At 44.4% G+C, this 71,796-nt stretch overlaps 1 protein-coding gene across 2 annotated transcripts; it reads left to right on the top strand.

Moving 5' to 3' along the window:
- The first annotated feature begins 14,266 nt into the window (after positions 1-14,266).
- Positions 14,267-54,470, top strand: GAD1 (glutamate decarboxylase 1). 2 transcript variants are annotated; one of them, XM_032880431.1, is made up of 17 exons: positions 14,267-14,555; positions 15,989-16,133; positions 19,430-19,492; positions 25,142-25,300; positions 26,678-26,920; positions 31,995-32,085; positions 39,347-39,459; positions 40,661-40,776; positions 40,861-40,940; positions 41,164-41,218; positions 42,507-42,623; positions 43,747-43,811; positions 47,391-47,469; positions 48,596-48,745; positions 51,052-51,159; positions 52,158-52,247; positions 53,019-54,470. In XM_032880431.1, exons 2-17 carry the CDS (start codon positions 16,052-16,054, stop codon positions 53,190-53,192), a joined length of 1,785 nt encoding a protein of 594 aa, XP_032736322.1. In that variant the 5' UTR covers positions 14,267-14,555; positions 15,989-16,051; the 3' UTR covers positions 53,193-54,470. The 2 variants fall into 2 exon arrangements, with proteins under 2 accessions (XP_032736322.1, XP_032736323.1); XM_032880432.1 differs by lacking the exon at positions 14,267-14,555 and having other exon boundaries at positions 15,893-16,133.
- Positions 54,471-71,796: the final 17,326 nt, after the last annotated feature.

Below are 71,796 nucleotides of genomic sequence, written 5' to 3' on the forward strand. Positions count from 1 at the left end.
CTGGGGCATGCCTTTAGTAGGGCCTTAAGTGGGGTGATTTTGGGGTTCCCAGGCTAAGGTTGGATTGACCAAACAAAAAAGATCAGGGTTTTGGTAAGCTCCATGGGAGTCTTAGCTAAGGGGGGTGCACAGGGGAAGCAGTTGGGAGGTAGGACAGACTATCACCAGGGGCATTGGGGAAGTTGTATCAGTTTACACTTGTGATTCTGCAGGCTAGTATCTAGTGCATGGGTGCTTATGTGCTTGAGAGAGGGCTAGTGTGCTTCAGAATGGATATGCAGGCAGCAATAATATGGAATAGTTTAGTTAAACTCTCAACACTCTGCCTCCTCCTTCCACTTTTAAAGATTTATTTGGGGGCACCTGGATGACTCAGTTGGTTAATCGTCTGTCTTCAGCACGGGTCATGGTCTCAGGGTCCTGGGATTGAGTCCCACATCTGGCTCCATGCTCAATGGGGAGTCTGCTTGTCCCTCTCCCTCTACCCCAACCCCCTGCTCAAGCTCTCTCTGTCTCTCTCTCAAATAAAAATCTTAAAAAAAAAAAAAATTATGGGGGGAGGGGCAGAGGGAGAGAAACAGACTCACTGCTAAGGGAGGAGCCAGACTAGGGGCTTGACACGGGGCTTGATCTTACGACCCTGAAATCGTAACCTGAGCTGAAATCAAGAGACATGCTCAGCTGACTGAGTCACCCAGGTGCTCCATCTTCTTCCATTTTCGAAGACACTTGTAATTCCATTGGTCACATCTAAATAATCCAGGATAATCTGTAATCTTCCCTATTTTATAGTCAGATGATTAGCAACTTTAATTCAATCTGTAATCTTAATTGCCCTTTGCCATGTAACCTCGTATACTTAGGAGTTCTGGGGATTCGGACATACACATCTTTGAGAGTTCTGGGGGGCATTATTCTGCCTACCATAGGAAGCATTAGGTAAGTATTCATTTTTTTGGAATTCATGGTATGGAGTTGGAAGAAACACTTAGGTTTGAAATAGATGCCTTAATTAGGAGGTCATCAGTTTAGACTCTATTAGATAACACAAAACAGAAGTAGCTCTTTGATTAGAGATAGTGATGAAAGATAAGGAAGTGATGGCTCACAGAGAAAGTATAGTCTGACTAGAAGAGGACTGAAAATACAATTATCTTAAATGATAAACAACATTAAAGTGGTAGTCCAAGAAAGAGAAGTGCACAAAGGAGAGAAAAGAGCCAGCAGGAAAATCAAGAAAGTGAATATAGTGGGTGCTTCGGTTGCCCACTCAGCATCTCTCCCTCCCTGCATTTTTGCTGAGAGAGCCCTGACTCTGTTAGGGTCTTCACTCCACGCACACACAGCCGTGGGACTCAGGAAGATGGTCTCAGCCAGTCAGTACATGGCATTTCTTTGGTAACTGTTACTGTTCCCAAGGGGGACACATGACCTACATTGGCCCAACCAGACCATGATTGAGAGGAGAGATTCCTCCATCCCTCTGGTTAGGAACCGGGAAGCATGCCGCCCTACTTACTGCTGGCAGCGACTTGGTGATGATGGGACTGAATTATAAGATGAAGCTGATGCTATGGACGGTAGAGCAAGAAGAACCTACGCTTCCGGGGATGTTCAGCCATGCAATTTACTGCTCTAGAAGCCCTCTCTCTGTTAGGTGAGAGAGATTTCTTATTTAAACTGGTTTGGATTGAGGCTTTTTAATTTGCTGCCAAAAACATCCTAACTGCTTATGAGTACTGCCACAGAAATGCAGCAGAACATCTAGGTCCAGAAAGATCTGCTTGGCCAAACGTCGTAAAGAAGACAAGTAAGATAAAAACTAAACAGGGTGTTGGAGAGCAACAAAGAGGCAGTTGGGCACACTGGGGAGAGCAGTGTCAGTTGAGCAGGGTCGGGGAGAGCCATGTTTCAGGGAGTTTGCCCTGGAGTTGAGGAAAAGGAAAGCAAGGAGTCTGATTATAAAGGAAATGATGAAGAATTATTGGAAGACACAAGAGAAAAGGAATATTTTTTTTTAATGTTTAAGATGAGCAGGTTTAGTAGGAAGGATGATGATTACATGTACTGATTAACCATTATGCATTAGGCACTGTACTAAGCATTCCATACGTTAATGTTTTTCATCTTTATGATACCTGTACAGGGTGGGCATTATCTCCCATTTACATTTGAAGTAACTGGGGTCTAGAGAAATTGAGAGTAACTCTCTCAAGATCATATACCTGGGAATTAACAGATTCAAATCTCGGGGATCTTTTTGGGGTGTGTGTGGTGGTCATAACTGTTTGACCATCTGGTCACTTCTTATCCACACCGACTGACTAGGTTTTTGAAAGTGGTGATAGGTACATAGTAACTAATGTATATAGAGTTTATGTGGCAAATCTTCATCCTCATTGCATTTTCTGGCAGACTGCATGTAAATACAATATATTCCTTTATGGGGCATTCCCTATTTTCTTTGTTGAGCCTCGTGTCGATGAGTACATCAGGAATTCCCATCTCCTCCATGGCAGATTTCCAGATCTCTCTGAAGGTCTGAAGAACATACCTCTTAAAGCTTATTACGTGGATGAAGCACTTGTGAACGTTGATGGTGTGTTCCCGGGTCTGGTCACTAGCTCACTGGTGGCAGGGGCCCTTCTCACTGCCTCACTGCTCTTCTTTGTGAGAGAGCCATTCTGCTGGGTCCAGGTTGGAAAGGGAGAGTGCAAGGTATTCCAAGACCAGGTTATATTAATCTAACCCTGCCCTACCCTTCACGCCTGTGCTTTCCTCCCTAAAAGGTCAGTAGGGAGAAACAGTTTGAAGAAGGGAGATAATTTGTGAAGTAAAGCCTATCTAATATCTCCAAAAATGCATGTAACATAACCTTATTGTGTGGTGGTTGGTTCTGTTGCCCCAGCAGTCCAAACATGGAACCAGAGATGCACCTCCTTCTTTCTCCAGTATTGGTCCTTATAAACCCTTCAGTTATCCTATATTCTTTATATATTAAACAAGGTGACAACTTGCATTCCTTTCACTTAAGTGTGGGTTTTTTTCCCTTTAATTTTACCCTGGTTGATCCATAAGGTATATGTCATTTTGGTATTTGCCTAAAATACTGATGTTCAATAAGATTGAACGCTTGAATATAACTCATAGTGCCAGATGTAAAGGAAAGCCTAGATCTACTGGGAATGTTTTGGGTTTCTGGACAAGTGTCCTATATCATGAGGTACTAAGAGTTCACAGGTAGGATGAGGCTGCCAAAGCCAGACTAAGGAGAGAACATTCTCTCTGATTGGCTTTCCTAACGAACTCCCAGCTGCCCTGGGATATGAGTTGTAATGGGGCTAACTTTGGTTTAATACCTGCCGTATCTCTGAATATCCTATGTAAGACAACATATTTACTTACCATTCAAGCCTATTTGTTTCAGATTTTCTATTACAGTCAAGAGAGCCCTACCCAATGCCCATGCCACAGCATAAGCATGAAAACAATAAAATCCTTTTAAGACTATAAGCCAAACTGGGCTCTTGAGTTTACCCTCAGGTCTTCAAGGAATCGTGGCTACTCAAAGCCGAGAAAAGGGAATTGGTGGATCCTTGGGCCAGTTCATAGTATGTGTAAAATAGAAATATAGGCATACCTCATTTTAGCATGCTTTGCTTTATTGCACTGTGTAGATACTGCAGTTTTTTACAAATTGTAGGTTTGTGGGGACCCTGCGAACAGGTCTCTTGGTGCCATTTTGGTAATTCCCACAATATTTAAAACATTTCATTATTATATTTGTTAATGATGATCTGTGTGTGATTCGGTGTCACTATTGTAATCATTTTGGGGTGCCATAAACTATGCCCATATAAGACAGTGAACTTAATCGATAAATGTGTATGTTTTGACTCCTCTATTGACCTACCCTCCTCTCTCTCTCTCCCTGTCCTCAGGCCCCCCTATTCCTTGAGACACAATAATGTTGAAACTAAACCAATTAATAACTCACGATGGCCTCTTAAGTGTCCAAGTGAAAAGAAGAGCAACATAGCTCGCACTTTAAGTCAAAAGCTAGAAATGATTGGGCTTACTGAGGAAGGCATGTTGAAGGCTGAGATGGGCTGAAAGCTAAGCCTCTTGCACCAGTTAGGTCAAGTTGTGAATACAGAGGAAAAGTTCTTAAAGGAAATTGAAAGTGCTAATTCAGTGAACATACAAACGATAAGAAAGTGCAACAGCCTTCTTGCTGATATGGAGAAGGTTTTAGTAGTCTGTATAGAAGATCAAACCAGCCACAACATTCCCCTAAGTCAAAGCCTAATCCAGAGTGAGGCCATAACTCTCTTCAAGTCTGTGAAGGTTGAGAGAGGTGAGGGGCTGCAGAAGACGAGTTGGCTAGCAGAGGTTGGTTCACAAGGTTAAGGAAAAAGCCATCTCCCCAGCATAAAAGTGCAAAATGAAGCAGCAAGTACTTGTGTAGAAGCTGCAGAAAGTTATCCAGAAGATCTGGCTAAGATAATGAATGAAGATGGCTACACTAAACAACAGATTTTTCAATGTAGACAAAGCAGCCTTCTATAGGAACATGCCATCTAGCACTTCCATAGCTAGAGAGAAGTCAATGCCTAGCTTCAAAGCTTCAAAGAAAAGGCTGACCCTCTTGTCAGGGACTAATGAAGCTGGTGGCTTGAAGCTGAAGCCCATGCTCGCTCACCATTCTGAAAACCTAAGGGGCCTTAGTTGGCGAGGATACTGAGAAAGGGGAATCTTCTTACACTGTTGGTGGGAAGGCAAACTGATGTAGCCATTTGGAAATTAGTATGGAATTGCATCAGAAAGTTAAAAGTAGAACTACCCTACGACCCATCAATTACACTACTAAGTATTTACCCAAAGGATACAAAACTAATAATTCAAAGGGATACATGCACACCTATGTTTATAGTAGCATTAGCAACAAGAGTCAAATTATGGAAAGTATGCAATGTCCATTGACTGATGAGTGGATAAAGATGTACACACATACTGGAATATTACTCAGCCATCAAAAAGAATGAAATCTTGCCATGCACAATGATGTGTGTGGAGCTAGAGAATATAAAACTAAGCAAAATTAGAGAAAGACAAACACCATGTGATTTCACTCATATGTGGAACTTAAGAAACAAAACAGACAAACATAGGGGGAAATAAAGAGAGGAAAACCAAGAACAGACTCTTAATGATAGAGAAGAAACTGCTGGTTACCAAAGGGGAGGTAGGTGGAGGGATGGGTCAACTAGGTGCTGGGGATTAAGGCGTGCACTTGCTGTGATGAGCACTGGGTGACGTATGGAACTATTGAATCACTAAATTCTACACCTAAACTAATATTACACTGTATGTTAATTAACATGAATTTAAATTAAAACTTGAAAAAAATAAGGGCCTTTAAGAATTATGCTAAATCTACTCTGCCTATGCTCTATAAATGGAACAACAAAGACTGAATGACAGCATATCTGTTTATAATATGGCTTACTGAATATTTTAAGCCCACTGTTGAGACCTACTGCTCAGAAAAAAAAATCCTTTCAAAATATTACTGCTAATTGACAATGCACCCGGTTCCCCAAGAGCTCTGATGGAGATATATAGTGAGATTAATGTTGCTTTCATGCCTACTACACATCCATTTTGCAGTCCAAGGATAAAAGAGGAACTTTTAACTTTCAGGTCTTATTGTATATCAAATACATTTTATGGACTGTAGTTGCCTGCCATTGATAGTGATTCTTCTGATGGATCTGGGCAAAGTAAATTGAAAACCTTCTGGTAAGGATTCACCATTGTAGATGTCATTAAGAACATGTGTGATTCATGAGAAGAAGTAAAAATATCAACATTAATGGGAGTTTGAAAGAAGTTGATTCCAACCCTCGTGGATGACTTTGAGGGGTTCGAGACTCAGTGGAGGAAGTAATTGCAGATGTGATAGAAATAGCAAGAGGACTAGAAGTGAAGCCTAAAAATGTGACTGTATTGCTGCAATTTCATGATAAAACTTGAACAGATGAGGAGTTCCTTTTTTTTTTTTTTTTTTTAAGATTTTGTATTTGAGAGAACGAAACTGAGAGCACAAGCAGGGAGGAGGGCCAGAGAAAAGAGGGAAAAGCAGACTCCCCACTGAGCAGGCAGCCTGGTGCAAGATCCCAGGGTCCTGGGATCATGACCTGAGCTGAAGACACATGTTTAACCAACTGAGCTACCCAGGCGCCCCTGAGGAGTTGCTTCTTTGGCTAAGCAACCAAAGTGGTCTCTTGGGATGGTATCTATTCCTGGTGAAGACAGTATGAAGATTGTTCAAATGACAAGGATTTAGAATATTACATAAACTTAGTTGATGAAGCAGTGGCAGGGCTTGATAGATTGACTCCAGTTTTGGAAGAAGTTCTGCTTTGGGTAAAATGCCATGGAACAACACTGCATGCTACAGAGAAGTTATTCGTGAAAGGAAGAGTCAATCAATGCAGCAAATTTCATTATTGTTTTATTTTAAGAAATTTAATTTAATTTTAAGAAATTTTAAAAAATTTAAAGAAATTGCCATTGTCACCTTAACCTTCACCAACCACAACTGATTGGTTAGCAGCTGTCAACATCTAGGAAGGAACCTTCACCAGCAAAAAGATTATGACTCACTGAAAGCTCAAATGATGGTTAGCATTTTTTAACAAAGTATTTTTGAGTTAAAGTTTGTATGTTAGATTTTTTAGACATAATGCTAACACTTAATAGACTACAGTATAATGTAAACATAACTTTTATATGTACTGGGAAGCCAAAAAATTCATTTGACTTGCTTATTGTGATATTTGCTATATTGCAGTGGTCTGAAACTGAACCCTCAATATCTCCAAGGTATACCTGGTGAAACTGGTTTGAATGGTTATTCCCCGGTTAGGTAGTTGAGGAGGGGAGGTAGGTAAAAGAGTTTATTTTTAAATTTATACTTTTTATTTATCCTCTTTTTTTTTCCATGGGCATGCATCACTTTTATTGTGATAAAATATTCATAACATATATTTTACCATGTTAACCACTTTTAAGTGTATAGTTCAGTAGCATTTAGTATTTTCATACTGTTGTAATATCACCACTATCCATCTCAAGAACTTCTTCATTTTCTCAGACTGGAACTCTATGCCCAATAAATAATAACTTCTATTCCCCCTCCCTCCAGCCCAAGACAACTACTGTTCTACTTTCTATCAGTATGAATTTGACCATTGTGGGAACCACATGTACATGGAATCTTACAATATTTTCCTTTCCTGGCTTATTTCACTTAGCATAATGTCTTCAAGATTCATCAGCATCCATAGTATGTATCAATGCTTCATTCCTTGTTAGAGCTAAATAACATTCCACTGTGTATATATCATATTTTGTTTATCCATTCTTCCACTGATCGACACTTGGGTTGGGTCCACATTTTGGCTATTGTGAACGATGTTGTTATGAACATGGGTGTATAAATATCTGTCCAATACTACAAACTTTTTAATTAAGCCTAGACATGAAGTGGGGGGGGGGGCGGAAATCTGGAAAAATTTTAATAAAAAGTTTAACTATGGTTGTGTTTGGATGATGGATGAAGTTATTTCATTTCACTATAGAGTCATATAATTTCTTTAACAATTACATATTATCTTAAAGGGAAAATATATATATTATTTAAAACAAAGAAACTTTAAAAAAGTTAAGGTAAAACTGACCTGAGGTATAGAAAAGTTAACACAAGGCAAAAAAGAAACAACAGATCAGTATTTGTGTATGTGAGCCATTTTAGCAGGCCTTAGTATTCTTTTTGGTATCCTAGAAGCTTCTAATAAGGATAAATACTGGTAAGTAAATAAATAGGTCATTATGTTCACAAAAGAAATGTCATCTGATATAGAAACTTGCTGATCTGCATAGAACAGTTAATACACTCACAAACTTGTTTACCCTTACACTTAATTGGATAATTTAAGTAGCAAAAAATGCAATCTATCATCAATAGCGCCCCCCAAAGTCCCTATTTTCTTAGCATTTATTATGTGGCTCCTATTGCTGAATAACTGTACAAATATGTTTTCAATTGTAGGGGCCAATGGCAGGTCACACCAAGATAGGCCACTTAGGCAGAAAGATTCTTTTGAGTTAAAAAGCAATTAAAAAAAAAAAAACCCACAAAAAACCCCAGCAGATTCAGAAAAAGCTCTTTACCTCCTCATCAGCTGCCTAAAAAGAATTTAGATAGAGGGCCCACTCCAAGAAGAGAGCTGTCACCATACATAACTACAATATAATATGAAATAGGTGAGGTAGACAAGGAGGAACCTAACAAAGCCTATTTGATCAAATCTTCTATGTCACATTGCTCCTAAGTGGCTCAGTAAGCGTTTGTTGGTAAACAATGTTTACTCTTTTTCACCTTCCTGTGAATTGCATTCCTTCCCTTTGAGGTCCCAGACTCCTAATCTCTTCTCCTTAGTTCATGATGATATATATTCCTCATTTTGCCTGCCTATCTTTGGAATTTCATGTCTGTGTGGATTTCCTTTAAGAACAAAAAGAAATTTAATTTTCTCCTGTTCATCTGTCTTATATCAGTTCGATTCTTTGTCCAACTAGAAAGACCTTGAAAAGCAGAGAAAATTATTTCTCCCTAACAAATAGTTGGTTAACTTCATGGGCCCCATCCTCCTTTTTTAATATTTTAACTTGCCTCCTCTTCTACTCTGAAATGAAGTTTTTTCTGTTTCATACTCTCAGGTCCCTAAGTGTATCTTCACCTCTAATAAAAATTATTTTAAACATCTTTCCATAAAAAGGATTATTTGAAAATGATAACTCTTGATAAATTTCATAGTACCCTGTCTACCACTGGACAGTGTATTATAAGGAAAATCTCTTTCTCATCATAACAGTCACCAAATTCAGTTTCTTCCTATTGGTGTCAGAAGAACTTATCCAAAGGTGAGGTGGAATACACAGATCAGCAGGCAGCATCATCATCCTAAAGCTACCTTCTCTTAGTTTGTAACCCACCAGTGAAAGAAAATAAGAAGAAAAATATTTGAAAATAATGTACCAAACAGAATTAAAAGAACACTTTGAGAAAGTGGTCTCAAAGCAAAACTTGCTAAATTGAGATCTTTTACAATCTTTAAAGCGATGGCTTAAATACTAATGTAACTGGTGGCTCTTCGTAGGCTAGTTGAGGTCCTGTAGTGGCTCTGATTTTTTGAGACTTATTTCTTCCTTCTCTACATTTTCTGTTCAACTCATCTGAATCCAGATATAACAAGAAAAACAACGGATGCAAAATGACTGCACACTCATTCCTCAGTTGCTAGGTGCCTTCCAGATGGCCACCTGAAGATTTTTGGAACATATTGTCTATTCAGCTGCTTGTTTATGACTTGTCCCTGGCTTTGAAGTTGAGATAATGTGCCTATAGCCCCGGTGAGAAGATGTTGATTATCATTTAACCCACATATTTAGGCTTTGCTTGATATTTCAGGTTGTACAAATCTAAAGGGTCCCCGACTTACCCAAAGACAAAGAAAACAGTACTTCAGTCTTGGAACTGAGGGTAAGATAGAAAGAATGAGCTCCAGGTGACTAAATGCTTTGGAGAAACCCATGGTACTGATTTGCAGATGATACAGGTGAGAACTTTGGCTGTGCATACATTCCAGTGAGCTCTTACTTGTAAGTTCTTGACATAAAAGGGACTAAATTTCCAGTTTTCTTCCACGAACAACTGGCCAGGATTAGGGAACGAACCCAATCTGAAACAGAAATTTAAGTTCTCAGATTTTCCATGACTGAGTCAGAACCTTCCAGAACCTTCTCATAAACAATAGTCCCCAGTCACTTACATCTAAAAACAAAGGCTAACTTCTTGTTATGTTAAACAGTTACAAGCTTTTGCACTGAAAGAAATGGATAAAATATTATTGTAGCCATTCTCCCATTCTATACCATTTCACCAGATCATCTTATGTGGGAAACCAACTTTCTTGCATCCCACTCTCTTGAGAAAAGACTGATTTTGCCTTAGTTTTTTTGCTGAGAGAAGAGCAGAAAACATAGATACATCTTAAAAGCTCTCTGTCAGAATTGCAGTCCAGATCTGTTACTTCTTTAGTCTCCACTTTTGCAGTGAAATATCTTGCCTCTATCAAAGAGCTCCTTTCCTAAGCCCACCTTTGGGGGTAAAGCTCTGTGGAAAGAAATGGATATTCACATTCCCTTCTCTTTCACCAAAGGGACAGAGACCCTGGGTGCTTCAGGCCACTTCCGGCAGCATCTCTCAGCATTTTAATTAAACAGGGCTCCTTTGTGAAATATGGCAGGGTAGGAAAGTGAACGGGAAAGGCCTGCAGTTTTCCTTGAAGAACTGCTCCCTTGTGGGGGCTGTAGTTTCCTCTCAGAAATTGTAATCTATCGCCACCTGCTGGTCCCTCTGTCTGCGTGTCTGGAAGAACAGGAATCGGGTTTAAGATTGACCCAAGATTTGCCCAAATACAAATCACTGTGTCCTCCTTGATTAATTTCTTTAATATTAGAATATTTTCATCTTTTGAATACCAAGGAGGAAGGAACCATTGGACGACTATCTGAGGAACTCAGCTCTCTTCATTCGAAGAAAAGATTGTAATTTCCGGAGTCCTTTCCAGCTTCAGGCTGAAATCCTGACTTCCCCACCACCCTTTTAACCCTTTCTTGCCTCTCAGGAGTGAGTATGGTGTGATCTGTTGAGGTAGGGGTGTCGATTTAGCGATGGTCCTCAAAGAAAGTCCAGAATAATTTGGGAACTATTTTAAAGTACACAAACACACTGAATAGGCTTTAGCCTCGACTTAAGAAAAGCCGAGTGTGAGGTTATCAACGCTTTCCACAGCCCTCATCTCAGAGACAGACGTTTAAACGGTGAGCACTGCCATTTTTTCCCCCTCTTTTTTTGTCATAAATTAGGTACTTAAAATAGACCTAAAGAGCCAGCTGAAATGAACCAACGCCGTGGCTCCAAATTACCTTTCCTGGAAGCTAAAAACGCCAAATGCGTCAAAAAAAAAAAAAAAAAAAAGAGTGACATTTCTTATTTACTCACCTTGACGTGGACCATATTTTACGCATAAAAACTCCCCCGCAGCCTGTACGGGGCCCCTTCCACGCCTTACTCTCCTCCCACCCATTCCCTTTTTTCTTTTGCTGAAAGGCTCGGCTCCAAATACGATTGGAATATCTTTAAATATCCCTGGGAAAGGGCATTGTGGGCGGAGGGTCATGTTCCCAAGTCCCAGCCGTCGCTGACCTAAAGGAAGGTTGTTCTGGGTGGACAGGATCCAGTAGCCGGGGCTGCAGGCTCGGAAACCCCTAACACCCGGGAGAGACCAGAGGGCTCGTGCTCGCCCACTTCTTCTGCCTCTGAGCTCCGCGTTCCCATTTCTTCAAAGCTCTAAACCTTACATCAAACGCAAACGAAACAGCTGGGCGGACACCACTCCCTTCCGGACCACCCCTTACCACCGGTTCGAGTCCCTGTAGAGGATATCTATTTTCCACCCCCATTGTCCACAGCATCTCCTCCCCCACACACCCAGGAGTAATAACAGATAAAAAGAATAGTGAAAACCAAACAGAAATATGAATTCCAAATGTTCTAAAGAGCCAAAAGACAACCACAACCACCCTCACTACAAATTCTTACAGAGAAGGAGAGGACGAAATACTCTATTCTCCCAGCCCCCACTCCAACAGGGGAAAAACACAGCAGTTACAGTCGGGAGGGAGGCGGGCAGCGTGTGTGGGGCGGGTTGGCTGAGAGCGGTGAGTGAGACCCACTAACCCGAGGCCCGAGGGACAGGACGGCGGGTGCTGTCCGCGGTACTGACAAAGCCTTGCCCTGTCTTCCAACTCAGTGTGCTGGAACTGGCTGTTAACTCCAGGCCCTTAGTTCCTTAACATCTCGCTGAGCCCAAGAGTTTAGATTGGAATGGGAGAGAATTGGAAATTAAACCAAAACCGTAAGTCCCCAAGTCTGTTACTTTCCCTGACTAACTGGAATGTTAACTCCACTGGTGCAGAGATAATATAACTTGCCGGAACTCTGTAAAACTCCCTGAGAACAGAGCCTGTCACATAGTAAGTGATTAATAAATATTCGTTTAATTACCTAATTTCTAATATTTAGTTAAACATTTTTAAATTAAGGACGAGACTTCACTCCCTCCCCCTCCATAGAGAAAGGGAGGGGTGTTCTCGCAGTTGGACAGACTCAACTTTCATTTGTAATACCTGCTTTTTGTAGATTTCTTTTACCAACGGGATCATTTTCTCAGCTAAAACGTTGGGGTGAACATTTTGGACACTGGGGTCAGAAGAGGGAGTGGCTGGAAATTTCTCAGTCTCAAGCCACAGGTGAAAGTAAACGAATCTTTCTTTCCGGGGAATCTCAGGTCTTGGGAGAGGGTTGAAGAGACAGCGAGCAGGCATCTTTCTGGAACAACAGACCCTGAGGGGCATCGGGATTTGTTGCCTCCTCCCGTCAGTCTCCTTGCTCCTTGTGTCTTCCATGATTTAGCACGGGCACTGGGCTCTCTGATTGGTGCAACCATCTCATTTAGGGAGGCTTGAGGAGGGGGCGTGGGTGGAATTCTGAGCCTTATTTCGGAGTAAACCGCACATTTCAAGCCTAGCGGTGCAAGGTTTTGAAGGGATCTTTCCTTCAGAGTAGGCACGCCCACCTTGCCCAGCCTGGAGCTCTGGCGCCCAGAGCTTCTGTGACTACCTGCCCGGCCGTTCAGGATGCTTTTGTGTCCTTAAAAAGTGCCCGAGCTTTTATTGTGAGGTGGAGAGAAGACGCCAGTATTTTCTGTAGGATCAAGGGCAACGCGGTTATTTCGAACCTCAGAGCGCGAGTCCTCTTACTAATGGGACTGTGTCTTCTCGGGGAGGAATCTTCGATCTTATTAGGGAATTTTCTGTTATTAGTAAGATTTTCTGCATCCCCTCAGTGTCGTGGTGAAAGAAGATAAGACATTCAGAAAGAAGGGACGGGCTTCGGTTGGACCAGCAAGGCCGCAGACGTGTCCATAAATAACCCCTGCCTGCTGCATCACAACAGGGGGAAAATCACTGTGAAACGACTGAAGGAATCACTGGTTACACGTTATCACCCAGCACACACAAAGATCAACTTTTTTTTTTCCCCCTAAAGAAAAAGAAACTGAGGTAGAGGAAAGAGGAAAACATTAGCGAGGAGGCTGGCTAAGGGATGGCTTGAAGAGGCGGGAGAGTAAGAGTCCAGACAGCCCTTCCAGGTGTTAGCTCCGGCGGGTCTCCCCTCCCGCACAGGGCCTCGCGGTCTCTGGGTGCCTGGCGCCCCCTGGTGGAAATTTTCCGGTGAACGCCCTCTTATTGTGAGGGGCAATTCGTTAAATATGAGTAAATAACGCAAAGGGAGAATCCTTAAAAAGAGCAAAATCGTCGGGAGAGCGAGGCGAGAGGGCAGGGCAGGGCAGGACGGCCCGCTGCCCACCCTCCCCCCCGCCCCCTGGAGCCGCCTCTGTGCTCGGGTTTCCCGTTGGTTTGGAGCAGCACTCGTGCGTGTTATTAACCTTCAGCTTTGATCAATCAGGAGGACTTCTTCCCCCATTACCTAGGGGACCAAAGCTAGCAGGGAGTGCATAGTGGGCGGGAAACGGGACCTTTTCTCTGCGGGCGGCAGTGGGTAGCGGTACTCAGGTGAAGTACTTTGGGGAGGCTCTGAGCTGGATGAAGAAACTGACGTGAAAGGAGATGGGGTCTCCTCCGTGCCCCCTCCTCTCGGCCTCCCTCGCTTTTACAACAATCCCAGCTCAGTAGAGAGCCAGCGAGGACACAACGCCAGAGCTCGATTGTACTCGGGAAAGAGTCGCGGGGTGGTAGCTTTGGGGGAATTGCGAGGAAAGGAATTGAGGCAAAGCCACTGTTCTAGTCTTCTCGAAGATATGGGAGGGGGAGGGGAAGGCGGAGAGAGATGAAGAAGAAGCAGTCAACGAGGCAGAACTCCTCATAGGAATTATCTTTTCCCTCGTCTTATCCGCACCCTCTATTAGAAAAAAAAAAAATAGAGCACGTTGAGTACGTTCTGGATTACTCATAGGGCCCCCCCTTTTTTTCCGGGCCCCAAAGCGTGATCTGGATTTATAATCGTCCTTTAAAGCTCCAGAGGCGATCAGGCACCTGCAAAGGAGCCCCACCGCTCTGCCGACGAGCTACCCCCGCGAGAAACGGCCTCGTGATTCCCCTGCCGAGCCGTCCCCGCCTCCCCACTCCGCCCCCGCCTCCCCCGAAGCCTACCAGCTGCCTCTGCCCACCCTCTCTTCTCCTCTCGGCGCTCGCGTGCGGGACCGTGCTGGCGAGGGCCGGGCGGCAGCTGGAGGTGACGCCGGGAAGATTACGCCTGTGGCAGGGCCCGGGCCGAGCGGATCTCTGCGCGCTGCGCAGAGGAGCGGCTGGAGCGCCCGGCTTGCTGTTGCCTATCCCAGGTGGGTAATCGCGCGACCGCCTGGACTTCCCAGTGCCCGGCTTCAGCTGTTCAGCTGGATCCTCCTCTTCACCCGCGGTTTCCTGGCCAAGCCCCACTCCCAGCGACCGCCATCTACCCTCCCTAACAGAACGCGTCCCGCCTGCCCGACTCCCGGCTCTCCCTTGGTGCGCGGCGCAGCGACCCCCGACCTCGCCGCCATCCTACCCCCACCAGCGAAATTCACGCCTGGGGATGCCCAGAGGCTGACACCCGCGCTGAAGTTGCGAGAGATTTTCCCCATCCCTTCCCGACTGAGACCGCCTGTCTCACCAGAGGGCTCCTGAGCAGCAGAAGCCAAAGGCGCGTCTCGGAGCAGTAACCTGTTACTTCCCCAGAAGCTGCGGTCTACCGTGGCCCGCGTTACAGCAGAAGTGCGCGTGCAGGGCTAGGTGTCGGATCCCAGGGTGCGAGTGAAGGTGGTGGCAAGCAGGTGCTACTCTGCGGGGTCTTAGATCTACCTAGATTGGCCGGCACCTCTGTCCTGGGGCCTTCGGTAGCCATCGCGCCAGCGCCGAGCGCAGTATAGCGGCGTCGCGCACCGATCCTAGTCTGCCGCCTTCCGAGAGCAGAGGCCAAGTTCGTTTCCCCCAGTAATGTTTCCCTTTCTTGCCTCACTCAACCTCTTCGGCTTTGTACAGCGAAAAATCCGGGGACCTCAGAGAGTTGGGTGGAGAGGGAACACAAACCCGGACTGAGCCTCGTCCTAGGCTTCCAGACAGCTCAAAACAGGGTGGGACAAGAGGGAGACAAGGTTCCGACCCGCTGCTTTCTGGCTGTCTAGAGTGCAAGGTGACTGTAGTTCTTCCCCGACCCAATCCGAGAGAGAACGTAAAGATATGGACCCTTTTTTCCTCTCACCTTGTCTCACCAAAGTCCCCGGTCCTCGGAGCAGTTAGCCTCCTTCTTTCCAGGGAATTAACCAGACACAACAACGGGAACCAGACACCGAACCAGACGTGCCCGCCCCGTGCGCACTCCCCCCCACCTGCCCGCCCTCCGGCTGCTGAGAGCCCAATCGGGTTTGTCGTGGCTCGGCTGGAAAATCGCGCACTGAGCCTCCCTTGCCCTGCTAGCCCTATCCCCCGCTCCCCTGCGTCCTGAACTGGCCTTGGGCTCCCCTAGTCTCTGCGCTGCTCTCCAGGTCACCCCGCTCCGCCGCCAGACTGGAGAGCAGCCCGGGGCTACGTTCCCCGCGCCGGAGTCCCAGAGCTCGCGCGCACATCTCCTCCTCCCCTCCGCGCACCCCGACTCAGCTTGTTAGGTGCCCTTCCTCCCGCCTCTCTGTCCCAAGCCCAGACTTCTGAGGGGAGCGTCGGTGCCCCCGACCGCTCAGTCGCCTTCCGCGCGGGACCCCGGAAGCTCTCCCCGCACTGCTCACGCTTCTCTTTGCAGCCTGTTCCTGCGCCCGACTCGCCGAGGACCCCGGACAGCAGAGGCCCCGGGACAACCAAGCTGATGGCGTCTTCTACCCCTTCCTCGTCCGCAACCTCCTCGAATGCGGGAGCGGACCCCAATACTACCAACCTGCGCCCCACAAGTAGGTTCTGCCCCAGTTTCCTATCAAATGGACTGCGGGGAAGATGGGGGCGCTGGGACGTGAGGAGGCTGCGCTGGTGAAAAGGGAAGGGGGGAGCGCGGAGACGATGGAGGTTGGAAAGAAATGGGGCCCTGACCTGGGTCTCGGCCAGAGGTCGTTTGACTGACAGAAATGCCAGGCGATTCTGGGGCGCTGGAAAGTGGGAGCCACACAAGGTTCGAGCAGCTGCGATCCTTGGGGGCTTCGCTTCGGGGGAGGGACGAGAGGGGAGAGTGTTGTTTTTGTTGTGTGTGATTTCTTTGGCTTGTGGGACGACGGGGGTCAGGGCAGAGGGCGGTGTGAGGAGACTGTAGTCTCGGCGGGAATAGAGAGTTTTCTGTCTCTTGCTCTCGTTGAGCCGAGATCTGACCCCCTCCTTTACCCCTGCACTGTGCTCGAAGTCTATAATCAGCGGAAATTGCGACGTTAATTGCAGCTTTTAGAAAACTCGGGGTCCCTAATTGCTCCAAATTTGCGTCGAGCTATTGACGATTGAGGGAGAAGCCAGGGGCGAGAAAGGTGCATAAAACGGTTTGAGACTGAGTCTCGACATTTCAGACAATTAATTACATCTCAGACAAAAAGAAAAAGAAAAAAGAAAAGAAAGAAAAAGGAGCGGGCAGCAACCTGAGTGGAGAGAGGCTGGGAGCCAGGAAATCGACAAGAAGCTTTGCCAGGGCGGGAGGAGAGAGCACCCTTCTCTTTTCTCCAGGGTAGGAGATCTGTCAGCAATTGATAGGTCCGCAAAAGAGAAGAAAAGGGGAACCAGATAAAAAGAGGGAAGAGGACTCTATGCTTCCCCACTCGAGCTCAGTGTGCTCTTCAGCCCATTTCCAGAATCTGTCTTTAATTCAGATTTATTTCCTACCCTTCCTGTAGAAGCCTGGCAATGAAGGAATTATTTTTCTTTTTTTCAAACTTGGATTGAAATGAGTCCCCTCCCCTCAGTCTATCAGCTCCAGTAGTAACAGCCCCAGATTTTCTGTATAAGAGGGGCTTAGGAATGGCAGTGTGGTTAGGTGGGCTTATTGCTATGCTTTTATGGCACTTTCTGTGGACTTGAGAAAATGTCAATTGTTCCCATCAACGAAGATGGGAGAATGTCATCCCCCGAGTCCCCTCTCCTTGGCGCTCCACTGGATCCGCGGTCCCTGAGGCCTTGTCTTAAATCCTGAGGTTGCGTTTCAGTTCCATTTGCAACTCCCTCTCCCCGCCCCCCAGGCGAGCTACAATTACACACACAACAAAGAGGGGCTCGGGAGAGCAGCCAACCCTGGTGGCACGCGAGCCGGGCACTGGCTGCCGAGGTGGCCTGATCAGGCCGGGAGGAACGCGAGGCCTGCCCGCCTTTGTCTGTTGCTCTGGCCTTGATGGATTTCTTTTCCAGACCTCCCGACATTTCCCGCCCCCTTTTTGCCCCGAGAGGGCAGAGCGACCGCTGGGTTCACCCACCTCAGAGTCCTGCCCCCATACCACCCCACCCAGGTTAATCTTACTTCCCCACGGCAGCGCGCGGTAGAGCTCAGACGCCTAACCTCTGTTCTGAGAACCAGTGGAGGCGCTGACCTGAGTTCGCACATGGCCTGACGCGCTCGGAGGGCACCGAGGCAGAGGTCGAGGACCCTGCCTGGGAAGAGCGTGCAGCACCCGTCCCGAGAACGCCGTCGTCTGCCCCAGCAGCCCAGCTTGTAGGTTGGGGACTCTAACCTGTAAGCGCATGCCGGGCTCTTTACTGCTCCTGTCCTCCCTTGCAGACACACCCTCGCCTGCCCAGCGGGCTCCGCTTTCTCACCCTTCAAGGTCTCCTGGGCGGTGGCCTTGATCAATCCGCACAATTTTAATTAGCCTTTTGCTCCAGCAACTCCTTCTCCCTGCCCTACTGTAACCCCCAACTCTGAAAGGCGGTGCATTGGGTCTGAACCCCAATGCCCCAGCTGAGTAACCTTGGAAAGATCGCGTAACCTCTCTGAATCTCTCTGTTTTTATTTGTAAAATGAGTCTTAGGTGAACACTATTCTTGTTTCATAGGGTTGTTCTGTGGATTAGCTGAGATGGCGTTTAAGGCGAAAGCACTTTATTGAGTGGAAATAACTCTCTACCCGCCAGTTATTATTACAAGGGTTTTGCTTTCGCACCGATTTCCTGTCTGTGGCAGGAACTCCATCTGTGACACGCTGTCTCGCTAACGTCGGTCTATTTCTTCTCCCCGCTGGGGCTCTGTTGTGCCTCGAGTTTAATGGATGTCACTCTCCTTATCGCCGCCAACATTCGCGCAGAGCTGAAAGCTCGGACCCGGGCGGGGTGGGGGATGGGAGGGATTTGGAAGCGCCTTTGCTTTGAGAGATACGAAGGGAATTTCACGCTGGTCCCACCGCACCAGCGCGCGCGGGCCCCACAGGCACCCCCGTGATCCTTCCTGCAAGCGGAATCCCGAGGGCAGGATAGACCCCGAGGAGTCTGAGAGCAGTGTGGTAAAGAAGGAAAATACAACGGCTCCTAGGTCTGCCATTCGGACCCGGAGGAAAGACTACTGATTCCCTTTGCCTTCGCCTGCTCCAGATCCGAGACGTCCGAGGGAAGGGTTAATGAGGGGCAGGTTGGGAAGAGGGGATCCCGGATGAGGACCGGAGGCGCAGTATTGTTTCCCAGCTCTGGGTCCGACTGAAGAGCAGCCATGCGAGCCCGATCATCTAGTCAAATACTATTTTTCACCCAATTAATTCCTGAACTCTTCCGCGACCCCATTTCATGCCAGTTTATTTTAAGCTGCCACTCGGCTGGAGACCCGCCAAGAAATTATGAGACGTTTTGGTCCCAGATGCCTCTGTGTTCCCTTTCCGGGCTGCTGTGGTCGCCCTTCGAGGCTGCAGAGTGGAGATCAGGGGACGGGGCGGGTGGATGGGTGCTGGGTAACACGAGCGGCCTGGTCCGGTCTTTGTTACTTGGTCCACTAGGATCTCGCTTCTCCAGCTCCCCCGCCGGGGTTGCTTGGAGGTCTGGGGGCCGCGTGAGTGCTTGGCCTTTCAGAGACACCATTCTATACCTCAAAGTAGGAGCAAGAAGGGAGTGTCATGGGCACTCGAAGGGCACGAATCTGCCCGTCGGCCCACGAATCTGGCTTCTTGCTCCTTTTAGGAAGGAGTTTTTCTCGAGGAGCATTGGCGAAAGACCTGCCTTCTCCTCCCCAGACTACCTTTGCCCTCGAACAAGTCCCCCACGCTCCAAACCTCACTGATCGCACCTCTTTTGCTTTCCAGCGTATGACACCTGGTGCGGCGTGGCCCATGGATGCACCAGAAAGCTAGGGCTCAAGATCTGCGGTGAGTGGAAGGGCCCGCTGGGGTCCAGCAGGGCGGCGCAGCTCTGGGGCTTTGAGGGTTTGGGATAGTGGGGTGCCAGAGGAGGGAGATCCCGGCTCTTGGGTTTGGCTCTCTAAAGTACCTACAGCCCCGACGCCTGGCGAGACACCCCTTTACAAGTCTTAACCTCCTCCGCCTTCCCTTGACCCGGCTGGGGGATGCATTTTCGGTTGGAGTACGGGACTACCAGGAGACTGCGGGGCTTCCCCGGTCTAGGCGCGAGAGCGCGAGCATAGCGCCCCCGCGCGGCAGCCCCGCTCTTCTTGCCGGCTTCGGGGCTGATCCTAAGCGTGCGCTCTACCTGCGTGGGGAAGGTCTGGTTAAGACCAGCACTGGTCTGGTTTTCCTGGAGAGCAGGCCTAAGGCATGGTTTCCGCCTGAGGCGCGGGCTGACACGTCGCCTCCACCCTACCCGCCAGCGTGCGTGGCCTCCCCAGCTCGAGAATGTGCGCCGAGATGTCATACCGGATTCAGATTTCCTTCTTTCATTCTTTGCCTGCAGCCCACAGTAGCCTGCCTGGGGGAGGTGCGGCGCGCGGGCCAGAGGGTTTGCGGAGCTTGCCCTTGAAGGAGGAGGAAGGAAAAGGGGGCAGGCGGGGGCGTGGGGCCTCCAGAGGAGGAAGGGGGTGTCGGGCACGATTTGCCGCGGAGAGGAAGACAAATAGATCTGGGAGCTGGAGAGGAAAAAGAACCGTTCTCCGGAGACGCGAGGGTCTGAAATGAAAACGCCCAAGGGATGTCATTTTTTTAAAAGCAAAAAAAGGAGATTTGTTCGAAGGGACACAGCTGAGTGGCTCCGGCTGAACAATGAGCACTTGCTTTCCTTGCTACATTTCACCGTCTAAAATCTCTAGCCTTATCGGGCCAGAAAATACGGACGTCCCCGGGCAGGGGGTGGAGGGGCGGGGGAAGATTAACGAGGGGCTTATTAAAGAGCCATCCGTCAGCGGCTGCTCGCCGGAGATAGCGGCCGAGCCGGCGCGGGGCTCGCCCGCCCCCGCCCCGAGCGCCCGGAGCGCCCCGAGTGCCCCGGCGCGAGCCGGCCGCTCCGCGTTCCCGGTCCTGCTCCTCCAGCTTCCCTGCGTCCGGGGACTCGAGGAAGGCGGCGGCCGGGGCCGGAGCGGACAGAGGGGATTTAGCGTCTCCTGGGAACCAGCCTCCCTTCCCGGCTTTGCCGAGAGGCGCCCTCGGTACGCTTCTAGGGCTCTGTCCCCTTGATCCACGGTGAGGAATCAGGGCTCAGCTCCTCGACGCAGCCATCCCCCGGGGAGAGCCCAGCCCGGCCGCGGGGCGGCCCCGGGTTTGGCCCTTTGCCCCGCACGCGAGGCCCGAGGGGCTAGGCCGGGGCCGCGGCGGCGTTTGCCCGCAGCTGGCGGCGGCGGAGCTTTGTTCTATAAATAGCCCCCTCCCCCAGCCGCCATTCCCGGCTTAATGGCCCGTTCCGCGCCCGGTCCCTTCGGCGGCCACGGCGCTCGGCTTCTGCAGCCGTCATTGTCCTGCGGGCGGGCAGGCAGAACTGAGCGAGCCCAAGGCGCCCGCCGCGATCGCCAGCGGGGTGGGGGAGACTTGGGGTGAGGGCTGCCTTCCCCGCGGTGCTGGGCCTGCCTGGCGGGCAACCTTCGTCTGCCCCGCACTCCCTGGGCCCCGCCTCGTGCCGTGGGCCGTGTCCCCCGAGGCCCCCCTTCCGAGTTAGGGGAAGAAAAGATCTACTGCCCCCTCTGAAAACACTCCCTAAGTGCCCCCAAAGGGTAAACGGGCAAGAAAGAGTTGAGCTTCGTTGGGTCTGGAAATAGGGGTCCCCGAGTTTGCATTAATTTATTATGAAGGGGAGCTCTTGAACATCTGGGGGCTGCCATCCTCAGAGTTTCTTCCCTGTTCGTAAACACCGCCTTCCCCCCACCCCCCAATTTCAGGGGTTTCAGGAAAGCTTCGACCCGTTTGACCAAGGGAAGGGCTGGTAGTCTGTTGAGGGGGAAATTGCCTTCCACTAAAATGCAAGATTTGGGGGCCACGGGTTGGGAGGCGTCACATTAGGGTCGACTCTGAAAGGAAACAAAAACACCAGACGGATTTACTTTCCACCCTGGACCTTGGGGGAACTCTGGCTTTCCAAAGTGCAGTCTTTGGTTTAGACCTGAATCCACAGGCAGCCCCCCACCTCCACACATGGACATCCCAACTCCCTTCATCCCAGACATTCAGGAGCTGGATGATGCCTTCTCCACACTCTCCGGGTTGGTTTGAGCTTTCACATTAAGACAGCAATGGAATTAATTGTCCTCTTCTCACCTCCAAATCCATTGCCCTGGTGACCCCCATAAACACCTTCAGTGCCTTGCCACGATTCAGTTCCCAGCCCCTCTCCTACCTCCCTTTTCTGGAAGCCAGGGAAGAAAAGCTGCAAAGAAGGTTCTGGGTCTCACCAGTGGTACTCTTTGCTTGGGAGGCAGAATCCCCTGGGAAAATAATCAGGTAGAAAAAACCCAGGGTTTGTCAAGAGGTAGAGTTGGGTAGCTACAAGCATGGTGCATGACTTAAATAGAAGGAGATGCAGGGGCCCTGGGTTCTGCTAACTTCCCAGTGTGTCCTTGGTCCTCCGTCACTTACACATGCAGAGGTCCCAAACTGGCTGCCAGCCACAGCCTATGAGCTGTTTTATTTAGCCCATGCAGTGTGTATGTGCGTGTGTGTGTGTGTGTGTGTGTGTGTTTAATGATGTGTCAGTTGCGGTATAACTTTCAAACAGAGAAAGACTTCAAATATTCTGTATTTCTGGCTTCTCTTGAAATAAGAAGTTGGGGTGGGTATGGGGGAGATCTGGCAAGGTATTTTCAGCACATAAAAATCAGAGAAAAAAGTTCCTTCCTCTAGGAAGATGCAATTCCATTCTACTTCTTGCTGAGCAAGAGCAGGGGTGATGAGCTTCAGCCCCCACCTCCCCCTTGGCCATGTGCCCCTCTGCCACACACAGCTCATAGACCTGCTCAAGAGAAGTGCTCCTGAGTTCCCTACACTCCTCCCCACTCACTAGGACCCCAGGCCTTTGAGTTTGGGAGCAGGGGTGAGGAACCAGCCTCAGGATATCCCCTCTGCCCAGAGAAGCAGTCATGACAGGGTTTGCCTCCTGTTCTCCCCTTAAAGCTAGCTGGGCTGCCTGCGACAAGCTGACCAAAGTCAGGTGCAGCTTTGGCTTCCCTCTGCTTTTCCTTTTGCCTCTTGGGAATGTTGAGTTATGCTCAACATATGCTGGGTTACCAGTCACTCGTCGTTGAAACTAGGTCCTCACAGGTGGCATGCAGAGTAGGAGAAAATACAGTCTGCTTCAGTCTCAGAGACCCATGCTTCCAGGACCCCTGGCTTGCCAGGGAAGTTGTTCAAAGCACGGACTTCAATGTCATCCACCACCTGGTCATCCTTGGAGAAGCATACGTTTCTTTCCAGAGCCTCTCAGAGCCTGGAGAGAACTTGGTCATTTACCTTTTCTTGAGGGGTCCGATATTTTAGAAAACAAATACCTTCCAAGATATGGTTATTCTGATAATAATATGCATTAAGTGTTTATTTTAACAAATTAATGGTTTTGAACACAATTTATAATGCAACATAAGTATGCTTTTCAAAAGGCAAATATAGGATTTATAGGAAATACAGGTTCCTAGTGCACCCCAAGCAGTGTGGTCCAGGGATGAGATGCAGATTTAAAGTTGGGTCATAATTGTTATCTCTCAATCCTATCAGGACACCTCTGGGACTGCCTGTGTCAGATTGGAAGCTAATATCCAAAGTCAGGTCATAGGTCATAGGTCCTGCCGCTGCCCAGAGGAAAGGCATGCTAAGGGGTTTCACGCTAGAGACTCAAGGCTTTCCCAAGGAATGAGACAGAGCCAACCAGAGGTCAGACACCTGAAGAGTAGGAGTTCAGCGGGCAGGACCCCACCTCCTTTAGGCCCCATGGATTTGGTCTTTTCAGCCTGGCAAGTTCCATAGCTCACTGTTCCAGGTGCTGGGGAGCAGTCCTGGAATTCAGGAGCCGAGTGCTCCTACAGGCCTCTGGCAAGTGAGGGCTGGCTCCTGGTTTGGGACTCTGGGGTTTGTATGGGGAATTCAGAAAGCAGGGGGAAAGGTGAGGGCCAGGATTCAAGCCCCCACCTTTACCGCCAAGTGTAGAGACTCTATTACAGTGTCTGACCCCCTCCCGCTGTCCTTGGGGGCTTCATCGATAAGTTTACAAGGTGCTGGGAACAATGAAAGGCCTGGTGCCTCTACCTTTCTTCCTTCCAAAAATAGACCCTGCTCCTGTGCGTGGGAGGAGTCCAATCACTGCAGCCTTCCCCTGCATCCCTCCTTCCTCCACCCCTTGCTGCTGAATTGCAGTCCTGGGGAAGTAAAGCTGAATTCCCCAGATTAACTTGCCTCTCCTTGAACCTCCTGGGACTTTCCTCCAAGCCTGTCTTGTGATGTGCATGACTCCCCAAGGATCTTGGTATCTACAAAGACAGCTTTGGGGTCACTGAGAAGCTTAGAACTTTCTTCTTCTTTTCAGTGTGTTGCATTTTGGGCTAAGCTTGAGGCATAATTGGAAGAGATGCTGAAGGAAGGAGTTGGTCAGCAGGTCCTGAGCCCTGATGGAATGGGTGTAGGTACTAGGGGAAGGAGTGTGCTCCTCGTTGGCAGAGTCTCCAGCTTTTTTGCCTCAACCTGCTTCTCTGTTTGCCACCAGTGGTGTTTGTGTTGCTCACCTCAGGCAGGAGAGATTTCTACTCCTTCTGAGGGGCAGAGGTGAGGTGCTTTGTACCCCACCCTGGGCTCCAAGTTCAGCTCTGTGGGGTTCTGGGAGGCTTTCTGGCTTTGTTACAACACTGGTTCCCATCTGCCGAACTGTTAAGTTCCTGGAGGGTAGAAGATCTGTATCATTTATCTTCATCTGTCCCCTGTCCTAGATGTTTAGTAAAGTGCTTTTCCACACTAGGTGCTCAGTATTTCTAGGATGAAATGTCATCACACATGAGGTTGTAGGCTTCCTTGTCTCTTTCCCCAATACCTTTATTCAAGGAGAGGGGGGTGGTATGGAGACAACTTCACTTCAGGCATGGGTCAGAAAAATCACACTTATATTCAACCCCATTAGTGTTACCTGGTACCCGAGTAAAGCATCTTCCCTAACCCCCAGTGCTGGTCCTCACAGCCTCCTCCCTCTGCTGGTCCTCACCCCCTCCTTCCTCCGGCTGCACAGCCCATAAACCCAGTGCCAGCAGCATCCTCTCCAATTGTGTCCTTCCCCTTAAAGCCCCATCCTGGAGCTGGTTACTGGAGTGGAAGCTGTCCAATTGACTTAATTCTGAGTTCAGAGTCATGGTCAGAGAGGGGAATGGGCTTTGCTTACTGTTTTTCTCTCTTGCATGACTGGGTCTGTGCCACTGATGACACTTGGCACTGCCCCTTCCCCGCCTGAAGGCCAGCAGTGCCAAAGCCCTTATGTATAAAATGCAGACACTCAGCTTCTTCTCAGGAAGCAAGAACACTGCTTGAACAGTGGACCTGGCCTGCCAGCTAACCCTCCGAGGCTGGGAATTCAGTGCATTCTCTCTGACCTAGCTTCTTGTGCTCTAGGCTTCTTGCAAAGGACCAATAGCTTGGAAGAGAAGAGCCGGCTTGTGAGCGCCTTCAAGGAGAGGCAGTCCTCCAAGAACCTGCTTTCCTGTGAAAACAGTGACAGGGATGGCCGTTTCCGGCGCACGGAGACCGACTTCTCCAACCTGTTTGCTCGAGGTAGTCCCCACCTCCTACTCTCCCCACCCCCCTAATTTCCCCCCACCCCCCAACCTTCCTCTGTCCTGTCCAGTACTATCCAATAGGTTTCTTGTCTGGGTTTCTTGACTTTTTCCTGAAATTTACTTCTTTGACCAAAACTATCATGACTCCTTCTGAACTGTCATGAAATTGTTTTTCTAGTATTTAAATATAATATCCTCCTTCCTTCCATATGGCCCAGGACTTCATCATTTTGGAAGCTGGATGAGGGCAGTTGGTAAAAACAGTCAACTCGGGACACTTGCAGGGACAAATACGGTTTCATAGACTCTTAGAATCCGAAGGAATCTCACATATAAGGAAAATCCAGTGATTCCCATAATAGCATTTATCTTCCAAGGTCAGCAACAATGACAAAATCACTTTGGGGGAAGCTGTGTGCCTGGGCCCAATGACCAAGTGTTGTTCTGAAACTCGTTTTCCTTTTGGAGATCTTTCATTATTACTGCTGCCCCCACAAGTCTGATCTGAGGAGGAGAGCTTTCTTTCCTCATCTCTCCTAAACAGCTTGAAAATAAATCCCTTTTGCCCCCTTCCATTAACTCCCTATAGGCCAGGCCCAAACAGTCAGTCAGACTTCATTAATCCTCAGAGATAATCCAGGGAAGCTACACAGAGCATCATGTAAAGCCAATCTGCTCTTGAGTTAGGGCCGAAAACTTCTGTCGTGCCCCCTCTGGTTTTCCTCCCTGGTTAACCCAGCCTGACTATGTCTACCAGAGGCTGGAACCCAAAATCACCCCTGGACATCCCAAAGCCCAAGCCCAAAGGATGAGGTCGAGAGAGAGAGAGAGAGAGAGAGAGATGTGGGAGTTCCCTCTCTCACATTTCTGAGGCCCACCTTTGAGCTCTTCCTTTCTAAGGACACTACAAGAACCACTCTGCAAGGGGGATCTCAGCCTCTACCATCAACAATCAAGGGTATTATAATGGTCAACCAGAAGGCCAGTGCGTGAATCAGATGTAGTGAGACACACCTGGTCGCAGGGGAGCAGGGCAGAGGCCTCCATCATGCTCCTGACAGGTGCCCAGTCATTCTGAAGTGGACAAAAGCTGTGACTGGCTGCTCATGGCTTCTCAAAGCTCTCCATTTATGAGCAGCCTAGCTACCAGAAAGTCTGTCAACCTTCAGAAAGTGTATGCAAAACCTCTGTGTGCCTGCATGTGTGTATTTTTCTGGGGCGATGGTACGTCAGATTACCAATGTGTACACATAACCTGGAGTAAATTAGGTCTGTGGAGATACCATGCCTGGTATTTGGGATTTCTGAGCTGATGACCTAGACAGGAGCCAGGCGATAACCACTTGTTGGCTCCCCCCACCTCCCCACTCAGATCTGCTTCCGGCTAAGAATGGGGAGGAGCAAACTGTGCAGTTCCTACTGGAAGTGGTAGACATACTCCTCAACTATGTCCGTAAGACATTCGACCGGTCCACCAAGGTACTGGACTTCCATCACCCACACCAGCTGCTGGAAGGCATGGAGGGCTTCAACTTAGAGCTGTCGGACCACCCCGAGTCCCTGGAGCAGATCTTGGTTGACTGCAGAGACACCCTGAAGTATGGGGTCCGTACAGGTAAGGGTGAGAGCCAGAGGGACATGTGGGAGGAGCCTTGCCCTCCATCACATCCTTGCCGGTCAACTAGGGGAAACCCGTGCAGAAGGTGAAACTCCAACGGCAGTGAGGGAAGGTAGCGGTGAGTTCAGTGACCACAGAACAACCTTGGGCAGTGTCCGGGGATGGAGGGTCTGACCTGGGCAAGAGCTCATCTTCATTTTTTGTTGTAAGCATACATTTAAAGATACAAACACCTGAGGCTGTGTCAAGTTCTGTATAAAGAGTTTTCATTCTTTGGATTTATTCACAACCTAAAAAGAGCAGAATGACCTGCCCCCTATTTCTTTCTCTCCTCTGTTTCATGCCTGTTTCATTCTGATAAATCCTACACTTGCCTGTCCCTAACACTGGGGAGGATTGGGCCCAGTGCCTTCACTTTCTATGTTAGTTTTCTAGGGCTGCTGCCACAAATGACCACACACTGGGGGACTCAAAACAACAGAAATGTATTCTCTCACGGTTCTGGAGGCTGGAATTTTGAAATTTAGGAGCGCCGGGCCATACTCTCTCTGAAGAATCTTGGGGAAGGTCTGTCCTTGCCTGTCCCTGCGTCTGGTGGTTGAGGTCATTCTTTGGCTTGCACATGCATCACTCTAATCCCTGCCTTCACCTTCCCTTGGCGTCCTGTGATTGTGTCCAAAGTTTTCTCTTCCCATGAGTACACCAATCTTTGGATTAGGCCTGCTGCATTCAGTTATGGCCTCACCCTAACTTGATGATATCGGCAAAGGTCCTCTTTACAAATAAGGTCACACTCACAGGAATCGAGGGACACAGTGCAACCCACAGCACCTTCTGCTGGCTAGGCAAAAGCATCCCATATGCATACACCATTTGCATCCTACTCCAGTTTCTGGAGTTCAGGCTCTCCGAGTCATATCTTTAACAGGGGGCCCTTGAGGAAGCCCTCTTGCCTCCTTTTCATGTTACAGGAACCCTCTCTGATCAGTGGTCCTGGCCAAAGTGCTTACTTCCCAGGTGCCTCAGGTGAAGTGGCTCAGGTTCAAGGACTTTTTGGATCTCTATCCGGTTATTTCTAAGCCTAGGAGGGAAACAATGCTTTCTTCTCACACTGTCTTTCCCCAGAAGCAGCCTGGCTTCCCTGAGCCCTTGGGCACACAGTGCTGCAGGAACTGGCAGGGCTTGGCCAAGTTGCCCCCACAGGGGAGCCCCTGGTAGCCCCTCATTCTTTTTTCTTCTTTCTCTCTCCCTCTCCTCTGTGATCCCTTTCACGTGAAGACAGATTTAAGGCTGTGACTAGGGAGCTTGGTGGTGACAGAGCTGGGTAAGACTCTCAGGTGTCAAATACAAAGTGTTGTAATGAAATAATGAGGCCGGTCAAAGAGGCATTTTTAAATAAGGAATCCCAGACTGCTTATGAGGTCTGCCAAGGCCATGGAAATAAGTGTAGCTTCCTCGATTAACTGCAGAATGGACAAGGCTTAATTATGTTATAAGGTCTGTGTTTGATTTTTAAAGAAAAGCACGTGCATCGATTTAGTTACGGCTCACCTTGGCCTGAGGGCTAACCTATTCCTGATGGAGATCAAGTAGTATTACACAGCTAGATCAAAGAAGGGTCCCGATTCTCCCTGGATGTCTTAGCTGGGCTTGCTTGAGTCCAGTGGCTTTTGTTTTGTTTTGTCAGGCTGCTCTGTGCTCACTTTCTCAGAGAGATGAGACCATGTACTTGGATCATTAAAGCTCAGAAGAGTGTTGTCTTTCAAAGAAAAACATGTGGGTTTGTCATAACTAGTAGCTCCTATTGTCTACAAAACGGAAGCATCACATGGTCATAGGAGCATGGGCCCTGCATGGGTCTCCACTTAGATAGTTAGCCTGCAGCCGATCATCCCTGCCCTCAGCACGGCTTCTGGGAGCAGGTACTTCCATTCACAGAGCTCATGACCTCCCAGGCCCTGTGAAACCTTCTGCTGCATCTCAGGGCATTGACCCCAGGAGGGCAGACTCTCAAGGCCACAGGAGAACACATCTCCTGGTTGCCGAGCCGGAATTTAGATGTAGATCAGGGCAATTGGGTAAACCCCACAGGGAGCTACACAAAGTGGAAGGTAGGTTGTTTTGTTTTATTTTGTTTTTAAAGGATATTACTACTCAGCCAAAATAATGAATTGGGTTTTAATAGTGAAAACATACTGAGCAGGGCACAATTTGTGAAGAGAGGATGATGGTATTTGGAAATTTCTTTACAAAGTAATAAAATATTTCCAAACAAAGGAACCAGAATTGTATAGATTCTTCATGACCTGACACAGACACTGGTCAGCCCTCCATCACAGTAGCTGTACAAACTTCCTTAGTTTTTCTTCTTTTTCACCTTTTTTTAATGGAAAAATTTAAACTTGTACAGAAGTAGAATAGTATAATGAACACTATGGAACCAACACTCAGCTTCAACTCTTATCAGCTCCGACAAATTTGTTTCACTTTGACCCCTCCCCCTCTTCTCTACTATGTGGAAGCAAATCTCAGATATACTACTTCATCCATAAATATTCTTCATTCGCAAAAACTCTTTTTTTTAGAGGGGGCCAGGGGCGGAGGCAGAGGGAGACAGAGGATCTCAAGCAGACTCCCCACAGAGTGTGGAGCTTGCCTCAGGCTCGATCTCATGACTCTGAGATCATGATCTGAGCTGAAATCAAGAGTTGAGCCACCCAGATGCCTCCTCAAGAACTCTTTAAAAAATAAATAACCACTTGGGGCACCCGGATGGCTTAGTCAGTCAGTCAGCTCTTGGCTTCGGCTCAGATCATGATCTCAGGGTCATGAGATCAAGCCTGGGGCAGGCTCAGCACTCAGTGGAGAATCTGCTTGAGATTCTCTCTCTCTTTCTGCCTCTGCCCCTTCCCCCACCACTCATGCATGTGCTCTCTCTCTCAAATAAAAAGTATATCTTTAAAAATAAATAAATAACCACAATATCATTGTTAGATCAAAAAAATCCAAAATTTACTGTTCCTTAATATCAAATATCCAGTCGGTGCTCCAATTCCCAATGGTCTCATAAATGTTACAATTCATCTGAGTCAGGATCCAAGCAAGTTTTCCTCATTGTAATTGCTTAGTATCTCTTCACAGATTCCCCCTCCATTTTTTTCCTTGAAGTTTATTTGTTGAAAAAGTTAACTTTGAACAGTAACTCTTTCTCTCCCTACCTGACTTACTAGCACATCTATCATCTGTTATTTCATCGAATATAGCAAACTGAAATTTAAATTTAAAAGAGGTCATTTTGTTACTTGATAGAAATTCTGGTATAAGATTTTGGGGGCATAATACTGTAGTCGTAAGATAAAAGCAAGGTTTTAGATAACTTCATTTCCTTTATGTATTCAATGGACAAAGAGATACTGTTTCATGTTTATTTGAGGGCATTTTTGTCAGTCTGTCTGTCTGTCTTTGTCCATCTTTTGTCTCTGCCATATTGAGTGGCTTTGATACATTGTCAAATAGTGTGATTCCTTTTATTATATATATATATATATATATATTTGGTTTTGTCTTGAGATGTTTATTGTTAAGGGGTGCCTGGGTAGCTCAGTCAATTGAATGTATGATCCCAGGGTCCTGGGATCGAGCCCCACATTGGGCTCTTGCTCACCAGGGAGCCTGCTTCTCCCTCTCCTCCCCGCTTGTGTTCTCTTTGGCTCTCTCTGTCTCTATCTCTATCTCAAATAAATAAATTAAATCTTCTAAAAATATATTTATTGTTAAAAATTTTCAAAAGGATATAGTGTATTTTTTAACAAACAGCAACAAAATTTGTCATGTTGCAGGAAATCTCATAGATTCTGTTGGCACTGAGCAAAGAAGAATAAAGGGATCTAGTCTAAGCTCTTGAGAGTCATCTGCATGAATGTCTGGAATCTGGGCCCATAATTACACTAATCTTACTGTTTATGCTTCTTTCACTTTTTTTCCTGAAGACCAGTATTATGTTTTGAGTACTCTTGAGATATGGTGATTAGTATATTCTGATATAAGAAGTCGTAGTCTGGATGTTCTAAATGAGTCTCCATTACGTATGAGGAAGAGCAGACATTTTTAGAGAGCAGGCTCAGACCAGGACCAGTCAAACAGCAGCTCTCGGACAGTCATTTCAGAGGCAAAAGCAATTTCTACTGGAAACAGAGCAGTCAGCATATCTCTCTAACACCAGTTCTCTGTCACACACCCCTAGATAATCTATTGCATTGACACCTTGTGACAGCCTAGCCAAGCCTGCTGATGTGGGATCGAGTTTTCCTGTGAACGCCAAGTTGGCCAAAACTTTGCTGAGAACAAAGCCCATTAAAGCATACTCTGTGTTGCAAAGGCTTTTAGAGTTGTAAAGTAGTAACAATTATTTTACCAACAACTTGATGCGTAAAGGAGCCTATATTTGCCTCTGTTTCACAGAGGAAGTGCCGGGTCATCTCAGCAATAAATTTAGTTTAATGGTCACCTGACTGTAGGGGCAAAAGATGCCAATGCTTGACATCATATTTGAGTGACACGGAGATTCAGAGATGGCATGCCCCCAGCATCAGCAATAGCCTGGCACTTTCCGCAGGCTTGGTTTGGTCCACAGAGCCACAGGCCCTCTCTGAGGCCTGCAGGCTCTCCTCCATCAGTTAATGTTGACCCACTTGATCTTGAATCCTTGAAATGTTAAATTACAAGTTGAAATATTTATAAATAAAACTAGGAACACCACATCCTGATTTGTAATTTCAAAAATTATTATGACAGAGAAGTTCATCTGAAAATCAACAAATTAGATACCGGAAAGATTATTAGTGTCATGACATAGGATTTTTTTTCTTTAACTTAAAAAACATTCTGCTTCAGAAGCATAAGTTGGGGACCCTCAGTAATGCTAAAGGCTAGTATAGCATGGGTCAACCTGCCCTTCCTTCCGTTAGACTCTTAGGATGGAGGCACGATCTCTATGGCCAGACTTTTGCTTTGGAGACAGCTTGAAAAATGTGGGTTTGCCTTGATGCTTGCCTCTTATTCATCTCCCCAGGTCATCCTCGATTTTTCAACCAGCTCTCCACTGGATTGGATATCATTGGTTTAGCTGGTGAATGGCTGACATCGACTGCTAATACCAATATGTAAGTTCCACATATTATCTTCATATAAGCAACCATGATATGTGATTATGGCTTGTTGCTTTAAAAGTCCACTTCCAATGGTTCTATAATAATTTTATTACAATTGTCTTGGTCCTCTTGTCTCTTAAAATCTTTCAGTTTATCACAATTCTGATTTAATAATAAACACTTCATAAGCTATTTTCAATGAATAATGCAATTTAATAAGAGCACAGTTGTAAGAAAGAATAATTCCAGCTTTCAGGATTTAATGTGAAATTTCATGTTAAAAGAAAAACAAGGCTGAGACAAAGTGAAAGTTGTGTAAAGCTTTATTCTATGCCAAGCATTAGAAGTCAGACTGACCGGCCAGGGCCACCTCCGAAGACAGCGTCTCTTAATGATGGATCTTAAAGAGGTCACGATTTGGAATATGATCTTGGTCTGTTTTCCTTCTAAGCACATTTGTCCTCATCATTTAGGGCGTATTTCCTTCACAGTTAAAGCTGCCAGAGAGCCACAAACTAATTTGATCAACCTATTGCTTACCTAAAAATTCTAAAACAAAATTCAGCTGGTAGTGATACATACTCCTTTCAAGGGAACTCATTGTTTTTCGGAATTTAAAATTTTTTCCATACTTGTTTGAGTCAGCAAAGCCTTCATTTGTTTCCAATTTCTTATAAATTTATATGAAAGTGACTCTAAGGCCCTGGGGTACAAGTACTTCTTGGGTAGAGTCTTGTGATAGTCCCACAGTTTCCTCTACACACACATGCCCTATTTGGAGACAAGGACAGGTTACAAGTTGATGGAGGGTCGTTATAGCCTACTGAGTACTGTCTTTTCTCTCAACACTGCGATAATGTTTTAGCACTACCTACACACCCAGCTCATGGAACCACTTTCTACTAAAGTATCCAAGGGAAAATAATCGAACAAGTTTCTAACAATATTTTTTTAAATAGCTACATAAGAATTATATGGTTTGTAGTTACTGTGGAAATACTTAGAAAATAATCATCCACTTTTTAAGTTCATGGTAAAGTAGATTTGAAAAACGAATTTAGGTGAAAGAGGGTATTGCTGAAAATGAGAAATTCCATTTGACATCAAGATTGAATGTAAGTTATTAAAGTTCCAGGTATTCTGTTTTTCTTAAACAAACTGCTACCAGCCACAAAACCTGAAAAGTCACTTTAATATTATACATTGGGTTGCCTGGGTCACACATTTGAGGAAGCATCCAACTCTTGGTGTCGACTCAGGTTGTGATCTCAGGGTCATGAGATCAAGCCCCAAGACTCTCTCTCCGTCTCTCTCTACCCTCTACCTCCCCCTCCCATGCTCTCCTTCCCTCTCTCAAATAAATAAATACATCTTTTTAAAAAATTATACATTGATACGTGTGTGTGCCAAAGCTATTTAATGCTGTGACTCAAAATATCTAACTCCATTCAGAAAAGTTTCTGTTGGGGCATCTGGGTGGCTCAGTTGGTTAAGCATCTGCCTTTGGCTGAGGTCCTGATCCCAGGGTCCTGGGACTGAGCCCTGCTTCCTGCAATTGAGCTGGTGTCCAGCTCCCTGCTCAGTGGGGTGCCTCCCTCTCCCTCTGTCCCCCCGGGTTGTGCTCTCGCTTTCTCTCACTCTCTCTCTCTGTACCTGAAATAAATACATAAAATCTTAGAAAGAAAGAAAGAAAGATAGGTAGGTTGGTTTATATTAACTAAGGATTCCTGTTTTGTTTGCTAATTTAAAACAACAATGACAAATTTTTAAAAAGCAAATGTGACAAGTGAAGCCTTTAGTGCTAAAAGACACAAAAGATTAAATTGATGGAAAACAAAAATGATTTTCATGCTCCCTGTTTGCTAGTCATGGTTAACTTCACGGAGTGTCTGTGTTGGAGCACTGAGGTTATGAAGAGCCAAGAGGAATTGGGGTCAAAGATGCAGTTGCTTATATGGCCTCCTCTAACAAAAAACAAAACAAAACAAAACAAAACAAAAACTTGCCTTTACAACCTTCACTCTGGCATGATTTGTGAGATAAAAATATATCAGCAAGCCCAGACTAATAATGTACTAATTATAACTTGAAAAAAGACACTAATGCTTAATTGGAACATCTCACACTAAGGAACAATTTTAAATTGGGAAGTACAACTTTTGAAAAACATAACTGTTTGGAAAGTAAATGAGAAAAATAGAGTGAAAGGTATATATCCATTAAAGCCCAAGTACTCCTATTAACATAGGCTCTGAATTCACCCCGCGTCCGTATGTGTGTTTTCTGTGGGATTCTCAGCTGCAATTCCCTAGTACATGTAGCCCAATCTCAAGGTAAATAAAAGGAACCCACTCTTTTGAACCGTTCCTGACCAGATATTCTCCTAAAAGGTTTTGCTTCAATCAGAGAGATCTCACAAATTCTCCTTTTTGTGTGTGTTCATAAAATCAAGTCCCTTACTCTCTCCTTACCTCAGCTCAGCCATGAAACACTAAAATATGTCCCAGCCATCTGAGGTCAAGGCCAGTCCAACTAAATGGCACATAGTAATTGCAGCTGTACTGAACACAGTGGATATTTATAAAATATGACCCGAATCCCGCAGATCAATAGAGAAGGTTATTTAAAATAGTGAAATAGTTTCTGTCAGTTCTAGAGACAAGGCACTGTCTGAAGAAGTAATAACTATTATCTAGAAATTGTTCTAAGTCCGTTCCCCCAGAACATCATGAAATGTGGCGGCACTGTCAGAAGCTGATGCAGAAATTTGCTCCCCTGGGAAAGTTCCCTCTCCGACTGGGTTGGTGTTAAAAATAAACCTGGGAAAGAATGACAAAAGGAGGAGGAGTTAATTAGTAATATACTCCTGTTGATGACCTGCACTGTTGTTGCATTTCGGTGCACTGCTAATAGTAAGAACTATAGTCCTCGGTATAGTCTTTCAAAAACGAATGACCCAGTCTCCCAATTCAAGTGGCAAAGTTATAAGGGATGGGACTGCTCACAGAAAATAGAAAGAACGGTGGTGTTCATGCTTTCACACCTGCCTGTGCATATAGCTTTGAGGTCTTTTCTTCCAGGCAAGGACCCAGTGAAGACCCAAAGAATACCTCACAGGTCTGTAGCTTCCTGTGGCATGCCCAGTTCTTCTCTTCCAAAACGGGGCTCCTGAGCACAACCGTGCAGGCTGAACAGCGCCCAAGTGCGAACAACAGCCTTCCCTCAAGCACCTGATGACAATACATAATCTTAATGGCAAGATCTAGCACAGCCCTTTGTTATGAGGTTATGGTTTCAAGTATCCCGTGCTTTATTTTCATAGAAATTACACGGGAGAAATTTTCTGTGGGAGTCATCAGTCACTTTGTACTGGTAGGCAGGTTGTTAGAGAGGAATCTGTAGCAAGCCGGTCTCGTTTGTCACAGAAAAGCAGCTGGGAGGTAAAAAGGCTCGGAATTCTGACTCTGAAACATACTGAGATCTTAAAGCTGATCGCTGGATTCCTTTGAGCCTCAGTTCCTTCTTCAGAAAATGGGAGATAATAATATCCATCCTACAGAGTGGCTCTGAAGACTGGAGAAGGTGCCAGCCTTAATTGCCCAGTGTATGCAAGGAGCAGTGAACACACCTAATAGAGGCAGCCACTACATAGGTCACTGTCACCATTTGAGATGGCTCCCAGCTCTTTTGTTTCTGTCTCTCATCATCTCTGGACACCAGAGGGGCTCACTAAGTTTCCCCTCAGATATGTTATCTTTTAAGGTGAAGATGGGCCATCTGCCACATCTGTAAGAAGGAAAAATCTAGGAGGAGTGTGAAGTTAGAGAGTCCACATAGAAAATTGTTTATTTCTCTCATTAAAGAAGCTCCCAGTTTGACAGTCACTAGCGACCCAGGTTCCTTGTGACTTTCTAATCCATACTGTAGCAAGTGGCTCTCTCATATTCAGAATCACCTCATGGTGCAGACTGGCTGCTAGAGCTCTAGCCATTACTTATGTGTTCCCGAATTAGGATTGAGAAAGAGAGGGAGGGAGGGAGGGAGGGAGGGGAGAGAGGGAGATGGAGGAAAGAAAGAAGAGGAGGGAGGGAGGGCAAGCAGTCAAAAGGGGAACACACTCTTGCCTTCTAAGAAACCTTTTCAGAAGCTCCACATAACATTTCCCATAGCATTTCTCTGGCCAGAACTTAGTCCCATGGCCATACCTAGGGAGACTAGAAAATGTAGTCTTTGAGCTAGGTGAATTGCAACCCTGAATGAAATTGAATGAAGTAAGGGAACATTGATACTGGTTAGCAACGAGCAGACTCTGCCACAAGAGAAATAGAACTTCTTAACAATTTGCCTTAGTTTGAAGTGAATCCCACTAAGAAGTGGAATTGAACCACTACAAAGGGGCAGACTCACTACCCTACTCAGAACAGAGAAAGTCTCGGAACTCTCCTTTAGTGTCCTTCATGATCTTCACCATCCTGTTTTGAATGCTTACTTCCAATCCCATGTTCTTAATTTCACCCCACAGCCTTTTGCAGTTTTAGCTTCTTGTTCTCTGATTCTGAAATGTCATCTTGTACTCTGACTTTAGCATCTAACCAGCTTCTTTTGAATCCATATTTGACCTTTGATCTCTTGGCTTTATTTGCTTTTATCTGTCATTTAGGAAAGGGGTACCTAACTTAGAGTCCATGCTGCAAGGGGAGAATCTCCTATAATACAAAAATGATGTCCTTATCTTCATTTTCTTCCTGGAGAGAGGGACAGTAGCTTTCCTAGGATTTCTAGAGGCTTCCATGACCCCAGTTAAGAACCACAACTCTAGGGTAAACTTCACGCATTGGGTATAGGCAGACTCCCTGTTGTTAATATGGTCCAGGATGGGAAGGCACGATCAGAGAAGTGTCAGGAACAGGGAACACTATGTTAGTCCATTTGTCAGGCTTGGCTGAGGATCAGCAGCCTTAGACCGTTCTATCAGCTTCAGGAAGAGCATTTTAGGACTAGAGTCGTGAATCAGCATAAGCTTGGTGTTAGCTGTGGGATAACTGTTCCTTCAGGTCCCAGGAGGAACTGTCAAAAAAGGATGCAGCAAGGCCAAGAAACAGATGCTGGATTCATCCTAGTACGCTTCCTCCTTTAGGTTGGGAATGATGTCTTATAACATCTTTGTCTCCTCAGTGTGTAAGATGCTACCCAGCAGAGAATAACTACTCAATATGTATTTATTGAACAAAACTGAAAGACAAGTTTAGGAACTGGGTACCTGGCACAGAAAAGGAAACTGGAACAGATGAGATCAAATGGTCTCATGATCAAACTCTCTGAACTCTTCCTTCTAATCCTGAGAGTAATGGCCATGTTCCCAGTCCTTAGGTAGAATCACTAATTCATGTAAACGTGGGACCTAAATTAATTTAAATCACGAAGTGGACCAACCCCTGGCCTTCAGTGCCATCATTTCTCCTTTCTCCATGTGGTTCCTGCCTGGCCATCTAACACTGATTTGACTTCAGCTCAGTTTTCATCTAATCCTGGATAAGGTTCTGATATTATGGTGTGTGATTCCATTTGTTCCTTGACTTTTGCCAGAAAGCCTTCTCACCTGGTGTCATGAAATTCCAGCACACATACTGCTGCCAGTACCTCTCCACCACACAAACATTTTTGCCATTCCAACATTTCCAAAAACCAGTGGCACTATTGATACCACATATGTTCAAGAATGTTTGGAAGCACATCATGAGTTTTCCTCTTGGGTACACTCAACAGCACAGGCTAAACCAGGAATCCTTCTCTTCTTCTTCCTTTATCAGGCCATCAGACATGAGGGAGTGTTGGTTGCTACGGTGATGGGGCTCAGAGCAGAACCAAAGCATGATTGTGACCTCCAGAGGTGATGGTAACGGAACACATGATTTCCAAGGGTCTTCCTCCTAAATTTCAAGGGTCTTCCCAAGGAAAATGGACATATTCTTTTTGGAAACCAAATTCTTCTACCAACAGATATATCCTGAGGGTCCTCCAGGATCTCTTTGTCCTCTTTTACCACCAAGTGATTAATTTGTTGCTTCCCCCCCCTTGATTAAAACTTAGTAGCTTCACCTGTGTCTTATTGTACAATTGTTATCTCATCCTTGCAAATAGCTTTTCTAAATCATTAAACCAGCAAGAATTCCCATTAGTCCTCAGGACTGGCATTCAGCCCAAACCCCCTAATCAATGATAAAGTCTCCACATATCACTTGGTGGAGTCAATCTAGGAGTCTCTCTTCAGCAAGCATGGTCCGAGCTGAGCCCACAGGCTCTAACGCTTAAGGAGACCAAGCAAAAAGCAGAAAGACAAAGAGCCCCAGGGTCAGTAAAAATCTTTTTGTTTTCTGACCTAATTTTCTATGGATGGACCTTCTCTGATTTCTCTTAATCCCTATCCTTGGTACCACAATCTTGTTTCAGTGACTAGTCTACTTGACTGTGCTTCCATTCTTAATTGCATTGAGAAGAGTATGGCTTGTTACTTCCAAATCAGTTTGTTAGAAGACAAAGAAAGCTAGCCTACCAGGATATCTGAGAGCCTACAGTTAGCTGTGGATGCCAGTTGACTATCTTCTTATTATTTATAATTGGTAATTAGAAAATCATCACTTATAATTATTCTTAATGGATATTGACTTCAGAGAAATATAGAAACATAGCTGTCCTTGGGGATTATCAGTAGAAAAACCACGTAGATAATTATATTGAGATCTTTAAAACCTGGGTCAATATTTCCAATTAGATTCACAGTTAGATTTCAGATGTTTACATTGTTTTTAAAAAGATAGATTTTGGCTCTGAGTTTTATAGATTCTACAAGTATGAAACTGGCCATCAGTTTCCGTTAGTGGCAAACCAATTTTAAGTAGAACTTAGAATACATTTTTTCAATTAGTATTTGCATCATCTTAGATCTTAGGGGTGAAGGAGACCCAGGAAAGTCATTTTCTTTCCTTCTATTTCTCTGGGTGGACCACATCTAAGACATTCCATTCAGATAAAAATCTATTTTGTTGATAAGAAAGCACAGAGCAGGAACTTCCACCACCTCTCTAGGTAACCCAAGCTGGTTTCTGGCATTTTATGATTGGTGCCTTACTGCATTTCCAGGAAATAAATGTTTGAGAGGTTTTGAATACACCTTTTTTTAGAACCCAAGTACAAATACTAAACCAATCATCTGTGTTCTCCAAACATGTGGTTTGACTTCTGTATGTTCATTTTTTTCTCACCACCTATCCAGGTTTACATATGAAATTGCACCAGTATTTGTCCTCATGGAGCAAATAACACTTAAGAAGATGAGAGAGATAATTGGGTGGTCAAGTAAAGACGGTGATGGGATATTTTCTCCTGGTATGTTTCTCTTCTCTTTCCCTGACTCTCCTCAAGATTTGTAGTATAGATCCTTGGGATCCTCGAGAACACTAAACATAAAGTGAGTTCATGGAAGACCAATGACCTTAAAAAGTTTTTTTTTTTCAATTCTTCTGCCTTATCTTTGTCAGGGTAAAGTCTAGCAAGAATGCTGCGTTCTGTGTGTATTACCTAACAGAGCCTGTGCCTCACCTATAAAAACTGACAGAGGATGTGTTCAAATCATGCTAAACAACTCTAGTCTGTCAACGGCAATTTGCTTATTCTGGGGACTCAGTGAATCAACATTATCAGTTAACTAATTGATTTCAGCCAAAATAGTATATCTACTTTGAGTTTTTAGTTTAATGTAGATACAGTAAGAATCTTTAAAACAAGGACAAATATTCTTGGAGGTTAAGAAGCATTGTGGGATGGTGTTAGAGACAGCATGATTATATACAAGGGGAAGAGAAGAATAAGAATGACAATTGTCCGGGCAATTCAAGTTGGCCATAAATTTGCCTGTTTAACTGTCAAGGAATTGATACAAAAGTGATTAGTTTGTATTGGCCAGACATACCTAGAGAGTTACCTCCATTCTCCTTGTTTAAGTAATCTTTGTGTCTAAGTAATCTCCTTGTTTAAATAATCTTTATTTAAGTAAACACAAGTTTAGTTTTATTTTAATAAACTTAGAGCTCTCCCAAATGACTCAATAACTCAGTTGAGCTGTTCTTTGAGGAGAGTATCCAGGCAATGTCACTGTTTCCTTCTGTAGGCTCCATTACTCTTGCTTTTTCTGTCTTTCTAATTCAGAGAATAGATTCATCTTTGTTCAGGAAATAGATGGAGCAGAAAGTGAAAGCAGATAAGTTGTAACTCACCTGTCTCTTTGCAGCCATTGCCGTTGCCACCTCTTATATTTCTGTCTAGGCTTCAGGTGGAATGAGCATTGGAGTACATGAATCACCTCCAGCCAAATTGCCTAGATGGCTCTGGTAATGAGAGTGACTACTCGTATTCCCAAGGCAAAGGGACCAAAGGGAAGTCCTGGCAATAGGGAAGCCAGCAAAACCTAACAGGATATTGTCCCTCCCCTTTCTGCCTCCGTTGCCTCTTAAGACACTAGCTCAGTCTTTATTATTAGAAACAATAATAATGGAGCTTCATACCTCCCAATGTATCTGCTTGCTCCTAGGGGGAGCTATCTCCAACATGTACAGCATCATGGCCGCTCGCTACAAGTTCTTCCCGGAAGTTAAGACAAAGGGCATGGCAGCCGTTCCCAGACTGGTCCTCTTCACCTCAGAACATGTGAGTTGGATGATCTTGCTTGTGGCTTATGGTGTTTTACAAGGGCCTGTCTCATCTCTAACCCCAACCCTCTGTTTGTTGCAGAGTCACTATTCCATCAAGAAGGCTGGAGCTGCACTTGGCTTTGGAACCGACAACGTGATTTTGATAAAATGCAATGAAAGGTAGGGAGGGGAGAGTAAACATTAGGTTCTTGACGTATTGAATGTGTTCATCTGTTAAATCTGTTTTATTGTGCTTAAGCACTGACTCAGTACAGTATGCCAAGCTGCTAATGGTCTGTTGAAAATATCCAATTAAATTACTTTTTGCTGCTGCTAAAGTTTTTTTCATGTGCAATCTCATTGATTCTTCATTTTAATTTCTCTTCCCTTTTAATAATTACAGGGGGAAGATAATACCAGCTGATCTAGAGGCAAAAATTCTTGATGCCAAGCAAAAGGTATGTACTCTGTGGTGCACCTAAACTCTGGTGAATACAAAGTTTTAAAAATATCTTCTTTCTGTCCTAGATAATAAAAGTCTGATAATATGAGAGGGAATTTTAATTGTGTTTCTTAAAATTATAATCTCAGATATTTGCTTATTTCCAATTTGAGATGATTTCACTTTAAAGCTGTGTCTATACATTGTCATTTTTTTTAAATGAGAAATTCAGTCTTAATTAAGCCACTTGTCCTATCTTTACTTTGCCAAGTGATTAGTTTGATGTACTTCAATAAATCCACTACCCAAGCATCAAGAAAATACAGCCTAATTGAGCTTCTTATTTGCTGCTTGTTAGGTATAATCTCATTTTAACAAATACCATTTTAGCTTAGGCTTCTGTTTAGCAGAGTGCTTCTATGCCTTGGCAGATGGCCCATGGTACTCGGTGAATCCAGCCTCAATAAATTCTATTAAACAATACGAAACAAATACATCTCACAGATGAGATGTAACCACGATGCAGTCCCAGGTAGCTATCCGGCATTTACCAACTCGTTGTTTTGGTTACATCCTCAAACCTCATTCTCTAGCTTAACTGTTTGCTGGTCAGTAGAGGAGATGGATGGAAATGTCACTAGGACCGAACAAGGGGCTTGGGAGGAACTGAGCTTGAAAAAAAACCTAGGACTCATAGATTCCCCCAAGCCTGTCTTCACCCTATTATTCTAGTTACCCATGTGTTTCTTGTTCACATGAACATTTTACTGTGTCCACTATTCGTGAACGTTCCGGCTTCCATCTTGTTTTAAATAAGCAAACAATGCTTCAGGATCATTGTTACATCAATACACTTAGAGTAACACAGCTTCTAAAATGTATAGTACCCAGACAATGTTCAGAGCTCCCTGCCCATCACTCCAAACACTTAGGATTCCTCTTTCCTGCTTGCCATAGAACTTACCGCCATCGAACATACTGTGTATTTTGCTTCTTGAATTTTGTTTGTTGTCTGTCACTCCCCACTAGGATGTTAACTCCATGAGGACAGAAGTCTCCATCTGTTGCTCTCACTGCTCTATTCCTCCACAGCTCTGAAACAGGGCCTGGCATGTAAATGTCACTCAAAAACTATTTGTTGAATGAATGAGTCGATGGCCCAACAAAATTCTCCCAAATACCGTACCTGACAGCACAGCCACCTTGCTGATCTCTGGTACAGAGGAAGGCTCCTGCAGTTCTTCTACTGCATGTGGACGGGGGAGGATGGAAAGTCTCATCTCCCTGTCTCTCTTCCTTTGTAGGGGTTTATTCCTCTTTATGTCAACGCAACTGCCGGCACGACGGTGTACGGAGCTTTTGACCCCATACAGGAGATTGCGGATATATGTGAGAAATACAACTTATGGCTCCATGTCGACGTAAGTGCTGTAACTCACAGAGCAGCCAGTGTGTTGTGGGGGTGGAAATGCTCTGCTTTACCATTTGCTGCCAGCTCCTCCCCATGCCCCAGCTGGCCCTCTGTCCCCATCCCAGTCAGCTCGCCCTCCTGTGGCCTCCAGCCCACCATTCATGACGGCACACACTACAGGCCTGGACATCTGCTAGGACTCATCCTTCGCCTGCCACTGTCTTCTGTGGTCCTCGTGAGAGTTCGGTCCCCCTCACCCTTCCAGGAAGTTTTTGTCTAGATAAATGGTTACAGAGGGAAGTATAGCTGGTTTCAGAGGGAAAAATGTATCAGCTCCAATGGGTGGAGAGTAGCCATGAATCTAGACACTCAGCTGCCTGCTTTCCGTCCAGCCATCTATGACAATTTTCAAAAAACCCATGCATCTGGTACGTGTAGGAAAAATAGGCCCTATAAAAAAGGTGTTATCAACTGAGAGATTTAGTCCCCAAATTTCCCAGGAACATAAATGGTACATTTTCCACATGGGAGATTGGGTGTATTTTCTCCTTTTTCTCTCTCCATTCTCTTATGGATATAAGTTCTCACAACCGGACAGGTGGGTAATGTGCCCGACTGTTGAGCCCATGACCAACAAAGGCTGTTGTGTCATGTGGTGTCCCAAGCTGTTCCATAAACAGGCATCAAGGTACCCACCAAAATGTCTCGCTGTTGGGGGACCTCCAAACCCAACAGAGCTGTTGTTTTCTGAGTTTTTTCCAGGAGCCCTTAGAACTCTACCCCAGGGAGAATCAGATGGCAGGCTCCAGTCTGTTGGGTCATTTCCAGAGCCACGGTGGCTTCCTTAACACAGGACTCTGGGCCTTTGGGTCTCGGCACCAGAGGCTCAGACCCAATTTACCCGCATCATTCGCACAGCCCCTGTGAGGTTAACCTGGAGGGAGTTTTAGAAGAGACAAATGATAATTACAACTGCCACTGGCTGAACAATCAATGTGGATTCCTTTTGTCAAACAAACTCATGCTTGTCACCATTTACGTTCTCTCTCATAGTTTATTAGCCATGTGGAGTGATTGGTTTGCGATTCTTCAATGTCACTGCCCCCCTCCCCCTCCTGTCTCTGTCCTCACAGGCTGCCTGGGGCGGCGGGCTGCTCATGTCCAGGAAGCACCGCCACAAACTCAGTGGCATAGAAAGGTAAGGGCCTGAGCTCAGGGCCGCCCTCCGTCCAGGCCTTTCATCCGCGGCCACCCAGGCTGTGCCACCCCATCCGCGGATGGTCCCTCCCTGAGTCCCAATGTCTTACACCCATCGGACTACATCCACCTGTTCAGTAGGCAGTTACTGAGGAATTACTGTATGCTAGGCACTGGGAAATCAAAAATGATTCCCGGTCAGATGAGTCCTCAGTGAGTTCACCATTGAGAAAGAGAAAGACAAGCGAACGGTGACAACACAACGTGGTGAACACAACGACAGACGTGATTGCTGCGTCGTCAGCTGGTCAAGAAGAGAACGTAAGCTGTGCAGGGATCTCGAGGTTAAAGGAGGGTATTTGTCAAGAGCACAGAAAGGGGCTTGGATTCAGTACGCTCTTCTCTGTCATTAAATTTACTGCTGAGAATGGAGTAGTTCTAACTAATTTCGTTGATCTACCTCAGTTGATTGGTTGATCTAACTAATTTGGCTCACCATTGAAGTTCAGTGGCGGCGGGGGGAGGGGTCCTACTTTTTACTTTTTCTTCCCCAGGAACTGAGCCATTTCTGCACAGGCTCCCAAACTGACCCCCTGCCCCCACCACCTTTTTCCCTGTTCTTCTCAGTCACTGAGTTTACTTGGTTGGTGGTCAAAGCCTTTGGCATGTTTGGATCTTGCACCCATTGCAAATCGCGGTCCCCTCTCCTGTCACCTACAGTGGCTGAAGAGGCAAAGAAGATTACCCAGAGGAGCACTGAGGCATCAAAGCTCATCTGGCCTTTTCCCAATTCACTCACTGATGCCAGGACATCCCCCCTCAGCCTAGGAGAACCAGGCCCCTACCCTGCCAGCTAGAATTAAAACCATTTCTTGTGTTCACTTGCTAACCTGGCACGTTTTGTGTCAGGAACAGAAGCTTCTAATCGGAGACAATGCAGTCATGAGTGAAACATGATTTTAACCTGACTCCAACAATTTGATCCAAACTCACCTCAATCCATGTATTCATTCAGCAAATATTTACTGAGCACCTGTCATGAGCCGGCAGATGTGGATGTGAATACTCGGTCACCCACCTTCAGTCCAGCCATCTGTGAGACTTTTCTTTAAAAAAATGGGTATCTGGCACACGTAGGAAAAATAAGGCTGGATCTAGAAGGTGTTATCAACTGGGAGATTTACCTTCCTGAAGCTTATTGTCCAGTGAGCTAGATGTTCATAAATAAGGAGATATTTAGTCTGTCTCGTAGTAAAGAAAAATGAAGCAGGGTTAGGTAACAGTGAAGACAAAGGCATGCCATTTGAGATGGGGTAGTCAGAGGCCTTTTTTTTTTCTTAAGATTCTATATATTTATTTGAGAGAGATAGAGAGAGAAAGCATGACACAGGGATGGTCAGAGGGAGAAACAGTCTCCCCATTGAGCAGGGATCCCCTGCGTGGGACTCGATCCTGGGATTCCAGGATCACCACCTGAGCCAAATGCAGTTGCTCACCAGACTGAGACACACAGGTGCCCGGTCAGAGGCCTTCCTGAGAATGTGACATTTCAATGGATATAGGGATAAAGGGAGACAGGAAGCCAGGATACTTAAAAGAGTATTCCAGATGGTGGAAGGGCAAGTACGAAGGCCCTGGGGTAGGTCTGTTCTTGGCAAGTTGGAGGACCATCCAAGAGGCCAGTGGGGCTGGAGCAAAGTAGAAAGAGGTGAGAGCAAACTGAGGTAGAGAGGTGAATGGGGAGAGGGGAAAACTACACAGCAGCTTCTCTCATAACGAGGACTCTGGCTCGAGTTTCAGTTATCTCTACTATGCCTCTTCCCTTCTGGTTCAGTTCTGGAAGGCCAGTGTCAAGGTGAATGGGACTGACTTGAGTAGGACTGACTCATGGAAGCATAATTACATGACCCTATGACTTAAAAAATAATATACTAAATGTAGATGAACCAATCCAACTGTACTTTAGATTTATCAGGCAATTTCCATTTTCTGCCTTTGAATCCAGGAAAACCTGAAACATTTTGCACAGATTTTTCTAACATTTTAAAGCACATATGTCTTCTAAAAGAAACTGAATCCATATCATGTCTTGTTACTTTACCTTTGGAACAGCAAAGAACTCTTCACTTCAGACCTCTAAGTTCAAAAACCCATTTAAGACATTTTATGAGATCTAAATGAAGTTTCTTAATGACTCAGTGAATGATAGCTATGAGAAAATGGATTAAATCCACTACCTTTTAAAGATGGCCTGACACTGATGACCAAACATTTAGTCACCTTTTTAAAGAGTTCCTCACAGGTCTCTTTCACAAAGATTATTGTACTATGTCCAAAGGGGAAAAGTACTTCAGGACTTACCTCTTCTTGAAACATAGTACTTACCCTATCACCACCTAGACACTAAATTATTCTCCATCTAACAGACCTCAGCAAGATGAAGAGGTTCAACATTCACAGCAAGGATTTAGCTCTAGGGAGAACACAGGCAGTATAATTCAGAGCCAGTTGCTGGGTCTGGGGAAAGCCTCCTTCTCGGGTATGAAAGTGCAGAGCCCAGTGCTGGGCCAGGCTGTTCGGAAGGAGTCTGTAAACCACTGAAGATTACCCCATTTCAGTCACTGGGCACGCGACTCAGTGGTCTCTGTGATGGCTCAGCCAGTGTGCTGCTTAACCCGTCATTGTGTCTGAACGACTGATATGGTTGCTAGGAAACCATGCTTGTTCAGCCATCATGGCAGCCTACACTGGCAACATTGTGTTCATTTGGCTCATAAATAATGTTGCTAAGGAGTCAAAATCTAGAGTTATCCAAGTGAGCCCTGCTTTTAGGGGTCCCTCTTCACACTACCTCATAAGCAGGTAGGTCAGCATCGCCAGCCCATTTTATTAATAAGAACAGGAAGGCAGAGGGAAGCCAGGGTCTGTTGCCTAGAGGGAGGCAGGCTGGCGGAAGGGTTATGAGCACCGGCTCTGTAGTCTGGCTCCTGGACTTGACTCCACCGGACTTGACTCTCGGCTCAGGCACTCGGCCCAGCTGTTTGACTTTGGGTGACGCATTTAACCCTTTCATGCCTCAGTTTCTCCATGTAAAAGAGAGGGAGTGAGAGTCCCTACATCAGAGCGTTATTGTGAGGATTAGATATTCCAGGCATATCTATGAGCCTTTTGTATGTATCTACTCATTTATCCTTTGTTAACCTCTGGGAAGTAGACACTATTGTCCCCATTTCACCGATGGGAACACTGAGGCTCAGGGGAGTTAGGTTCCTTGCCCAAACTGGCAAATGTCAGAGCCAGGATTCAGTAAAGCTCTTGGAATAGTAGGACATACAATAAACACTCTTCATAAATGAGAGCTATTCTTAACAGCAATTATTTAGAAGAGCCAGTCAGCAACATAAGGCCCTGAGACTACCCACAAAATATTAGTTTGCTATTTGGTTAGCCTACCCGGGGGACAAGGCAGCGGCAGCACATACCACTGCAGTTGTAATGGGTGGCGTTTTCCTCAAGAGGACGGGTGCCTCCTGCTGACTCCTGCACCTTCTCCTCAGAGTGTATCATGTGCTTCTTTCAGGGCCAACTCAGTCACCTGGAACCCTCACAAGATGATGGGCGTGCTCCTGCAGTGCTCTGCCATTCTTGTCAAGGAAAAGGTCTGTACCGCCTCCAAAGAGGAGCTGGCAGCCTCGGTGCCCTTTACAAGGCGCAAGAAGGAAAAAGTGTGGTTTTGTTCGGTTTGGGTTTTGTTTTGTTGGTTTGTTTTTTAACTGTACTTGACAAACACACAAGATTGCCAGCCCTGTTGAAACGACAGGGCCGTTCTTCCCTGCCCTTGTGCCTCCAGGAGAGCCAGCGAGTGCCTCCTCTTGGCTTTGCCCTCTACTGCCCTTCCTACTGCTCAGCGCTCAGGGCCCTGCCAATGATGGAAACTGTAAGGGCATCATTTCATTGCCCATCCCTCCATGCTTGTACGAGCAAACGTGAGAGCCATCGGGTGGGTGACCCCCTCTCACCTTAGTCCATAGAAGTGCTCCCCGGAACATACCACAAGTTCTTTCCGTGAATCTGCGGTCCCAAGAGCTGAAGTAAATTAGGCAGAACAACATCTACAAATGTCAACTTAGGACAACAAGGAATGTTGACTAAAAAGCGTCTGGAAATAAGTTAGTTCTTAAAGTGTCTAATAATAGGACCCTGCTTTCAAAAGCATTGTTGTACCAGTAAAATGTGGATACACTGAAGCATTCCAAAAATTGATCTCCAGCTTGTAGGAACCAGAACCTGCCCAGGCTTTTTACGACGTTCCTAATAACGTCTGTTAACATTACAGGAGATCCTGGAAAAGACTAGACTTTGGGGATGGGGTCACTTGGGGGAGGAAAATTCTTCACAACATGAGACCGTACCACCCACTGCAGGGAATTCATATCCCCAACCCTTGTCCACTGAATACCGCAGTACGTCCCAGTCTTGGAAACAAGCCGAAACACCCCACACATTTCTAAATGTCCCCTAGAGGGGACAGTGGGTCCCTTCTTGTAAGCATCAGAGACTAAAAAAGTCATTTTCTAATCAGAGGGATAGAGAGAAGGGGGAAAAGTTTTTCCAAGGGTGGTTTTCGAGAAAGATACCAGAACAAACGCAAGGCCTTATAAAGACATTAGAAGAAAGGTTGCATGGGATCCCAAGTCCCTCCTTCCCCTACCAACCCCGTTTCAAAGCCATTCCCATCTCTGACCTACGAATACAGATGCAAGCTTGTCTTGATTTTCATGATAGGGTATACTCCAAGGATGCAACCAGATGTGTGCCGGCTACCTTTTCCAGCCAGACAAGCAGTATGATGTCTCCTATGACACCGGGGACAAGGCGATCCAGTGTGGCCGCCACGTGGACATTTTTAAGTTCTGGCTGATGTGGAAAGCAAAGGTACGAAAGAGAGAATTCAGGACGTAGGACAGAAATGCAGTGTGCACAGGCTGGCTGGCAGAAGGGAGACAAAGATATATCACAGATAATTTAATATGTGTGTAATCAATACCTGGGTAATTGAGTTAACTGTATGTTCTTTGTTTGCAAATGAGATCACTTTATCCCTTATGTCAAAATCTACCTTCTTTTCATTCAGTCTTCTCAGTTGGAATTAACATGAAGTTTCCTTGTAACTTTCTCTTACAACAACTAAAAATTTTGCCAAGATGAGGACTTTCTCCATCGTCCTTAGGGATGCTGAAACTATTTAGTGCAGGTGTAAAGAAATTGCTGCATTATTCTATGCAGAACCCTGAAGTTCTTTATGAGGCCTCGAATCATGGGCTATATGGGACAATTTTTAGTTCTTTTTAAATAATGGCTTTCCCATCATTCATACTTTATATGCTATTCTAGAAAACTGCATACTTTATTCTGAGAAATCCTACTGTTAGACTAAGTCATGTTGCATCTGCATTCATCAATCTTTTAGGTTGCATTTATGTGTCTAGAAAAAAAACAACTAGTAGAGTAGAATCTCCCCCTAAATATGGGTGAGGGAAAGGATTGCCATTTCGATTATTTGTTTCAAAAGTATGTAATCAACTAAGGCAATTTGATTTCATAGCTTTATAGTGCGACCATTGTTTTTATTTACCGACTATAAATTAATTTTAATAATTTCCACACTTAAGATTGTGTCTACTAATACCAAAACGATGAAGTTTTCCAGCAAGACATCTAGTCAAGTGTTTTTTCTGTAGGATGGATTTGATAGATTATTAGTTTTTTTCCTTCATTAAGTCATTTTGTCTTAATATAGAAATAGTCTGATTTCTACCACAAAGTAATCATAGGTATTTTAAACATATAAGTAGCCATGAATTGCAACAAGAGAAAGAGCCCTATCTTTTAGAAATATAATGACCACATGGCCTACATCAGTAATTTACGTCTTCATTTTGCCCAACAATAAACTCTTGAACCATCTGCCAGGAGTTTGGCTCATAGTGAATTAGTGCTGAGGTGGGACCCCAGTGCGGGCTTCTTTCTCAAGTGGAAAGTGGACTGATGCCTGGGTGGCTCAGTCGGTTGAACATCTGCCTTCCACTCAAGTCATGATCCCCGGGTCCTGGGATCCAGCCCTGGAATCGGGCTCCTTGCTCAGCGGGAGGTCTGCTTCTCCTTCTCCCCTTCCCCGCTGCTCCCCCTGCTTGTGCACATGCGCACTCCTCTCTCTCTTTCTTTCTCTCTGTGTCTGACAAATAAATAAAATCTTTAAAAAGAAGAAAAATAGAAAGTGGACCGGCCAAGGTATCACATTCAGCAGTGACTACTTGGGGAGGCTCATGCTTTTGCCTGTGCTGGGCCCTGCCCTGGCCTACTGACGATCCACAGGCCAGCCTTGCGCATCTGCTCGCCTTGTTGACACCAACCCACTCGACAGTCCCCATGCTGCTGTTATTAATCAGCCTTGCTGGCTTCTGAAACTCGTGCTCAACCAGTTTGCCAAGAGCTAGAGCTATTGCAATCTCAGGACATGTACTGAGACCAGTGGTTTCCCCACCTGCCTGCCTGGCTGGCCCCAGAAAGCGATGATACTGTGTTCTGTGGAAGGTAGCCTGCCAGGGAGTATAGGGACATGCTTGGCCAGGAGTTAGGGCCAGGGAAGGTGGGTTCTAAAGTAGTATTTCACCAGCTCCTCCATGAAGAACCAGTTGTTATTGTTTTTTAACCTATCATGGACCAATACAATAAATGATGAATTGGTAGAAAAATGAAGTAAAAAACTGTGTAAAGCTTAGACATCAATTTTTCAAACTAGAGTCAGTAGACATAAAATTACTGTCAAAATGCTGTTCGAATTTCTTGCTGCTGAATCTCAATTTCTGCTCTCGTATTTGTACGGACCAGTTACAGCTTGTGGACAGCTAGCTACACTTTGAGTACCGCTCTGCTAAGGCAAACGAACAACGGGCTTCAGGTCCAGGCTGTGAGTGACTGGAAGGGAGCTAGGAGCCCTAGAGAGACCAAGTGCCCAGAGACTAGAGTGTCTTCAAAAGAGAGTAGACATGCTTCCTTTTATCGTTTGTGATGCCGTGAAGAAACTGTACTCGTTTAATTAGGTAGTTCTTCCTAACCCTCTCCAAGAATACTCTTACGCAGATTTCCAATAGACAGGGTCAGCACAGCTTCCTCAAATGCTCATCACAGGAACAAGCAACCCATCGCTAACCAACATGACTTTTCTTTTTCTAAACCAGGGCACAGTGGGATTTGAAAATCAGATCAACAAATGCTTAGAACTGGCGGAATACCTCTATGCCAAGATTAAAAACAGAGAAGAATTTGAGATGGTTTTTGATGGGGAGGTAAGTTGTCATCATGGACTTGATGCATAGCATTTCCAGAAAATCTACTGAGGGATGCTCCTGAAGCCATATTTTCCCACATTGCCAGAAGGTGCTTCTGAATTTTTATGTACTCTTCGTTTAATTCCCTCTGTGTCTAGGAACTTCTCTTTTGATAGCATTGGGAAGACTTCTGCCCTTTGCCTTTTCTAAAATGGTACAACTCTTGACCAGCCCTTTGTAGATAAGAGGACTTTACCTGGCATGCTCCTGAGTTGGTTAAGCATCCTACTCTTGATTTCCGTTCAGGTCATGACCTCAGGATTGTAAGTTTGAGCCCTGCTTTGGGCTCATGCACTGAGCATGGAGCCTGCTTAACATTCTCCCTCTCTCCTTCCCCTTCCCCACTCTTAAAAAAATTTTTTTTGTTGTTTCTGCCCTGAGTTCGTATGTACGTTGTGCACAATGAGGTACTTGTCATACTAGTATTGATTGAATGCTTGCTGTGGGTACAGCCCATGTCATGAACTGAGTTGTATAGTAGTGACCAAAAGAATAGGAGTCAGTGTTCAATAAAAGAAAATCCACTCATAAACCATGTAACACCACCTATATCGTCTAGAAAATTGGTTAGAGGAAGCAGTTCTCTGGCCAGATATGACTGGATAAACTAGGCATTGTTCCCCCTGGTATAGAAGTAACATTGTCTTCAAGGTGGACTTGGAGCCCCCCCACCCCATTTTTAAATGATTTTATTTATTTATTTGACAGAGAGAGGAAGAGAGCACAAGCAGGGGGAGCAATAGAGGGAAAGGGAGATCCCAGGACCCTGGGGTCATGACCTAAGCAGACACTTACTGACTGAGTCACTTAGGTGCCTCTTGAAGCCCTTTCTAGAAAAAAAAATTTTTTTTCTTTGGTCTGAGAGCCTTCTGCCAAATGTATATAGAGCTTTGGGAACAACTTTCTTTCAAGTACTCATAATTTTCTGGTTTGTTTGTTTGTGAAAATTTCTGCAGCCTGAGCATACAAACGTCTGTTTCTGGTATATTCCACAAAGCCTCAGGGGCATTCCGGATAGCCCTGAACGACGGGAAAAACTACACAGGGTATGGAATCTCTCCTTGTCTCATCTAACCCTGTGCAATTTCTCTAACTGGTCAGAACATCCACACTTTAATGTGTCTTTCTAATCGGGAAGAAATCAAAAATAAAGACTTGGGGTGCTAGGAAGCCATCTTGTTACATTCTTTTTGAATCTGGATTGTCCCTTTGCAGGGGGTGGGAGGGTGGGACGCAGCCCTGTCATAGGTTGCTGTATGCAGGGCAGTTGAATGATATACATATTTCTAGGAACTTCCATATTAAACTGTGTCTATTAAAATGTCTTTTACAATGTTCAAGTCCACTCTAATGCTGATTCATCCTAGTTGTTGATTTCTGCATCCATTATAGTATTTGTAGTTGTTGGTATTTGTATTGAATTTATATAATATTTCATTCATCTAACAAATACTCATTGAGCATAGTCTATGTGCCAGGTGGATCCTGGGCTCTGGATTATTCAGAAGCCTTAATTTGTGTTGCAGCATATAAGAGTTTTTTGTTTTTGTTTTTTATTTTATCATTGTTCCAGAACTGACTTTCAAAAGTCAGCCACAGAGTAGTTTCTGAGGGAATTTATGATTGGGTGGCCTCAGTCATTGGAAAGTAACCACAGAAGAGACTCAGATACAAAATGTTTGCCTTTATGCCAGTATAGATACGGAAAGTGAAAAGCATATGGCTCTATTTTTTCAACTAAGAAGTGGGTCAGATTGTTTAAAAGAGAGCAGTGTTAATACTGGTCTTGAGTTTTGTTTTATGTTTTCCATCACAAGGTTGCTCCCAAAATCAAAGCACTGATGATGGAGTCTGGCACGACCATGGTTGGCTACCAGCCTCAGGGGGACAAGGCCAACTTTTTCCGGATGGTCATCTCGAACCCAGCTGCAACACAGTCTGATATTGACTTCCTCATTGAGGAGATAGAAAGACTGGGCCAGGATCTGTAACTGCCCTCCACAGAACACGAGTTTATGGGGATTCTCTTTCCTTCTGGCTCTCTAGAACCACCTCTGTAAATGGCTAAACCCCATAGGCTATTTCACTGAGGGACAAATATAATATCTCAAGAAATATTGTTTAAAAACTTAAGCTTGTTAGAGTTCATAGGAAATACTGTTCTTTTTAAAAAGTTGCCCACTAGGAACACAGTATATATGTACAGTTATATATACCTCTCTCTATATATGTATATGTATGTGTCGTGAGTGTGGCTTGTGACAGATCACAGCATGTCTCCCACTCCCAGAGAATTAACTTTCCCTTCAGCAGTTACCGGTGGGCCAAACATGCTGCACACCAGCTTGCCCAAGAATCCCAGGAAAGATGTTTTTCAAGATGTTGTGTCATAGGGACCAAGGGACATACTGTTGGTGAGAGTTGACCTCGTTATCAGTGTTTCTCCTACCTGAGGTGATGATGAATGAGACAAAGTACCAGTAGATGACAAGAGTCACACCCTCTCCATTAGTATCCTGGTTGGGGAAAATCGTAGCTGAGTCATTGTTACAGGTGTGCTGTTGTTGTATTTTTAAGGACTAATTTGTGTAGATTGTGTATATTTCTGTTGTCTGACCTTTGGAGGGTAGGGGAAGAACACATGTAATGATTTCAATGAACTGTTTAAATTGTAGGTAAATGAGATAATTGCTTATTTATATTCAGAGATTTACCATGCTAAAGAGACGTCTTGTATTTTCTTCCCATTTGTAATGTATCTTATTTATATATCAATGCAGTAAGTTCAGGAAACTGTTTATGGTATTTATGTGCATTTGTGAGCCAAAGAAAAAAGATTAAAATTAGTGAGACTTGTATTTATATTAGAGTGCTCTTAAAATAATGATCGAAGCATAAGTTTGCTGCCTGAAAGAGAATTCTGATACTGTACATAGAATCATCTATATGGAAATCCCATGACTTCAATAACATCTGCTCTTCTATTATGCTCTCTGTCTGGCTATATGTCTGGTGTTCTCAATGCTTTTCTAGTAACTGTTGGATAGTAACTAGATCTCCTAAAATTTTGTAGTAGCTCATAACCAATCTCTGTGACTCGCTTAGCTCAAACCTAAGGCAACGTTTCCGAAGACCTTCTGAAGAGCTCCAGTGAACTGACCAGGCTCACAACTGTTTCTGAGGAAAGAAAAATTCACACTGTGCGTTTTAGAGTATGCAAGAAGAATATAAATAAATAAAAATATTCTCCATGGAGAATTTGAGCAAAATTTTCTTTTAGTTTGTGTTTCATACACAGAGCTTTCCAGCGACAGTTACATATCACCACCCAGCCCATCCCCTTTCCACTAGCTGCCTTTAGGTGATAGTCACTACCGTTCTTAAGCTGGGACTCAATGCACTGTCATAGGTGCCCAAGCCCCTGATCTGTAAAATCATTCTGACTGTAGTTAAATTAAAATTTGCAACTCAAGCCCAGAGAAAGAGAAGCCATCCCTGTTTCTCATTTTCCTATTTGCATCTTGGCATTCCATTTGTGCAGCCATTCAAAACCCGTTTTCTTCCTCTGTCACAGGCACTGTTGTAGGCACTAGGATTACAGTGATGTGCATGGCAGACAAATATTCCTTCTAATGGGGATCTTACAGTATTTGGCATCTGTAGTATCTGAATACCTCTAAGATCACAGACTCATGCTTGCTGCTGCTCATGCTTGTACGGTGGGCCCGATTCACTTTTTCAGGAAATATGTCTTAGTGCTGGATCATTAGGAAATAGGTCCTATTTTCTACATTCTATTAAGCCATAATAATACTATTTCACTCATTTGGGATACAAGGAGCTCTCTTATTCAGCACATGGAGGGATTAGATAAGAGTCCTTTGTAATTAGCATACTGACTGTACGCATGACTTGTGTAAGACCAGGTGCCCCAGGGAGATGCTCATAAAGTCACTTGATTCTTTCTGCCCCTGTTCCTTCCAGTCTCCTCTGTGGTATGATTCTTTCCATGCCCCTGTTTGAATTCAGGTCAATCCTATAGACTTACGGCCTCTCAGTTACAAGAACAGATTCATTTTAGCAATCAAATGTCCAGGTCAATGTAATAAGGGAAGACTTCAAATTTTTATACACCAGAGTTTCTCCCTTCCCTGGGTCTGGCACTGTCTTAGGCTGCAATCCTATAGTGGTAGGGGGAGAGAGGCTGGTGGTGGGACAAGGTCAGCTTCCTTTTTTACTCTTCCAGCTCATCTCTGCTCCCTAGCCACTGCATTTCCCCTAGGGATAGAGGGGTTAAAGTAAGAAAGGCACAGTTTTAGGTAGCTGATAAATTCTCATCTAGCATGAGGGCCTCTGGTCCATGAGATTTTTTTTCTCATGGGACTATTTGGGAGTGGGGGTGGGGTGGCGATTTTTCTTTTATCAAGGTAAAGTCTAAGATACAACATAATTAATTCTTTATAATATACTGTATACAGTATTCTGTGAGTTCTGATGAACCCATTCAGTCCTGTAACCACCACCACAGTCAAGATCTAGAACAGTCCACCACACCAATAAATGCCCCCTGTCCCCTTATATGCTGCACCTTTCCCAGTCCCTAATTCCTACTACTTCTGGTTTGTTTTCTGTCCCTAGAGTTGTGCCTTTCCTATCGTGTAAATGGAATCATGTAACGTGCAGCCTTTTGAGTCTGGTTTGTGTCACTTAACACAATGCATTTGAAGTTCATCCTGCCATTGTCTGCATCAGTTGCTGGTTCCTTTTATCACATAGTGTTCCATTCCTATGGATATACCAATGTGTTTCTCCATTTCGTCACAGAGGGAAATTTGGGTTGTTTGCACTTTGGGGCAAGTAAAATTAAGTCACTGTAAATGTTTGTATGCAGACTTGTGTGTGAACGTAGGTTTTCGTTTAACCTGGATAAATACCTTGGTATAGAAATGCTAAATCATACAGTACAGAGTGTGTTTAACTTTCCAAGAAGCTGCTATACTGTTTTCCCAGGTGGTTGTACTATTTTGCATTCTCACCAGCAATGTACACATTTTCTAGTTGCTCCGAATTCTCACCGATTGTTGGTATTTTCAATTTTTAAAACATTTTAGCCTTTCTTTTTTTTTTGATTATAGTTTTATTGAGATATAATTTACATGACCATTTAATTCACCATTTAACATGTACAATTCCCTGGCCTGGAGTAGATTCACAGAGATGTATATCCATTACCACAATAAATTTTAGAACATTTTCATCATCCTAAAATGAAACCTTATACCAATTAGCAGTCTCTCTTCATTCCCACACAAACACTCCCTCTACCCCCTGGAAACCACTCATCTACCTTCTGTCTACAGATCTGCGTTTTCTAGACACTTCATATAAATGAAATCACACGATCTGTGGTTTTGTGTGACTTGTTTGTTTCACTGAGCATGTTTTCAAGGTTCATCCATGCTGTAGCAGTTGTCAAAACCTCATTCCCTTTATTGCTGGATAATATTCCAGTTGGAGATAGACTACATTTTATTTGCCCATTCATCAGTTAGTGGACATTGGGGTTGTTTCCATTTTTTGGTTATTGTAAATAATACTACTATGAGCCTTTGTATACAAATTTTTATACGAGCATGTTTTCATTCTAATAGTGGTATCTTGCTGTAGTTTTAATTTGCTTTTTCATGAAACACTTTTGAAGCATCCCACTGATGCCCTCCCACCTTATCGCACATTAGGCCATCAGGGTCTCTCCTCCTGCGACCACTTAGGACTCAGACCCTCAGCTCTGAGCCCCTTGGCAATCTACCCTGTCCTAACTTTTACTGGAAGCCCTTCTCCTCAGGCAGCACTCTTTTATTTAAAATCATGACACGGAGTATATAAGGAGGGTATTTTTTTAAAAAAAAACAGGCATGTCGGGGCACGTGGGTGGCTCAGTGGGTTAAGCCTCTGCCTTTGGCTCAGGTCATGATCTCAGGGTCCTGGGATCGAGCCCCACATCAGGGCGCTCTGCTCAGCAGGGATCCTGCTTTCCTCTCTCTCTCTCTCTCTCTGCCTGCCTCTCTGCCTACTTGTGATCTCTGTCTGTCAAATGAATAAATAAAATCTTAAAAAAAATAAAATAAAAATAAAAACAGGCATGTAAAGGATAAAGAATGACAACATGATACTTGAGTACCCACTACTCAGCCAAAGAAATAGAATATTCTCAGTACCTTAGAGCTGTCCAACCTATCATGAACCCTTCCTAACAGGATGCTTCCCTTTTCCCAAGAAGTAATCACTATTCTGAATGTTGTGTTAATTACTCTCTTGTTTTTCTATATAATTTTACCACATATATATGAATCATTATTGTTTACTTTTACCTGGTTTCACACTATATAGAAATATAATAATACAGAATATATGTACTTCTGTCATTTGTCTTTCTATTCAACCTTATGATTTTGTAGGACCAGAGCTAACCTGTAGAAGGTCTTTGTGCAGTTAAAAAAATTAAAAGGACCCTCCCCCTCCCTTCAGGGACAGGCATCCCTGTGCCATTGTGTACAGCCTGGCACATGGAGCATAGACTAGATTGCTGTGCCTACTGAACCCATTGCCACAGCCTGCAGTCACAGTCTTATGTGGTAGCCTCATGTTTTTGAGATTTACCTTTGATGATGATTCCAGCCAGGATGAATTCATTTTTATGGCTGTTTCATTGCATAAATATACTTCAGCTGGTTTATCCATTTTATCAGGGGTGGGTATATGGATTTTTTCTAGTTTCCTACCTTTAGGGCCAGTGTCGCTGTGAGCATTCTGTATTTGCTGGCTGGTGCATGTGTAAGAAATATTTTTCTAAGATTTATATCCAGAAGTGAAATGGCTGGGTCATGTTGTTGAACTTCACTGAGTAAAGGAGAGTGGTCATACCAGGTTTCACATTAACCAGGGACACATTGTTCCATAACCTCACCATCACTTGGCCTAATAATTTTGCCAGTTTAGTGAGTATGAAATGCTATCTCATTGTGGTTTTGTCTTACCCTGATTAAAAATGAGGCATCTTTTCACATTTTTATGAATCATTTGTGTTCTCTCTTCTAGGAAATGCCTAAATCATGCCCTTTGTCCAATTTTCAATTGAGTTGTTTGTCTTTTTCTTATGATATTTAGGAGTTCTTTATACATTCCAATTACTAATTCTTTTTGATTATAGGTTTGGCAAGTATCTTCTCCTAATTTGGAGCTTGAGTTTTTATCTGATTAATGCTCTTTTTTGAAAACGTAAGTTCTTAAACTTAATGTAGTGAAACAAATCAGTATTTATCATTATATTTTCTACTTTTTTGTGTGTCTTAAGAAATTCTTCCCTATCCTAAAGTCATAAAGATATTTTCATATATATATTGGCTTCTAAGTTTTATGGTTTTATTCCTTTCACATTTAAGTCTCTATTTGTCTTGAATTGATTTTTTTTTATATTTGGTTCTCCTTCAAGAGTGAGAGCTATTATTAGCTCTTGACTCTTTCATATAAATTTTCATATAATTTTAGAATCAATACATCAAGTTCCACAAAAAAATCTTACTGGAATTTTATTGAATCTGTGGGTTGGTTTGAAGAAAATCAGTATATTTTCAATATTGAATGTAAGTAATCATAATTATACTTCATATCTCCATTTAACTAGGTCATCTTCAATGTCTTTCAATAAAGTTTTACAATGGATACGCACAATTTTTGATAGATTTATTCCTAGGTGCTCTATATTGTTGTTATTTGAAATGGCATTTTTTAAAATTGAACTATAATTAACATATGGTATTTTACTAGTTTCAGGTGTACAATATATGGTTCAATAATTCTATACGTTACTCAGTGCTCATCATGATAAGTGTATTCTTAACCCCCCTTGATCTATTTCACTCAAAAATGGCATCTTTTAAAAACTACATTTTCCAGGGGCACCCAGGTAGCTCAGTTAGTTAGGCATCCAACTCTCAGTTTGGGCTCAGGCAATGATTTCAAGGCTGTGAGACTGAGCCCCATGTCGCACTCCACACTCAGCAGAATCTGCTTTATATTCTCTCTCCCTCCCTCCCCCTGTGTCCCTCTCTTGCTCATGCATGCTTGCTCTGTCTCTTTCTAAAATAAATAAATAAAACTTTTTTTAAAAAATTCCATTTTCTAACTGACTGTTGCTGAGGTATGTAAATGTAATTATCTTTAGGGTGATGATTTTTGTATCCAGAAAGCTTGCTAAAACTCAAATGATTTTGGTTCTCTAGTGTTTTCTAAATAGGGAAATATACCATCTATAGATAATGACAGCTTTGTTTATTCTTTTTTGATTCTTCTACCTTCCCCCACCCCTCTTTCTTGATATGCTGCACTGGTCAAGATACACAGTACAATGCAGAAAAGAAGTGTTGGTAACAGGCACCCTGGCCTTAATCCTGATATTAGAGGGAATGGTTGCACAAGTCATCATTCAGTGTTATGTTTCCTTTAGGTTTTTTCATAGATGCCCTTTACTGGGGTAAAGAAATTTCTTTTTATTCCTAGTTTGCTAAGTTTCTGCAATAAAGAAATATTTAATTCATGTAGTATTACTCATAAACAATTTGTTTTCCATGTCTTTGCTTTTTTTTAATGAAATGATTTGGCAATTTTATTTCCACATTTCACAATACAAATGAAAATTACTTCTTTTTTTTTTTTTTTTTTTTTTTGGTCCCACTACTTAAGTGGACACCATAATGGTACAGGTGGGAGGTTTTATCATTGACATGTGGCCTCCCATAGGCAGCCTCATTCCAGGAGCAGGTCCCATTGGCATCACCCCAGGAGGAGGAGGACCCATCATTGGCATCATGGGAGGGTCCCCCATATAGGGTGCTGGCATCATACCAGGGTGAGGAGGACCCAGAAGACTGGGGGTGGTAGGATCATTGTCCCTGCAGGAGGAGAAACAGCAAATGGAGAAGGAGGTAGATTTCCTTATTGAAAAGCAGGACTCATTTTGTTGATCAGGCTCTGAGCCTGCTCTTCCATCCATTTCTCATAGTAGTCTTTCATATTCTCTTTATGTTTTCTACCACTCATGTGTCCTCCTCACAGATGGAGAATCATGGTTGAGGAATGTGTCATAGCCGTCATGTTAAAACCTAGACATGTTGCTCTGTAGGCCATTGGCCACACTGTCCTTTGCCACCTGGAAATGACCTCCCTATCTTTTTGAGTCCATTTTTGCAAGTTACAATTTTCAGGAATTTTTGCATATTTTTAAGTTTTCAGATTTATTGGCATAAATGTGTCCATAATAACCTCTTCTTTTTTTAATCTGTTGCATCCATATTTAAAGTCTTCACTTTCTTGCTTATAAGGTAATTTGTGTCCGCTTTTTTTTTTTTTTAAGATTTTATTTGTAAGTAATTGCTAAAGCCAACATTGAACTTGAAGCTTGAACTCACAACCTCAAGATCAAGAGTCACATGCTCTTCCAACTGGGCCAGCCAGGCATCCTGCTTTTTTTTTTTTTTTTAATTGGTTAATATCAGCAGGGGCTTGTCAGTTGCATTAAACTGTTCAGAGAATATCTTGGTCAACACTCTCTATTGTATGATTGCTTTTACCTCATTAATTTCTGCTTCTATGTTTATGATTTCCTTTCCTTTACCTTTTTTTTTTAAGTCTTATCTGTTGTAACTTTTTCTAAATTCTCAAATTCTATGCTTTGGTCATTAATTTTGAGCATTTCTTCTTTTCTAATGAAGTATCTAAGGATAGATAGTTCCCTCAAGCATCCATCCCTTTAGCTATATACCACAAGTTTTGACACACAGTATTTTGTTGTCACTCAATTCTAAATGTGATGGATTTGTTGATTTTCCCTTGTAGTTTAATTTTTGCTGTTATTGGGTATAAACAAATTTATAATTGTCATATTTTTCTGGTCATTCATAACTTTCATCATTATATGCTGATCCACTTTTTTTGCCTTCTTTTCTATTTTGTCTGTTATTAATACAGCTATACCACATTTCTTTAGCCTTTGCCTAATATATGCTTTTTCCTCTTTGAATTATAATATTTACATATCCTTATGTTTTAGTTGCATCTCATATAGCTACATTTTATTATCTTTTCCATCTTTGTCATTTAACTGAAGGATTTCATTTCTTGTGATTACTGTTATATTTGGATTAATTCTACTGTTATTTTGTGCTATTTGTCCTTTCCTTTTATTTTTTTTCCTTTTCTTGTAAAAGATTTTAATTAATTGAGGTTTGTCTTTTGTTTCTGTTATTCTTGGGTTTTAACTTATGAGACTATAACTGCTCATAAGCTACTGTCTTAGGGTAAGTGATGTCTATTTTTCATCACTTACCCTAACTGTATTAGCACAAATACTATACCATCTCAAAAGTTAATAATTTTACTTTCCTCATAAATCATCTAAGAACCTTAGATCACTTTGACTCTGACCGTCATCCACCCAGCATACATGCCATTGTTATCCAGTATTTTAGGTCTCTCTTTTTTAACTGTACAATCTGTATATTATTAATAGTTTTATTGAATAGATTTTTGCCTAGTTATACCCACATATTTACCACTCTATTTATGCACCATATGTTCTCACATCTCAGACCTTCCATTTGAGTAATTTTCTTTTCCTTGATCTGCATGTGTTTGAACTTTTCTTTACTGAAGCCTTTTAATAGCCACTCTCTGAGAATGGGCTCTCTAAATTTATTCCTGGGCATCATTTGTGTGATTTGCTGCCTTGAAGCTGGAAAGGGTAACTATTAGATAAGGTGACTTTGTTAAACAGGAAATGTTTCAGTCACATCAAGGGGCCCTGCTCCTAGGCATTATGGGGAATCTGTTATCCCTTACAGATAAAGGAAACCAGATACATGCATCAAATTTACCTGCAAGAATCTTAAAATCCTTTAATCTGACCAAATGATATAAAGCAATTTAATAAAAGGCATCTTACTATATTGGGGCTGAAAATTGGAATTTTTTATAATACAAGGTTGCTTTAACATCTAATAAAACCACTTCCAAAACATCTCCTCTTAATTCCCTTGGCCTCCATAATAAACGTCTGCATTTTATGCCTGCCTGGCATCTAGTCTTCCCTTTTCTGATCATATTACTCTAATTTTCCTTTGACAGAATATCCTTTCTTTATTCTTGCCCAGTATAATTTGAAGGGATGAGCCCACTCCCAGATACTAGAGATTGCCTGACTTGGGTGTGGTAAATCAGGACATTCCATCCCCTGGACCATAGGGAAAGGAGACTTGACCCTAGACAGGCTGAAGATATTCTTTAAGTGAGATCATAAAGCCATAGACAATAAGGATTCCATGAGTAAGGCAACATGTAAGAAGCCAAAGCAATCTTGGCTGTGACATAACAGATGGAACATGGAGGGCCCCCACCTTGGAAGCCTACACTGTGTTCACACTAAGATTCTTTAATAAGGGCTCAGTTTATTCAAACAGCTATATTAGTTTCCTATTGCTGCTCTAACTACCACAAATTTAGTGGCTTAAAATGACATAAATTTATGTTCTTACAGTCCTGGAGATGGAGCTGAATTCCTTCTGAGGCTCTAGGGAAGACTATTCCCTTGACTTCTCCAGTTTCTAGAGGCTGTCTGAATTCCTTGGCTCAGAGCCCCACTTTGCATCTTCATCTTTGACCGTCCTGCCCCCTTCTTTCCATTACAAAGACCCTTGTGATTACATTGGGTCTACTTAAGCAACACAGCATAATCTACCAATCTCAAGATCCATAATCTAATCACACCTGCAAACTTTTTTTTTTTTTTTAACACCACTTAAGGTAACGTATTCATCAGTTCCGGTTGGGAGTATAAGGCACAAAGACATCTTGGTGTGGGGGTGGGGGGCAGGAGTGCTAAGGGTAGGCTCCACCATGAGTTAAATTCGCATTGGGGGCCAAGGTACCTCCCAACAAAAACTTCATCTAAAGAAAAGAGACCATTAATGGTTTAAGGACAATGATTTGGTACGAACAAGAATCTCTTTAAGTTCAGCAGGTAATGTCTTGTTGAGATTTTAATTTTTGAAGAGGCAGCCCTTAGATTATTCCCAAGAACTAGTGTCGGGAATCTGAAGAGGAGGTGGTAAGAAGAGAAGCTGTTTCACTACAAACTGTGAGGCACGCAGAACACAAGCTGGTATGGCTTTGTAGCCAGCCACCTAACAGAGCAGAATCCACATGGGGATTTCTGGGGAAAGGGCCATGCCTTATGTCTAGATCTCACATTATTGGATTAAATTTGGCTTGAAAAAAAGATTCTAATGATAATGGCTTCCAAGTGGTTAACTTTCCAGGGTATTTTTTTTCCCCCAGCCATAAATACATTTCAAGGTCTCAAGGGAAGAGAAAAGGGCAAAAGGGACAAAACTAGCCCACTGCCAGGAGTGCAGATGTTTCTGCTCCAGGGCTGGGACTCCTTGGCCATCAGAGTGCTCCTCGGGTCACTCCAGCAGGCCTGAGTGGAGGAGCAACAGGCAGACCCAGTGGCAGGAGGATGTGGCTTGGTGAGCTGTTTCAGACTTTGCCTGCACTCCTGGTCCTCAGAGCATGTGTGTGTAAGGGAATGGGGGCCTGAGGGATGGTTTTGTACTCCGTAGTATGTGTCTGAGTGAGGTTTTTCTGTTTGTCCCCAAACTGGTGCTTAGATTCAATTAGGGAATCAAAAAGCAGTAAGACCACATTCTAAAGAGAACTAACCACCATTAAGCTGCTCTCCTGGCTCACAGCTTACTTCGAGGTGGTAGAACTGGCCCTTCCAACCCTACTTGTGGCCTCAAACCAGACTTCCAACCTCACCTCCTCCCCAGAGAGAACAGAAGCACTTGGTTAGGACTGTGAGTTGGGGCCAAACAACCCAGAGCCACTGGACCCTGGCAGTGGACCCAAACAACCCTGTCCACTGGACCCCAGAGAAGCCAGAGCCCCCTCCACTAGAGGACGGCCCCAGCTCACCCCCCACCTCTCCAACCTCAGATCCCTGGAGGTGCAAAGGCAGGACAGATGGGGAAACGGACTGAAGAGCTGGATCTGGGCAGGGGTCCTGCGTCCCAAGCCTGGGAGGTGAGGGAATCTGGGGGTGAGGAGTGTGAGGGGACCGGGCTTCTCTGACCACCTCAGGCCTGGCCTCGGGGTCTGGGGACACGGGAGAGCCACTGTTGTGCAGCGACCTGACAACCTGACGGACGCCCGCAGCGAACCCATGTGGAAGGTTCTGGAAGATGTCACAGAGTGCGTGGGGATGACGGGATGGCTCACAGGGCAGCCCACCGCTGGCGTGAGAACATGTGCATTCCCGCCTCATCTCACTCTCAGGAGCAACTCTGGATGTCGGTTGAAGTGTGTGGTGTGTAAAGAAGGTGGGAAGGTCGCTGAAGTGGTGAGGCCTGCTATGGATTAAATGTGGGTTTTAAAACTGCCTGGGCACCTGGGTGGCTCAGTCAGTTAAGCCTCCGCCTTCAGCTCAGGTCATGATCCCAGAGTCCTGGGATCTGGTCCCACGATGGGCTCCCTGCTCTGCGGGGAGTCTGCTTCTCCCTCTACCCCTCCCCCCACTCATTCTCTCAATCTCTCTCTCAAATAAATAAATAAAATCTTTAAAAATAAATAAATAAAAATAAAACTGACTTTGCCTCTCAGTGGTGAGCCCTAGTTGAAAATACATCACCGTGTAAAATAAAGTCTCTGGGGAAAAATATGCCAACTTGTAAACAGTGGTTATTTTTAGATGACATTTAAAAGTGACCTTTTTAGTGCTTAAAAAAAAAGCAGGACTGTCATTTACTAATCAAGAGTGATAAGGCCGTTATGGCGTATAGCGTATAAGCTGCCACTGAAGTGTTCACTGCATAGTGAGAAAAAGAGATTCAACATTTGGGACCAGAGACTAGAAGATAAAACAGTTTATTGTTTTACTCCACACAATCAGAATTGTTCAAAAATGCTTACAATGAATTTATAGTAATAACAGATTAAGCACCAAAGATCTTCCGCTCTGCTAACAGTAGGCAAGCTGCCCTACCCTTTCCTAGAAGGTAGAAACCACCTGGAGAGATGACTATCTCCCCAAACGACTTTGGAGAACCAAAACAAAGGAAAGAGCATGAAGCTGGCTCAACCGATTTGTCAGCAGATGAAGTCAGAGAACCTCCAGTAGACTTACTAAGTTCTTACACATGGGAAGGAAGGAGCACAAGGAATCTGCATGGGGCCCAATCAAGGAAATGGCTTCAGGTGTGCCTGGACATCAGGTTCTTCCCTGATTTAGTGAAGTGGAGATGGCCTGCAGTCGCAGGAGAGCATATCCCACGCCAGGCCTGGCTGGGCAGCCCCTACCTGAGCCTTTGGTGCCTGCCTCCCAGCAAGAGCTGCAGCAGGAAGGAGGCAGTGGCGAGTGCCTCCTAGCATGGCCAGCAGAAATAGTGAGTCCTCCCCCACCTCCCCCATACCCAAAGGACAGCACCCCCACCTGCACTCCTGGGGCTTTCTGAACCAGCTGAGGAGAATTTGAGCAGGCCTTGAGAGCCCTCTGGGAACAGATGGGGGTAGGCCAACGGACAAAGGGTTTTGCTCCTAATGCTGTGACCCTATTTTTACTTCCATGTGCAGGTGTCCTGGGAAAATGGGTTATAGACAATCAGACGCTATAAAGAACTCGAGCCTCAAGTCCAGCCTCGAGATAGCAACGTGTTTTATCAGCATAGCTTCAGTTTTACTTTGTAGGAGCAAATTCACAGGCTGCACCCCGGTGTACATGTCCCCTCATGGATACTCATGCTCCCCCCACAAAGTGCCCGTAGTTGAGTCTTGCTGCGTTGATAGTAGCCATTTTCTACCGCCGCTGCACTGTCTTCCGAAGTAAATTTGAAACGGAGCAAACGTAAACGAAGACAGAGAAAGGGAGAAAGAAGAAAAGAGAAGAAAACGAAACCCTTGGCAAAGCTGGGTTGTGGGCTTTGGAGAAAATCAGCTGAAAGGAAGGAATGGGAGGAGGTAAGGCTCCTGGCACTCAGCAGGCTCCGGCTACCACCCAGTGGCAAAACTAGTTTGGCGATCATGGCGGACTTGAGGTAAAAGCAGCCCCTTCTTGCGTTACTGCGGTCAGAGGAGTCTGAGAGAAGCTAGAATCCTTCAGGGAGGACGTAGAAAGGCGCCTTGTTTTACTGTTACTTTTCGGTTTGGAGGCAGTGGGGTGGGGATGGCGGTGAGTGGAATAAATGGAAAGGAAGAAGAGAAGCGAAGGAACCCCGCCTTTGTGCTTCTTTGTCAACCCGCTCGCTTTCTCTCTTCAGGCTCGGGCGGCGCCACCTAGTGGGCAAACACCGGCTCCGCCCCGCCGCAGCGGCCGCCCGCCCGACTCTGACCTTTCTTACTTGCTTCGCGGCGCCTGTCAAAGGCAGGGGTGTGAATGGTGTTTTAGTCCCTCCGAGGCAGCCATCACATCGGGGTAGAGGCGGCAGATAATTTACGCGGGTGGAAAGTGGCCGGGAGGGCCAGGGACCCCTGAGAGCCGGGTTAGACCGCGGGGAACTCAGCAGCTGCGGGACTTAGGAGTCTAGAACCAAAGAGGTAGTCTGGGGGGTGGGCTACGGCGATCGGTGGTTAGCAAGAAACCGAGGGCCTGGAACTGGGACATCTGATCTGATAAGGCAGGTTGGAATTCTGGCCCTCAAGACCAAAGTCTGACATTTAGAAGGTCCTTATTATTCAAGACGGCTAGCAGAAATAGGGTGGTGAGATTCAGAGACCGTCTGTCCTCTGACCATTCTGTATTTTATTCCACTGCGGGTGCATTCTAGTCCTGGAGAAGATTTGGGGGGACCACAGGAGTCTGAGTATAAGGAATATTTCAGTCTGAATTTTTTTTAAGTTGAGGTATAATTGTAACATGTTCGTTTCAGATGGAGCACATGATTTGGTATTTGTATATGTTGCAGACAACGCAGTATGTCTAGTTAACATCTGTTACCAAATATGGTTACAACGTTTTTCTTTTGATGACAACTTTTAAGATTTATTCTCTCAGTCATCTTCAAATATGCAATGCAGTGTTATTAACTATAGTCACTATACTGTACCTTACATTCCAAGACTGATTTATTTTATACCTGGAAGCTCGTACCTTATGACCCCCTTTACCCATTTTTCCCACCTCCCAGCCCACTGCCACTGACAGCCATCAATCTGCTCTCTCTATTTATGAGCTTGGACCTCGTTTTTATTTTAAGATTCCACATACAGTATCTTTCTCTGTCTGATTTCACTTAGCATAAAGACCTCAAGGTCCATCCATGTCATCACAAATGGCAAGATTACCTCTTTTTTATGGCTGAATAAAATCCCATTGTGTATATATACTACAGTTTCTTTATCCATTCATCCACTGATGGACATTTCCATGTTGTAGGTTGCTTCCATGTCCTGGCTATTGTTAATAATATTGCAGTGACCATGGGAATGCATATAGGTATATGCATTTGAGTTAGTGTTTTCATTTTCTTTGTATAAGTATCTAGAAGTTGGAATTGCTGGGTCATAGGGTAGTTATACCACCAATTTTTTTTTTTTTGAGGCACCTCGATTCTGTTTTCATAGTGGCTGCTCCAATTTACATTTCCACCAGCAATGCATGAGGTTTCCCTTTTCTCTATATCCTTGCCAACCCCTGTTATTTCTTGTCTTTTTGATAATAGCCATGCCAACACAATGTGATCTCTTGTTATGGTTTTGCTTTGCATTTCCCTCATGATGAGTGATGTTGAGCATCTTTTTATATACCTGTTGGCTACCTGTATGTGTTCTTTGGGAAAACATCTTTTTAGGTCTTCTGCCTTTTTTTTTTTTTAAGATTTATTTATTCATTTTAGAGAGTGAGCACATGAGTGGTGGGGAGAAGCAGAGGGAGTGGGAAAGAGAAGATGAGAAGCAGACTCCCCACCAAGCGGGGAGCCCAATGCAGGGCTCAATCTGATGACCCTGAGATCATGAGCTGAGCTAAAATCAAAAGAGTTAGACACTCAACAGACTGAGCCACCCAGGTGCCCCTCTTCTGCATAGTTTTAAATCTGGTTGTGTGTTTTTGTGGTTTTTTTTTTTTTTTACTATTGTGATGTATGAGTTATTTATATGTTTTGTATATTAACCCCTTATCAAATATATGATTTGCAAAAATTTTCTCCCATTTGGTAGGTTGCCTTTTCATTTTGTTGTTGGTTTCCTTTGCGGAGCAGGAGCTTTTTAGTTTGATGCAGTCCCACTTTGTTTTTGCTTTTGTCACCTTTGCTTTTGATGTCAATCTAAAAACTCATTGCCAAGACTTACATAAAAGAGCTTACTGCCTGTATTTTTTTTTCTAGGAGTTTTATGGTTTCAGATCTCACATTCAAACCTTCAATTCATTTTCAGTTAATTTTTGTGTATGGTGTAAGAGATTGGGCCAGTGTTATTTGGACTGAGTTGGACATTTACAATCAAAAGAATCCTAAATAATACAGTTGTTCAACCTATTGCAAAGGATTATGGGAAGGGCCAGTGGTCAGAAATAAAGTGGCAGTAAGGCAGTAAACATGATCATTCTACCTACATGCCTGTAGTCCCTTCTAAGGGACTGTCCTGCCTAGAACATCCTGATGAAGGTGTGGATCTAAGCATGTTATTCCAACCTAAAACTGGGCTGAGAACAGATGCTGGCCCCCAAGATAGTCAGGATAGGTTAGGTTATATTGCCTTAACAAGTAACACCCTCAGTATTATTGGCTTAGAAAAATATGGTGGGGAGAGGGGTGATGAACATGGGGTTATTGTCCATGACAAGCCAGGTCCAGTTCCTCTTCTAACTGTGTTCAATTCCAGATAGGTTGAAGGGGCACCTGCCTACTGGGGATTGCTGGTCACTACAGGAGAGGAACAAAAGGGCCAAGATAATACAAAAGGTTGAACTGTCAAATTCATACTCACAGGGATCATAGATCTTATCCAGTACTAAAATGTATTAATAATTCAAAAGATACAGGCAATCCCAAGATACAAATGAAACGTGAGAAACTTGGGATCACCAGTGTGGTTCTCCCTTTCTCATTAGAACACATTCTTGTTCAGATTTAACATTTTAAGGAAGGCTTCACTTAGAAAAAGGGAGTTTTGGTTATGAAATATCTACAGTTAATAGTTACATAGCCGACTGACAGTTTTCCAGTGGGCCATGCCCCATAAATGTGTAAATTTCAGATTTGTTTACCTTCAGCAACCTAGATAAATCTCCTGCTGAAAGCATTCTCTAGGCGATGATTCTTTATTATCTGTCACCAGGAGGCCTACTTAGCACATTTACAAAGAATAATTTCTTTCTTTTACAAAGAATAATTTCTCTCTTTTACAAAGAATAATTTCTTTCTTTTAATCCCACCTACTACCTGTTTGTATCAGAAGGAGAAGGAGAACTGGTTGCAGGCCAGTTGTTAACCTCTTCTTTTCCAGTGCTGAATCATCCTTTGGCTTTTGAAGGCTTCTATATGGAAATTAAACTTTTTACTTCTATTCAGATTCCACTGGCTAACACAAGTCACATGGCCAAGCCTGGGATCAGGATGATGGGGAATATAATCCTTCCTCAGGGAGGGGAACCAGAAATTACTGAACAGTTAGACAGTTGACCACAGGCAGCCAATCCACAGTCCGAGAGGGGGACCCTGACATACAGATTTGCCTTGTATTAGGGTAATGTTAATTCCTGAAACAGATAAAGCTCTCAATTTCAGGTGTTTACACAAAGAATGCTTATTTCTTTTTCACCCTGTAATTTAACATATTTGGCAAGTAGCTTTCTACAAGGCAATTCAGGATCCCAGTCTCCTTCCATATAATTACTCCACTAGTCCTTATGGTCTTAGAATTCTCTTCCAGCTGGCTAACGGAGAAAGAGAGGATGGAGACCTGAGAACAGGTGCTTCTGGAGAACTCTGGTTCAGAAATGAGATACACAGTTTCACCTACATGTGAGGCTGACTATATTCCTAAAGTGTACAACTACTTCCCAAGCACGACTCTATACTGGAAAGGGAACAAAACCTCTGGTGGAAGGCAGCCATCTCAGCTGTAAGCATTAAAAAAATGAGGCTAGAAAGATCTTTCTCTTGGATAATTTCAGCTAGCAAACACTAAAGGAATTTTCCAATTTGTGATGGAGCTATAGCTAAAGGAATATATGTTAGGATTGGGTTGAGTTGTGAATGGGAGAGGGAGATAGCAGCTTTAAAAAGAAGTTTATTATTTTTTTTAATATAATGTAAAAGTCCAAAAATCAGAATCCCAGGGCAAGTTTTGTGGCTTCCTCCATAAAGATCTTCTTCTATCCTGTTTTAGACAGCATGGCCTCCATTCCCAAGGAATGCCTTCTTTCTGAACCCCAGTGACGATCCCATGTCCAGCTATCTGTGTACAACCAACAAAACAGGACAAAGAAGAGGATAAAGGGTTCATACCTCCTGTCATTTTCCTTGAATGGTTCCTGGAAATCACCTAAGGTACTTATGTTTTATATTCCGCTGGCCAGATCATAGTCCTACAGCCAAATCTAGATTCAAGAGAGCTGGAAAATGTGGTCTGGTAGGCCAGGCAGTTAACAAGTCAAGTGGTAGAGAAAGAATTGCTCTTTTTTTTTTTTTTTAAAGAAAGCCTAATGAATGGGATTAGTCATGAACATCTAGACTCCTTGCAGATTAACCTTGATGAGAAAGAATTAAAGAGCATTCATAGCTTCACAGTAAAATCAGAGATTTTGAATTTTTTCCTGTTCTGCAAAAGAGCATGATAGTGGGAATACAGGACAGAAAGAGAAAGGTCTTGGTGGAGTAGGTATCTGGTACAACGGAGCATTGGTTTCTTAGGACTGCTGTAACAAAGTACGACAAACTGAGGGGCCTGAACAACAGAAATGTGTTGTCTCCCAGTTCTAGAGGCTCAAAGTCCAAGATCAAGGTGTAGGCAGGGTTGGCTCCTCCCAGGCTCTGAGGGAAGGATCTGTTTCAGGCCTATCTCTCTGGCTTACAGATGGCTGTCTTCTGCCTGTGTCTCTTCTTATCATCTTCCCTCCACACATCTGTCTCTGTGTCCAGATGTCTCCTTTCTTATAAGGATTGTATCACATGAGATTAGGGCTTATCCTGGTGCCCTCATTTTAACTTGATTTCTTCTGTATAGACATTATCTGTAAGTAAGATTACATTCTGAGGTACTGGAAATTAGGATTCCAACATATTTTGGGTGAGGGGGACATAGTTCAACCCATAGCAAATGGTGAGGGGAGGGATGGCAAGGACGCTGATGAATAGCAATGTTTACTATTCGGTTTAAATGTTCATTTAGAATGAATATGTTCATTTAGATGTAAGCCCCCTTTGTTACTCCAGATCTTCAGCTGAAAGTCTGCCACATATGTTAGGGGCACTTTGGAGAATGTGATTCTCTGTCTGAGGAAGCACCGTTGGCCGCTTATCCACTCTGTGCACTCTCAAAGCAAGCCTA

The sequence above is a fragment of the Lontra canadensis genome, unplaced genomic scaffold (genome assembly GCF_010015895.1).
Source record: "Lontra canadensis isolate GAN:19392208 unplaced genomic scaffold, GSC_riverotter_1.0 scaffold69, whole genome shotgun sequence".
Lineage (NCBI taxonomy): Eukaryota > Metazoa > Chordata > Mammalia > Carnivora > Mustelidae > Lontra > Lontra canadensis.

Excerpts from the sequence above, each read along its gene's own strand:
- GAD1 (XM_032880431.1), top strand. The coding sequence starts at position 16,052 with ATGGCGTCTTCTACCCCTTCCTCGTCCGCAACCTCCTCGAATGCGGGA. Across the intron at positions 26,921-31,994 it reads GAAGTATGGGGTCCGTACAG|GTCATCCTCGATTTTTCAAC; the intron begins GTAAGGGTGAGA and ends TCATCTCCCCAG. Across the intron at positions 41,219-42,506 it reads TTCTTGATGCCAAGCAAAAG|GGGTTTATTCCTCTTTATGT; the intron begins GTATGTACTCTG and ends CTTCCTTTGTAG.